The 62,389-nt window shown below is 33.7% G+C and overlaps 1 protein-coding gene, 1 long non-coding RNA gene and 1 pseudogene across 20 annotated transcripts; 1 reads left to right on the forward strand and 2 right to left on the reverse strand.

Moving 5' to 3' along the window:
- Positions 1–12,530: 12,530 nt before the first annotated feature.
- Positions 12,531–16,745, reverse strand: LOC127869871 (chitin synthase chs-2-like; annotated as a pseudogene).
- A 5,064-nt stretch (positions 16,746–21,809) lies between these two features.
- LOC127867847 (epidermal growth factor-like protein 8) lies at positions 21,810–28,464 on the forward strand. The gene is made up of 5 exons (XM_052409344.1): positions 21,810–21,977; positions 23,712–23,771; positions 26,723–26,820; positions 27,102–27,197; positions 27,596–28,464. Exons 1-5 carry the CDS (start codon positions 21,916–21,918, stop codon positions 27,607–27,609), a joined length of 330 nt encoding a protein of 109 aa, XP_052265304.1. The 5' UTR covers positions 21,810–21,915; the 3' UTR covers positions 27,610–28,464.
- A 13,168-nt stretch (positions 28,465–41,632) lies between these two features.
- Positions 41,633–49,463, reverse strand: LOC127867852 (uncharacterized). Of its 19 annotated transcripts, none has more exons than XR_008043748.1 (10): positions 49,366–49,463; positions 48,260–48,332; positions 46,479–47,388; positions 46,127–46,314; positions 45,886–45,952; positions 45,644–45,709; positions 43,355–45,341; positions 43,029–43,130; positions 42,849–42,908; positions 41,633–42,684 (listed from the first exon to the last, which is right to left on the reverse strand). It is a non-coding gene; the product is annotated as an uncharacterized LOC127867852 (long non-coding RNA). The 19 variants fall into 19 exon arrangements; XR_008043745.1 differs by having other exon boundaries at positions 46,479–47,646; XR_008043742.1 differs by having other exon boundaries at positions 46,479–47,973.
- Between the last annotated feature and the right edge of the window lie 12,926 nt (positions 49,464–62,389).

The following is a 62,389-nucleotide window of genomic DNA, read 5'->3' on the forward strand; positions in this document are numbered from 1 at the left end:
ATTTTCCGTTTAAAGAAAGTTTTTTTTGAACGAAATCCATTCCAAGCCGACTTCACGTGCTAATCGGGGACAATTATAAATTATACAAAAAGAATAACAACAACATACAACTATGACGTTCTAATTAATACAATTAAAATATACTTGAAACTTTGGTCACGCGCGTCATTATTATATTTGATGAATACATTGAAATGACATTCACCTTTAGAATAACCACAGTCAAAACAGTTTTTGAAATATTGAATGGGACAGATAACCGATATTTTCAATACGACCTTTTTGCTTATCTTAACTACTTAAGTCAACCAGCAAATGAAAAATACACATAGAAACGTACAATTGTGATTCATTCGTAATAAAATACAATTAGATACGTACAATTGAGATTCATTCGTTATAAAATACACATAGATACGTACAATTGTGATTCATTCGTAATAAAATACACATAGATGCGTACAATTGTGATTCATTCGTAATAAAATACACATAGATACGTACAATTGTGATTCATTCGCAATAAAATACACATAGATACGTACAATTGAGATTCATTCGTAATAAAATACACATAGATACGTACAATTGTGATTCATTCGTAATAAAATACACATAGATACGTACAATTGACCAGTCGCCAACTCCGCCCACATTTTGTCGATCAGCCAATCAGATATCGATTTTTCACACACCCCTCAGCAACGCTTATCTGGCCGCCATTTTATCCGACAAACAAAGCGCGTTGTACATATGGAATGGACGTAATTTTTAAGAGTTTACACATATTTTATATCAAATGCATGATCATTACTGTTCGATCATTATTCAAAATTGTAGGTGCTATACAAACTTTATAAAAGGTTATTATTTAATCTTTATTTCTTGAACATATGAACGAGTAATGAGAAAACAAACACAATAAATAGTTTAACCACACCAGGTGTGTGTTCTATAAAACGTGTTATACCGTTTGATGCACAATATTATTAAGCAGTTTGGGCAACATAATATAATTGCCACACGTTCTTATTAATCTCAGCGTAATTGTCGATGATTAATAAATAACAGTATGTTGCGTGGATCTCAGAATGAAGGAACATTAAGGCATTGTAAGGTACTGTACACAAGAAAAGAAAACTATTTAATTACTTAAATGATTTCCAATTATATATTTATTTTCTGTGGATCATAAACAAGGGAAATCATTATAAATTGTTAACTTAAATATTGTTTTAACCAAAGTAAACAACAAAAAGGTGATTTCAACGCGGCTTAGCCAGCTTAAAGCGACTTCAAGTGTAAAATGTACGGCTTATAAAACAACAACAACATTTTTAATACAACATATATTGATACGGGGAGAAATGTAAAAATTGCAATTAACATATAAGGGCCATCTTGTTATAAATAAGCAAATGCATAATATGCTAAATGTATTCAGTTCGAATGTTCGTGAACAGCACCGTAATACCAACATTTCATTTTTTGATAGTGAAATGTAACAGGTTCGCATTAAACATAAATGAAATAAAATGCATATTAGACTAACTGTTAATGAAACCACGAAATTAGGCCTGTATTAAATTATGGTTAAAATCAAAATTTAATTTATATCAAAATAAAAAAATCGGTGTCTTTTTAAAGATAACACAATAAAACAAAGATCTAAACATGTTTAATAAACAAAAAACCCATCATGATATGGATATGTCATTTGCATTTAATAAAAATATTTTCAAAATTATATATGAATAGCCACCGGGTTCACTGTCAGACGGTTGAATACACGTTCAAAATCAATATGAAATAAAGGCTCATTTTTACAACGGATTTTTCATCAACTCCCTATATAATATGTACAAGAAACGTTTCTGATAGTCAGTCTGCCGTTAACTCATTTATTTTGATTACGCCATTTCTCTCTAAAGTTTTTATGATTGTATAAACGTTTTACAAAGCAGTTTAGTTTAGTGTGCGGCTTTAATAATTTATATTATAGAAAAGAGCATAATACAGCATTACAAATATAGAATTTCCCTCACGTAATCCGCTATAATTGCGATCTGCTTGTCGGAGTTTTCTAATCACTAGACCACGTGACTATGTGGGCGGAGCGATCGATAATTTGGCGACTGGTCAATTGTGATTCATTCGTAATAAAATACAGATAGATACATACAATTGTGATTCATTCGTAATAAAATACACATAGATACGTACAATTGTGATTCATTCGTAATAAAATACACTTTTTAATACTAAAACACGAAGTTTCAAATACAGTATTGCTAGATACGATAACAAAACGTACGACGACCACGCAATCTATAAATTAAATACATACATAATCCTGTTACATTTATTATTCTTAACAAAAATGTACATAGTTTAAGAATGCATCCAGCTTTTATACATTTTAAAAGCTTCCTGCATTCCGCATAGGCTAATCAGGGATGACACTTAACGCACATGCATTAAGCCCAGTTCTCTCAGAACACGACTCAAATGAACATGACGTGGTGTGCTTATTGTTGCTCGCACAGTGTTAACCCGAGTAAATACTGTGTTAATCACACATTTAGTTAGCCAATAATTGTTTTAAGTTTCATACGGTAGATATGTTTATTAACCAACACGTGTGTAGACAAAGTTAAACAAAAGCAGGCCGTAGTGTTCATTTCAAGCGCCATCGCATTTTATATGCGTTATGTATACATTACGGACGCGGAGATGCGTAACGTATTTACCTACAGAGCGCTTTACAGACAGAGAGACAGACAGACAGCTGCAAAGCAATATACCAAAGCATTTAACATACCCCGTATACATATTTGTTTAAAAGCGTAGAACTACAACAATTACTATTCATTTACATATTTACGTGGTAGGAGAGGAATATGATTATCGATGTTGTGGTCAAATGTCAAGACTGCACAGGCTGATCTGGGGTGACACTTTACGCACATGCATTAACCCCCCTTTTCACAGAGCACGACCCAAGTATACAAGATTCATCCAAGTATGTTTAGTACGTTTTAGTACGTTTTGAGGATTCTTACCGTCCAGTTTTGTGGAGGAACGCACTGGGCAGGCGGACTCACAAGCACACGCACGGACAGAATGATGAACAAGTCTCTAAGTGACTTTTGTAGTTACGAAGAAAGTCATTTATCTGAAGTGACTTTAAAAGTCATTTAAAACATATTTTAGTCATACATAATACTAACCCTATTAGATTTATACTTATTATTATTTTAAATTTCTACAAAATTGTCACTTATTTAAGGTTTCGTTAGCCCGGAGGAAAACAGACAGGACGGAATATTACCTATAGCCTCCTCCGATATCACCATTGGTGTAAGAATCATAATGATTTCAATATATAAATCAATTTTTACTTGCTAATTTATGTCGTTGGTGTAAGAAAGAAATAAACACTTCACGAACTGTTTATAAATTGAATGTTACACATAATAAAATGTTATATCGGAATTAATTAAGATTTAGTTTCTTCATTTTGATATTCGTGATTCGAATGCACGAACGGTTTTCACATTGTCTATCGGTATATTTGTTCTTTCGATGGTCCCACTTGTTGGACGGTGTTTCCCTCTAAACATTTCCAGAAAGGGGTTAAATAATACTTCGTATATAGATTGAATTCACCATAACTAACCAACTACCATACCTTTCTTTCCAACATGTTTTGGTTGATTGGATGTCTTATCCTTTTTTTGCGAAAAGCGTAACCATAACATGTTCATATCATGTGCGAAACCTAAAATAAAACGAATAGAAGAGAGTCAAACGAGACGTCTTAGAAAGGTGACTTGTAAAAGAAATGCAGAATACATAATCAATATGTCTATTTTATTAGCGACATAAGTAGTTCCCATCTGGTAGACTTCGCCTATATAGTGCATAACTTTCTTAATGAGAAGGTTAAAATAACCAACACAAAGACGTGCGTATATAAATGGGCAAACACACCCACATGTATCATTAATAGGTCTAGTCGGCTCCAATATGATATATGCTCACATCGGTCCATTGTTTTAAACCATAGTCAAGCAGCAAGAAAACATTTTTACACGGGCATTTAATTACATAAATAAAATACCATCACACATATTAAACAATTATCAAATCGAAAAGGAGCTCTTACAGTACACGCAGTAAGCTACACATAATTTAACAAATAATATAATCAAATCCGGACAAATTATCAAAATTCAACTTATGTAACTCGTTCCCAACGGTCATTAATATTCCAGTACAGAGATAAAAAGACAACATAATATGTCTTTAATGTACCGAACTTCAGAATTACACAATTCAAAAAAACACACACTAAATGGTTTACTAATTGGAACAATGGCAGATTGACGACATTACCTTTGTATAAACTTTTTGTTTAAGTCCATAATAACATGATATTAATTACGTGATTTGAAAACAAAACACACATAAATTGTATAATGCATATATAATGTAGGCTATGAGCTTGTACAAGCTTTACTACTGAATAAATGTTGTTGTTGTCGTTGTTGTTGTTGTTATATATATAAGTAATGGTAAAAGATAGAAATTGGACGATATTGTGCTTAACTGGTTAACAAGGTGAGTTATGAGGGGAATACATAATTGCATCTGATATTGCAACTGCACATCTTATATTTACTAATTACTTACAAGATATACGATTAGAACAATTTTCACAATTATTTGGAGAAATAAACATTTGTGAATACGAATGTTATATATGGGTGAGTCTGAAATAACAATGTTAAGAATCTTATCTACGTGGAATATGCACAGTTTCATCATATAATAATACAATTCTTTTTTGTGTATGTTATGACATATATATACAACAACAACAACAAACATTAATTCATCAATAAATCTAACACGAGTTCACAGCCCTCACATTTGAAAATGAGCATTAATTTAATATATGCAAGAATACAACAACAACATTTAATCACCAATAAAGCCTATACAAGTTTATAGCCCTCGCATATGAAAATGCGCATTTATTGTATATATGCGAGTATACAGTTAACATAAGTGAATTTACTTAACACCCAAAATAAATTAATTGTAAAATACAATAGTGATATACATAGTCATCAAATTTTAACATGAAACTTACTTTACAATTTAAATATTGATGTGAGAAACTATTTTCATTCATATACTTATAGTATACTACGGGACCCATATATGTCCGTAACCCGGTTGAAACAGCTCAGGGTGAGTACACTTGTGTAAATCTTACAACCTCAACAATAATATTTCGCATCAATATGAAACCGGATAGTTTACAAGCTTACCGCCGATTATGCAAAAGGAGAGTAAGAAGTTTTAACCAGTTTATAAATTGACACATTTAACATTAAAGAATCTAACAATAGCAGATATTCGAAAAGGAAATTTTAATTATGTCTATACATTTTTAAGATTGTTGTAATGTCTAAGGGTAAGAACACGACACACAGTATGATACTTGTTGGAATCCCACATTAGGTTTATGCCATTACATGAGATATGCTCCAAAGTTCACATACCTCTGACGTTCTATCAAAATTGAATGTTTAAAAAAATCGTCAATACATGTTGGAAGACTACTGTTTTTTTCGTTAAATTTTGAAAAAAAGTGTTGTACTTTTAATGATGATCTGAAAATGAAAAGTGACTTATTTCAAAGGTTTATATTCATAATCAGATCAAAAAGCATGTATTGTTAAATCAGTTCTATGTTTAACATGAATGTTATTTTTTGCGTATAATGATATGATCTATGACTACACTACAAAAGTGATCTTAAATTAAAATGAACGATTTTTTTAATTTTAAATATACGTTTTCCTAAATGTTTTTTGTATATATAGAATATCACTGAATGGCAATAACTTCCCAAAACAAACGTAATACAATGAGAAATATGCGAAAACTAATTTTTTGAAAATAGAGAAGTAAAATAAAACGATTGTCAAATGCAAATGTACCAAAGTTAATTTTAAAGTATACTCTACTAAAACGTACCCGAAATGTGTTTTCTTTTGTCTCATTGTAAAAATACCTTTTAAGAAAATTATATTTTCCATGTCGTTTATATACATATCATTAATTTGGCATCACATTATAACAAAATTTACGTTAAAACGCTAAAATAATTAGTTCAATACGCAAAAAAACATGTTTCTTGGTTGCCTATTTACTTGTTAATTTATAACTTTAATCATTCCATTTTTGTCTTAAACGTCATTTAAGTTTAACCCTTTTGTTTCGCTTTGGGTTCATTGTTTTTTTTTACTTACCTAAATTAGATACTTAAAAAAAAACACGAGTCCACAATAGCAATATCACATGTTCAGTCTATAAGTATATGGTGGTCGAAACCACACTTGCCAATACAATACAATACAATCAACATGCATACATGGGAATTTAAAATCAATGGATTGATTAACTTGTTAGTTTTCGCCTTAATTTATTATCAATATCAATAAAAGCTTTACTTGAACATGTACAAAATAAATATATTTTTTCATTATTAAAAAATCTGCTTTTATGAAATCCTGAAATTTAATTGTTTTGTTTCTTTAAACAGTTACATAAATATAAATCACTATGATTTTGTAATTATGTGAATGATAAAAGAAAAACAAATAACGACTTTTATGTAAAATTACGTATGTAGCTTTTTTAGAATACATAATCGTAATACAATGGAAAGTAACTGGTTGTTTTCACTCAGCGTTGAATGCAATTTTTCAAACATTCTTGATAATAAGAAAACTCTTTATCATTCAATACATTTGCACACATACATCACTATGACTGCAAATGATAATTTAAACTTTTTTTTTTAAATGTGTGTGCATTGTTTATGAGAGCACACATTCTACATATAGGCATTCTAAGTTTGATTACACTAATTCTAACTCCCATACGGTCTGATTATGGAAATGACAGATTTAAAAGTATGTTTGATGCATTTGCTATATATCAAATTGTACAAGCCTGATATCATTTTGTAGATCTGTCTTTTTAGATCAACAAAACCTCTGGCAACTTCTAACAAAATGAATTTTTTCCAAATGCAAGCACCCTCGAAAAACAGGGGTTCTGTAATGAGATTTCGACAAAAGCAATGTACTTCAATAGACACATTCCAAATGTTCACCTTTAAACTTAGTCCCCAATGAAATGGACAAACAAAGGATGCAGAAGCAACAACAAAAGCACGAGAACGATCGCTAAAAACTCTTACCACAGAAGAGCAAAAGAAATATGTTCGATTCAAAATGTCTTAGTATATTGTAACCGTATATTGCTCTGGTTAATTACCTTGTTTTGATATTATATCAAAAAATTATCCTCGGGGGTATCAGCTTCTGCTTGATCGTCAGGTATCAACACAGGTTCCTCACACCTATTAATGCGATTACAACATACATTGTGATACTCATGTTTACCAAAAATGCTCATTTCAGAAGTTGATTTTAAACTCTATATAAATTTTTGGCTTGGCTTTATTTCTTTCTGTTTTTCATTCATTCAGACACAATATGGATGAGCTTATAATATCACTTGCCTAAATTAAAAGACTTATTAATATTTACGATACTTTCTTTCTTGATACTGTTTCGGGGCATTGATTTTCCCTACAAACATACAAATTGTTGCCCCAAACTTCGATATTTTAATACAATTATTTAGACATCGGGACAATTAAAAAAACGTTCATACACACATTTATTTTGCAAATGCTTTGCTCAGTTCTTTTGCTGTAAATTTACAAAGTAATAACATTTACTCAATGAAAAAGTGTACACTTTATTAAACTATTTACTTTTTTCGTTTTGACTGTTTTAAACCTGCTTAGGACACAATTAACATATGCTCATACTCAAATCAAAGACTTATGAATGATAACAATAACTTTTATCCTTATATTGTTTCGGGACTTAGATAATCCCTCTATTTCAAACAAGCTATTGTCAGATAATTTGATACTTTTTATACAACATTCTGAAAGGGGCCTTTTCACAGATTTTGGCATATTTTGAAGTTTGTCATTAAATGCTTTAAATGAAAAACATTGGATCTTAAAAGCTCCACTAAGAATAAAATTTAAAAAAGCAAAAAAAAAGTAGCCGGTACCAGGGCTCGAACCAGTGACCCCCGGTGTCCTGGAGTTAGTCTGAAGTAAAAACGCTTTAGCCGTCTCGGCTATTCCGCCGGGTATACACAGTTTGAGTATTTTATACGTTATATAAGCAATCTTCGTAGTTTCGTAAATTTAAACAACAACAGAACTCTCCAAATTATTCAATCGTTTCGCGTTGCAACGCTTTATAATGTTTAGGTTTTCAAATCGTCAAAAGGTACATTATAATGGCTATATTGGACTATGGTAAATGTTAAGTAATACTGTTTTCCCACAAATATCATAACTTAAACGAAAATTTGCGAATCTAAAACAACTTTTTTCAATTTTGTCGATTAACCAAAACGTGAAAAGATCCCTTTAACATTGAAATCATTTGACAAACTTGAATAAACGAAATTTTGCGCACTTCTTTTGATGTTTATTGACCTCGAAATAACAATAAATCCAATATATATTCATGCAATTGATCAAACCATTTAAAAATAATAATGTTATCTTGAAATTAAATGGTACCTTCCATGTAGAAAAGCGTCCCAGTGCCATGCACATGCGGTTCTACCCGGAACGGTATTGGGGCGATTTCTAAGGAAATGTCTGTAATACTCTCGACAATACAATTTTTTTGGCATCGCGCCTCATTTGGTCATACCCCTTTATTGTCACTGTCGCACGCGTTGAGGGTGTAGTGGGCAACTTTGCAAATCTTCTAGCGCAAGGGGTCACTGACTTCATATTTATATTAGTGCTTTCAGTTCGTCCCAGCAGACGCATAGAGCTCAGAACTTCGTTGTTCACTGAAAAGGCCGGTCTGAAACAGGCCACACTATGGTTGCAATTTAAAGGAAAGTATTTACAATATAATAATTGGATTTATTAATATGAATAAGTGAGGTATGTTTAAAGTGCCAACAAGTAAAATGCCGTTAATATTTCAGCATGTTACATTGTTGTGAATTAAAGGTCGTGTGGTATGAAATACCTCCTCGTACTCATCCACATTGTACCTACCGATGTCCGGTTTTCTGCAGTTATTCTAACTGTTCTATGGCTTTAGTTTTTATCTTTTTTATCTTGTTCTTCTATCTCATCGGAATAATGCTTTCCTTGCCTGATCTGCAGTGACTGTAGGCCCATCACGACACTTTGTTTTTGTTGTTGGTTTACCCCTGCCTTGAAAATGTTATATTATACTCTTTGGAAATTATTATTTCTAGAACACACATCGAAAATCAGTAATGATTAAATCTTACACCGATGCCTTATTTAAAGATACGTTTATTCAAATGAAAAGGAAACTATATCTTCTATAGTAAAATTGAACATAACATAAACATTAACCACAATGTATGCAACATATTAACTGTCTTATCTCTATTTATCTAAAAATCTATAATCATATATATTTGATCTACATTCTGGTATACAATAAACACAAAGCTTACATTAATAATGAATTGATGGTTGACACAATGTCCATATCCATGATAAAAATTATCAAAATATCGAAATCATATTGCTTATCAATTGTAAAACTAAACACGAATAACATTAAATAAAGAAAGGCTTTAACAATATTGCGATTAGTATAGGAGTTATCTTCAGGTGGAAACCCCTATGATTAGGGAAATATTTTGCGTGATCTTCATATTGCAATTTATCTACACACTTAAGTTATTTGATAAAAGTGAATGTATCATAGGGGTAAAGTTCTTGTTTTTAACATTCAACCGAAGTTTCACCTATGGTGAAACATGTTGCACATAAACTTAACATTAAATCATACGTTTATCATATTTCACGATTACAGCTATTGCAATATTTCGTTTAGATTCTACTACACGTTTAGTCCCCTCCTTAGAAAATTTGTGTAATATGCTATTACTTTAAATGTGTATACCAAATTTCGTGATCATTTTCTGTGTATTGTTCCAGTTATTAACACGTATGCTGAGAAACATGACAGCCAGAGGGAAATAAAACAACAGCAAACACAATACACAAACAAACAAAGTAACATTGAACCTACCTTTGACAGCTGGTAAAACAAAAAATGTCGCTAACATTGCTAAGATTTTCTGTGTAAGCATACCAACTTCTATCAAGGTATCTTGTGCACTTGAGAAACTACGGGGTCCAGTTTGCTGACGGATGGACAGACATGACGGGCGGGGAATTAACTTATTGTGCCCTCCAGTGAACCCATAAGAGGGTTCACAATACTGGTTTATCTTGCTCATAAAGTTTGATTTGTCTACCAATCATTTCATAAAAATACTAATACGATTTCATAAAAGTGAGCTTTATAGTGCAAAATACCATTGGGTTCCTCAATTTTGTGACAGAAACGAGATGCAGGAAAGTTCCACAACGATGCATTATCATCCCAACAAACTGAAGCATCAGTATTAGTATGTAGAAAAATATAAACAACAGTCCAAGTGGATCTATTTCGAGGTTGTTTACTTCCGTGGAGCTTCGCTTCGTTTCGGATTCGTTTACAATTTGTCACTAGAAAGAAAGAAATGTTCATATACGTTGAATTTCACACATGGCGTAATTATGAAAATCTATTTAGAGACGTCAACAACGGGACTACTTGGAAATAAAACAAGGCTGCAAACTGAATAGAGGACTTTGGAAACTTTGAAATCAATATTTTAGGACCAAGCACTAAAAATAAGGCTTTTTCAACTTACTGTCACCTCAACAATTAACAGGAAAACGAATTGAATAAGAAATTTGTAAAGTCTAATTTTACATATTTTCCTCAATTTAATTGTAGAAAGTTATATTATTTTATTATATTTTATTTTCGCATTAGATTGCCATGGAAAATCATTTGACAACGTGATCAAAGTCTTTTCAAAATACTATTTTTTAATTTTTCCAAAATATTAAAATGAAAACTGTCGGCAAAGTGTTAAAATATCGGAAAGATTTATAGGCATTTGGTAAATGGTTAAACAGTAACAGGTTTGGTAAATCGCTTTTGAATGCAATCAACGGTTAGCTTAATATTTTCAATATTTTATATCGCCCTGCTGTGAAAAATAATCACTTTAAACATGACGGTCAGTCAAGTTATAATATTTTCTTGAACAATATTATAATGGATAACATTTTGTTAAACTGAAGGCATTTTTATTTTTTCTAGATCTCTAACAACAAAGCTTTAACATGTATTTATTCAGGTGTTCGGTTGCCTTACATGTACTTAAGTCTGTAATCGGGCGAAGACTGAGAACAATGTTTGGAACGGCAAACCCTCACAGAAATACAATTACATAAATGAATGAAGGATAAAAAGGACATACCTTAAATGAACTAAAATCTATTGTAGTAGGCTTTGTCAACTGAAACATGAAGTTGATTGCGATCCACATCAGGTTTACCATTGTCATGCCAACGCATATATTTGTCCTAAGTTTAAGTATCGCTTTCTGATCGTTCTGTTTCTTTTCAGACGTAAGATCCAAAGGGAAAAGGTACTGAAAATAAAAAAGAATATAACAATATTTTACTATTTACTGATTATAAAGTTAAAGTAGATTTCAAACAGCTGTTATTCTCTGTTCACCTAAAATAAATCGTATGAGTTAAATAAATGCAATTAATATAAGTTTTACATTCATAGTGATACCCGAAACCATTTTTAGATACGCATTACAGAAATAAATTATTATGATGGAATCTGTTTCTTAAAAAATATATCACATTGTACGCAAAACTGCAACTGTAATTAACTAGAAAATTGAAAACTGCAAAGAAATTCTGAAGGAAAAATTGAAATCAATTTATTAAGTAAAGTGTTCGAATAACTTAACGAAAGACATAAAAAATACTTTCGCTACAGCTATTGCTTGAATCTTGCATTATGATAGTCTCTATAAACTACATCTTATGCATAATGTTTTCCTTTAAAACATCGCACAACTGCACATTTACCGATTGACGCATTGACAAATGCACAGTTGGTTAGGTCGTAAGTGTACACCGACTTCTTACGAGAGCTTAATACTTAGTACCGTTCCACTTTCACATAAGCTAATAATTTCATGTAAGAAGAACCTTTTGATAAAATCAGTCCAGAAGTTCAATTAATTTTTCTCCATCGGCATCTTTTTTCCGTGCTTGAGTTCTTGAATTTATACCCATTTGGGATTTTTTCGTACTCGAGTTCTTGTATTTCTGTCCATTTGTGATTGACTAAATCGTCTATCGTCTGTTTCTTTGGCTGAATGATTTCACATTCCTTTTCGGAAAAGATATCTATGTGGGGCCCTTGAGGATCCTTTAAAATCGGCTTTGCACTCTTGACTTCAGCCTCTTCTTTGTGTTCCATGTGTCAATGTAAATTGTCTTTTTCTCCAGTTAGCACTCGACCTAACGACTTGATAGATTCACTAACCACTTTAAGAAGCCCGACGGTTTCAGTGTTTGTAACATGATTCTTCTTTTTGGTCTCTGTGATCTTGTTCTTAATTTCTTTGGTAGGGAAGACCGGCATAAATCTACTCAAAAATCCCTTTTCTTTTTTTTTGCGGTTCTTGTCATCTAGTACCGTTGTTTCAGCTTCGATTTCCGCTTCGCTTTTCGTTTTGGGTACCCCTCTGGTTCCCCAAGTTATCACATGTAGATTTGATATTGAATACATTGTGAGCAGCAAAACCCCACTCGGCATCAGAATAAAATATAAAAGTCCATATATGATATTGGTCCATTCCTTTGGGTGTAGAAGAGCGGCAAATAAAAACGCTATCACAAGCGTGATAATAAATATCACGCTAGGGTGAAACACAGATTCCTTTACTGCGTTCACAATTATTCCAACAAGAACAATTAGCATCACAAAGGCATACAAACCTGTTAATATTTTGGCAAATTGTATTTGATGTTTAAATTTCATGTAGGAACACGCTATAAATTAGAATAAAGCTGGTCCCATTGCAATAACATACGATACTAGCAAGGTGGGTTTGAAGACCACAAGGATTGCGCCTGCAATCATCATTAGTACGGTAGCAGGTCCAAGTATTATTGAGAACAACAGAAAAACCTGATATAAAATGTACACCATGCTGATATTTGAGTTTTTGAAGATGATATTCTGGTAATCGGCCAGAAGATCTATAATGTTAAATACGGTGGAAGGCATCAACCGTCGGCGCTGATTGAAAAACTCTTAAACCCATCAGGAACATTAGTGAAGGCGTCAGCACCTGCTACATAGTCCACTCTGTACCCTTGTTGGAGAAGCAGATTGCAGAGCCATCTGTCCTCACCTTGTTAAAACATTCATGTTGAGCAATTTTCTTAAAACGTATTCTGAATTGCACACAAATAAATATATATACTTTTGGAAACCTTACACGAAAATTAATATATATCAGTTATGCGAGTGGCATGTAGTATACTTTAAAGAACATATTCACATAGTTTTAGTATAAATGTGAGAACTTAATGAAATCCCAATTAATCAACCCGCTTCGCTTCTCACCTTGGTCGTACATCAAGTGGTGATTTGCCTCTGTAGGCAAACTCATGTATTTTTTTATCACATTGTCGTCCATAAGCGCTGATCCCCTGAATATCGAGAAACAACCAGGGCTACACAACACGCACACAAGAACGTGTTCTGTTGCTTTCTGAAGCCAATGGGCGATCGCATATTCAAACTTCTGATATCATACGACTGGACCTTAAGAAATACAACATAAAACGAATATAGCAGGTTACTTATAAACGATGAGTTTAAATCCTAAACGAATGCTACATATGATACAAAGTTTAATGTATAGAGGTAAACTATGCAAATATTAATTAAACGAATCTAAAAGTAATTTGAATACATGTACTTATATAGGACCCTTTTCTATACATGTAACTTGAAGCATATCAGGTAAACAACCGTTTTTAGTTCATAAAAAGATACGTTCCAATTCATGTTTTCTGTATGCAGGTTCAAAAGATTATTCCAAAACAAAACAGATCTTTCAAATGCCATCACAACATGATTGAGTCTTGATTAAGCTGATACAAACCAGACCCGATCGGGTGAATTCGTCCACACGCAGCCCCGACCTTCTCGCTCTTTTTCATCCGATCCATCAAAAGTTTCACCGCGCCTGGTGCGAAGTCAACGTCCCCGTCTTTAGCTTACATGTACGTGTTCCTCGCCTACAATGTTTTATACAACATTCAAATTACATTTCAATTGATGAACTGATTGTTGACCATACCTGATAGTCACAACGTCTTATTTAAATCCCCCGGAATTAAATATAGAAAAGGACAAGACGCAATGTGTTCACCACAGGCACATGTGTGACTGTAGCAGCTTGTACAATTCGAAACCTAACTTTTATGTCATTACTGATATACTTGGTTTAAATAAACTGATCGTCAGGTAAAATCCTCAATTAGCTGTTTAACCAACGAATATGCAAGTTTCAAAATGTGTTGTTTGTCTCTGTACATTTTAAAACTACATTATCCAAGCTGAATCACACGAAATCTGTTTATTGGTAAAAGACGTAATTTGCTTACAAAACTTATGTTGAAGTGGTACATTTTTATGCCCTACTCGTAGGATCGTTTGCTAATTTTTGAATGCATCTGTTTCGTATAATTATCATACTTATCATCTAAAGCGCATACAATAAAATGTAAATACATTGAAGACTACTATCAATTTCATTGGAATACCCTTTTTGTGTTTGTTCATCTAAGGCATGATAAATATGGCTTATTCCATTCTTTTCTTTTAGATCCAATGCTTTGGTAACTTGTTCCTCACTATACCGACCTATGCGATAAGCCAGCAGATAATACATGTACATTACCTGCCAATAAATATAAATAATAATAGCCCACATTTCTGAAGTCTAACAATTTAAAGTCACGGATTATGGTGAATTAAAACTTTACTTTCAATTTACAAGGCTGTTGCTAGCCTTTTCATTGAATGCAACGTTAAAGCGGACAATGTTAAACATACTAATGTGGTTAATCACATAAAACAAAGCAACATACATCTCATCATTACAGCATGTTGTCATCATGGGTGGTGAAAACAAAATAAACTATATATTTTAATGCAAATTATAAGAGAGGGCTATGTAACAACCGGTTGTGCAATAAAGCCGTTTTGCAATAAATTTATTGCAAACCGGGTTGCAGTGTCATATTGCAATTTGATTTTTTACAACAGCCCGTTTTGCAATTTTTCACATTGCAATAAGACACTCCGATCCGTTTAGCAATAAAATTATTGCAAATAAATGTGCGATGATTTTATCGCAAAACGGGGTTATTGCAAAACGGGTTGTTGTGAAAAACCAAATTGCAATAAGACACTCAATTCCGTTTTGCAATAACTTAATTGCAAAACGGGTTAATTGCACAGCGGGTTGTTACAGGGCTATGCATCTGAAAGTTTATTTTTGTAAGTTAAATTGTATCATAGTAATTGTATTTTCTAACGTCAAAACTACACGTATTTTCATAAATTGCGACAAAATTGTTCAATCAGTTGTAAGAATATTTTATTATTTGTTTACTGTGACAATGATTCGCTTGTCAAAAAAGTCTTGGTTATAAGATGAGATACCACATATGATATATGTGACGTGGTGGTTTTTGAAGTTTCATAATGTATTTTCGTAAATAAAAACGATATTGAAATTTGTTCAAAGTTTGTTTTGCCCACTGGGACATTATTAGATCAAAATTCAAAGAGGAACACAATGTGATTCCGAAACGATAATAGCAAAGCTCCCGGCATTGTAGTTTAAGAAAATCAAATTAATTGCTTTTTTAAACAAAATACAATTCTGCTTAGTTGTTTTGAAAAACTTTGACAAATAGTGACTCCAAGATTTCTGCGATTTTTCATGAACATCTTCCCCATGGTTTAAGAGGTGGTTTCGTTTGAAAACAATGGTAACGCACGACAAACGGCGCTCGACGGAAAAGAACGTTTTTGAATGTTTTGTCTTAATTTAACCATTTAAGTACGCCATACCTGAGACCATCGTTTCTTGTGTCTAATTTTCATCTTGTCTTTCAGATGTATGAATAAGAAGTTATCGCCTGGCATTCGGAACACTATTCGACCTCCGTACGGCGTTTGTTTTATGATCGGCTTCTTAAGTGTCATACGCTTGACATAAACATAGTTGCAATATATGACGATGTAGTAAATGAGTTGTATGTCAATTGAGTCTAAATTGTTTGGAACAACAGAGCTTAAATATGTCAACACTAAGTAGTTGCGTTAAGATAAATAATGACCTGTCTTTGATTGTCATAAACACAGATGTATTATGTAAACACATTAGACATGTGCTATTCAGTTAATAGCTAAACATGTTTAATACAATATCAATGAGAGTTGAACATGTATCACGAGTCGCAGCGAGCAATAATTTTGATTGAAATAACACATTTACCTGAGAGCCGGTTCTAATATTGATAGAAGTTCTCGAACGAATGAATTGGGAACAATGTCTCCTTTATCGTCAAGTTCCATGGCGTCGTCGAAGAGGATATGAGCTTTCATTTAAATAAAATTAACGCACATGATATTCATAAATAAACACGGATCATATATTAAATATAATTTTGTTCTTAAGAAAGTATTGTAGAATTGCAAACAATACGTAAGTCTTCTATCAAGCACATCTCTATCTCATTAAAAGAATAAACATATTATTACTGTATACAAAAATATAGCATTAAAAAACAAAACGCCAGAAGCATTATGCGCAGAAAAAGTCTTGGGATGGTTCAATATTCTTTATTTTAGACAAGTGACCTACTGAATGTACAATGTAGGACAAAATATACCACACAATTCGAAACATAAACATGAGTAAAACTGGGGTGACATAACCTTTATATTTCCCTTAATGTATATGTATGCCTTTTCATAATCTAAACCATAACAAAAAGGTTGATGTTTTATTATCTTTTGTTAAAAAAGCCCACATGTTTAATCACTAGTACAACAAATATTGCGCATAACACTTAGATTACCCGTAATACACGGACGTTTTAATATGTTGTGTACTTCCGCGAGTTAATTGCAGTATGTATCGCAGCATTATTTAATAAAATAAAACAAAAATTTTAAAGTTGTACCACCATTTCGATAATTGACAATGCTATAGATATTTAAGCTAGTTGTTAAAAAACAAGGTGTCCTCATTGTAAACCATTGTATACAAGTATAGTTTTTAAAATATTGTTACAAGTGAATATTTTGATTTACATGCAGATACTAATTGCACAAATTAAGATGAAATAAAATAAATAACACGTAAAGCCTGATAAAACAATATGATGATCAAAGGGTCGCCATTTGTAAGTTGTCTATCGAGTTAATTTAAGCTTTAGTAGTTTCGCATTTTAATAACCCTTCTGTTACCAACTAAGACTTTTGTTTTATGTAAACTGAAATTGTTAGAAACCCCCGTCTTTGTAAAAAGTCACTATGGATTTCCCAACTCAAAACTCTATACATCACTAGCGTGATGAAGTTGAAAGTAAGTTTCAAAGTAAAAGGCTAACTTTGTACTGGTGTATTGCTTTTGTTGTTTCCTATTACCTCTTTGTAAATAATGTTACTTTAATATTATATATAATTCGAAAGCATAACCTTTAATGTATGAAAAGATTGATCATGTACACAACTGTCTTTTGTATGTGTTATATATATAACATACAAAGATAACAACAAGAAGACAGGAGATACAAACGGACAAAAACAAACTATACAGCCCGATATATATGTAAATATTTATCATCATAACTTATTCTTATATGTAGGTTTCCAGTTATTGAAACACAGCGTTTTTCTATTGTAGAAACAGTTGTCTGACCTTTGGTAAAGAATTCGGTTGCACCTTAATCTCACGGTACCTTGAGTACGAATTTGTTTAAATGTGTTCACTTATATGTCTAAGTAATCGCTTAATAAAGTGTTGAGACGGACCGACATACCTGACATACAGACGGACGAACAGTGTGCAAAACTGTTATCCCCTCTGTTTAAACAGTCTTCTTAAAATAATAATATTATGTCTCCACAAACCTTCGATTTCATAAAAATCTTTGTCCTCTTTTTTACTGAATAATTCTGCAGTTCGGCGAATGTTTTGGTCCTTGTCCATTCTGAATAAGAAAACAACACACCATTATTTCCATAACAGTAAATATAAATCTACCATCCTAAATGAATATAATACCACTTTGCAGCGTTTGGAATATGGTATATAATACCTATTTGCAACCGTTCAGTAAAAAAGGTAATTATCCTTAATATAAATAAAAATTTAAAATACAAAAATAAAGACTATAACATACCTAAATACTGTTTTCGTCAACTGAATCATTTCGTATTTTCTCTCGTGCCACATTGTTGCGCATGCGTAAATCATTGGAATATCGCGGAATTTTTCGTTTCTATAACCAACGGCGAATATGTCCTCGTTCTCTTCTGCTTGTTTCCTGTCTATTACTTCCTCTTCTTCGCCGTCGATATTCACAGCAAAGTTGTTTTCTGACAAGCTGAAGTCAAGTGTACTTTTCAGTATAAAACTTCCGTTTGCACAGAAATGACATGCACTTGTTTTTATGTCGTTACAAAGACTTACACTCGTTCCTACGACTTAATCATTATTGGAAACGAGATAATTTACTCACGGGAACGAGTTAGAAAGCCGATGTAAATAGTCATGGAAACGAGATATTAAGTCGAAGGCACTTTGCAAAGTTGTGGGAACGATTAAGAAAGTCCTTAAAATGGCATAACTAGTCGTGGACCTACATAGCTACTATGTGGAACGACTAGGTCACTTATGGGAACTAGACAAATAGCTTGTGGTAACATAAAATAAATTCCCCAAATTCAAATTTCAAGAATTTCACTGTTGTTCCTTCGAGTAAACTTTGTCATCACCAAAACATTCTTACTCGTTTTAACGACATAAAAACTCTTTCCCACGGTTAAATAACTCGTTCCTACAAGTACGGTTTCTAGTTCTCGCGACGTAATAGTTACTAACTCGTGGTAAATACATAAAAATACTATCACTTGTCACTTTATTACCACCGTAAAAACACAATTACAATGTAAATTCATTCAGAAAGGAAGCTATAATCCTTGCCTGTAGTTTTCTGTGACATTGTCAGTGTCTACTTCTTTCTTGACCTTGCGGTTATGCCTACGTCGATTCAGGATTAAATGCTGTTCAAATAAAACGCTGCAGTATAACGGGTTCATAAACAACCTGAAACAATTATTTTAATTTACAGTGTTTTGAACAATATTAAATTATGAACAAGACACACAGCTTTTTTAAATAAGTAGAACATAGACAATAAGATAAAAAGGTTAATTAATTGATGACAAGCACTGCATACATACATCTGAGATGCAATGCATTATGAAGAACGTAATAATTATCAAAAAAATCGTGCGTAGCATTTATCGATGCAGTAATAAATCTACTAACTAAGTTATAATACAGATCTCTCTGTTCTGGCAAGTCTTTCTATGTTTGGAAAGAAAATGTGTCTACACAACCAGTACAACGAGACCAGGACCACGAATTCGGCAATGTACACGCCCGCCCATTCTTCTACATCATCATGTCTTTTACACACGTTCCGTAGTTCATTGGTGAATGGAATTAAAAGATTAATTGTAGGTCTACAATCCAACGAAACAATTACCACTGCCAAGGGTGATGATAGAATCATCGGCAAGCTGAAAGAAAAATTTTGCATCTTCAATTTCCAGGTTGCGGACACTATATAGTAACCCACGAAAGTGGTCAGTGTCAATGTTAGAATAGAAGCGTTGTCTTTAAGTGGCCTATCTGCAATTTCCTGAAGGCATCGGCAACTCTAACATTATCTAGCCCATGGTGATAGGCGTGAGGATTTTCATCGGTAAAGAATAATGGTTTCAACGCGTGTGATGCCGATTTTCCATAAACTTGTAAAGAAATTGATAACTGGTCTAGATTCTTGTAAGTAAAATTTCAGTTTCATGAAGGTTTTTCCACAAAATCGGTCGTCACTGAAATTTTCCCACCACGAAAATGACACACAAATCATGGCGATTGAGAATATAACTATTGTTTGTGACTGACTTTCAATCCTGATTTCACTGAAAAAGTGTAACATTATAACAAACGGAATAAACACCACTTGCACGATGGCCACTATACGACTTAGAGAAAACAATGCTATGCGTCTAAGGTAACCTTCTCTGTGTTTTATGTGTTCTCCTTCTCTGCATGTTATGGGTTCTCCTTTTCTGTGTGTTTTAGATCCGTCTTCTATGCGTGTTCTGGGTTCTCCTTCTCTGCGTGTTTTGGGTTCTCCTTTTCTGCGTGTTTTGGGTTCTCCTTTTCTGCGTGTTTTGAGTTCTCCTTCTCTGCGTTTTGGGGGTTCTTCTTTTCGGCGTGTTTTGAGTCCTTCTTCTCTGTGTGTTATGAGTTCTCCTTCTCTGCGTGTGCTCGTTTCTCCTTCGCTGCCTGGTCTGTGCTCTGATGCAGTTAACGGATACAATACAGACGGAAGCACAGCTACTCCATTCAGCAGCAATATCCCGCGAACGATGTCCATATCCGGTAGAATTATAAACACTAGGACACAAAGACCAATTGAATGAAATGTCTCCATCACAAGACACTGAAATAAAATGTATCATATGCTTGAAACTATTTGAGTTTTTTCTAGTTTTATTTGTATTTTAATAGTGCAAAGAAATGCAATGGGAATTCTGTGATACTTACCGGTACTTCATGTCTGTGATAATGATCTCTGAGATTAATTTAGAATTCAAGTTTTCTCATACAGGTTTAATTAGTTGTTGTTTCTAGGTAAACTACATTAAATTTAAAAAGGACCACAATGGAAATAAGGATTTACTTTCATTATTTGTGCTATCCTTGTATTTTAATGTGTGTGACATGGTTTAAATTTTAAGTACGCACATATATATATATATACATAACTATAACGACGACGTATAGTTTTAGACAGGAGTATAACATTATGTTAATTTAAACATGTGATAAATTACGTTTCCTTTTTTTTGCGGAAAAAAAAACAACTTCTGATAAAGAACGTCAACAGATAATTATGTCAGAATGATGCACCACGTGTTGTTTGTGAGTGTAAACAATAACTAAGCCGGTATTAGTAACATGGCTGATAACAGAGCTCATATCGCTTGTACCGGACATCAATGTCTGATACTTCAACCTTTATCTTATAACAAATTGCTCTTTGAAATACAGAAAAAATTATTTGTGATACACGTCATTGGCTTTGAATGGGCTCTTACATGAAACCTCATGAAAAGTAATTGGTTGTTTATCCATACTTTTGATTTATATTCGCTGTAAATATGTCTGCATATCAGGAAAGATTTAAAACTTTGCTTCCGCACAACGTCTTTAAAGTGGCCGTAAGGAAGTTGAATAATGTTGACACGCCTTTGTGTACATTTAAACTGTGACCTTATCGAACCTCTTGTTCGATTAAGTTTCCTCTAGTGAGGTAATATTTCTATGACATCGATGGGCAGACTCGTGACTTTCCAGAGCCCATGCATGCGAATGGATGCGCACTAACAAGGAAATCACATCTTCGTTTTTTGTATAAATGAAAGCGCACGTAACTTTGCGCAATCTTTGGCGGGCGACCTTCTTGTCATGAGGCTAACAAAGGTTTTTCTATTGTTCTGCTGTCTGGATTATGCGGTTGGGCTAACCGGGTAAGACGTTTTAAAAACTATATTCACAAACAACTAAATGAGGTCTTTAAACTGGATATTGTTGTATTTCTAAATTCAAAATCACATCGTTTGTGTGTGTGTGATTGTATCTTATTAAAATTATACAGGTTGAGTTTTAGTGATGTTATAAGCATTTCAAAGTACATGATTAAACATTGAATGGTCAGTACGACACGTTTTCATTATATGCGCACTAATATATATCTCTCGGATCTGAGTTTCTTTAACTTTTTGTTTACTCGTATTTATGAATTTAAGCTATTTTTGCTCTGAAAAAGATATAGCATTATTTACCGGTGAATGATTGGTGTTAAGTTTATTTGTGTGTTAATTATTCGTTAAAATCATAATATAATTTACATTATTACTGACTCACACTGTTCTATACTCAGATGCAATTATATGTTTATCGTGAATCTCAGAAAGGAAATTATGTATTGGGTTCATTTTTTCTGACCTCTGTGAATGTATGTTGCAACTACAATTGGCAATTTGAACACGCTTTTTATTTTATAAACTCAGCAGAAATAATTCCCAATATTAATTTGACTGTTCGAAATATATATGATAAAGAATATTTGTTATTTGGAACTTTGATGGTTGGGCCACATATTTACACGAGGTACATTTAAAAATGACCTTTATCCTTGAGATTATGTATTTCGTATATCAACATGCATTTATTCATAATACGCAGTTGAATAACAATGAACAATTCTTTGTACCAGTGAATCAGTTAAGTCCCGAATGAAGTTAATTTAGTTTGGCCTGGTTTTTCGTAACACAAAGCGCCCACAGGCATTGCGTTTGAATTAAGACCCCCGTTCGTGGGGTAAATACAAGTTATGTTTAGAGGCTCGTTTAATATACCTATACTAAATGAAACAGTTTAAGAGAAATAGTTTAACACATTGACAAAAATTTTATTACTAAACTGTACTCATTTGCAGAAAATAAGATGACTAGACTTTAAAAAAATATAATGAAATCTTTTTTTTTACTCCATCCTCATTGATTAAACTCCTCCGAATGAAAATTCCGTGTATCATCGAACAGGAAGTTAAAAAAATATATTCAAAAAACAATCTGCAGAGCTGTTGGTTAAATTTCTGAGTTAATATTTTTCTTGGACAGCATTAAGAAAGTTGATGTTTTATGCTTTGCTGTTCTTTGTGCCGGACTCCAAGAAACGTTATATTGCAGCCAAAATCTGTTGTTTATGAGTACAGAAATAAACTTATTACATTTATAAATATAAATAAATGTAAATATAAATTGTAAAAATAAAATAAAATAAATAAGTAAATACTTGAAATAAAAAATTAATTTGTATAAATACAAAATAAAAAAATAATTTGCCATAAAATAGTAAAATTAGCAAATTTTGATTGCATACATGTGCACACTTTGTTGGCATACATGTATATGAACAAACGCTATTGGAAAACAAACGATGTATTTTTTTAGCACATTTCTTTATTTATTGTTAAATAAGACGTTGGGTAAAACGTTTATGATTTTAGAATATTCCATTATTTGGTTATAATAAAAAATAATATAAGTATTTGCAGCTAAAATTTAGGTTGTCTTTATTCTGTTATCTCAGTTTAAAAAAACTCAACCCCTACCACAAAATCAAACATAAAGCTAAAAAGCGCCAGGAATGCTATATATCTTGAATAAACTGATCAAACTGTTATTTACTTATTGTAGACATGTATGCACCATCATCCAATACTACCAGCACTGGACAACTACAAGAACCGGCCTATGGTAAGTCAATAAACAATTTATTTGCCATATGTTATTAGTGAAGTTTTACCGTTATGCAGCATATATAGCTGTAATATTAATCCATTTTTGTATTTTACTTATACTATCGAAATTTATAATAACTCAACGCGATCGCCAAACAAATGTTCAAGAAAAGTACTCAATAATTGATTTAATCATTTGTCGATTTAAGCAAAGCGGAATCGTGAAATATAAAGTTCATATTACAAATCCCAATATTTTATGATCCAGATATAACGATTGGCAATAGAATAGTTTTCCTCAAAACATGGTTTGAAAATGGTGTACATTTTATATGTGATTTGATTAAAAACCAAGAAGGATTAGAAGTGTATGGCTATGAAGATCTGTGTAAAAAATAAAATTTCTATCCAAACCACTTGCATTATATGGGTATTTATAATGTAGTAACTAAGTACTAGAAGACATATGGTTTGTTTGAGAAACCCCCCGCTCTAAATACGATTGCAGGAATTAAACAATCTTGACTTTGTTCAGCCGTTCGTTCCCCTACAAGTGATATCCATTTTAAAATATCAAAAAGGTACTCAGCCCATGTATAATATTGCTAAAACAAACGACACTTTACCTATAGGTATGTACGAGCACCTTGGTAACAATTGAATTAAAAGACTGGATCCATATTTTCGGAATGCCATTTTCTATAACCAAAGATTCATCACTACAATGGTTTTAGTTAAAAGTATACACATACTTATTGATACAAACTATTTTTGAATAAAATCAATTATCTAGCATCTGTAGAATGCTCTTTCTGTCATAATTTGCCAGGAACAATCGTGCACATTTTGGGGGAATGTTGACATGTTCATTTTTTTATTGCAAAGCTGTTCGAGGGATTTGAGGTATTCACCGACTTTATAAATGAGCCATCGTTTATGTTAGGACATAAAAACCCAAGTGTTCTTCTCACTTTTACATTCCTTCTAATTATTTATATATATATATATATAAATGTAAAATGAATAAAAAAAATACCCACCGTTATCGCAGCAAAATCATATTTGGCAATCCAATATAACATTTTAAAGGAAATGAATGTCTTCTGCAATCTAGATTCTAACGTTATAACCTCAAATAAAGATTGTTGTACTTTGCTGTATCGTTAGAAAATTGTGGCTTGCATAATTTATCTCTATGTTTTTAATCTCACTACATGTAGCAAGTAGTATGTTGCTATTATGCAATTATTCTATTACTCTTCTTATGTAACTGTGAGCACGTGGCTACTAGTACTAAGCAAAACTGCAAATTTTGATTTTGTGACTTGCATAATTAAGACGTAATGTAATTGGCGTCGCACTGAAGTGCGGCGACTAGTATGTAATACGTTTTTTTTCGCTTATGGGAGAAATTATTTTACGGATCAATGTATATATTTTTGTTGTCAGAATATCTTGCATAGTGGTTATTTTTTGTGTAAATTAGTGTAAATAAGTACTGCATTTGTGCCTATTACATTTACTGCAACATTTATTGCCAATAATGCAAAGCTAATTCTTTTAATAAATAACTGATTACAGGGACTGGGCAATAATAAAAGATCACAGGGACTGGGCAAATACGCGAACCGGTGAAACTTTCTGGTTTTGTATAAAAACAAAACTTCTTTGTTCCACTATCCTAGCAACCACCTAGTTACTAATAAAGGCGCTATAGAGCGCGAAGCGCGACACGTATCATTAATTGTAATAATGAGTCTTGATAAAGGAAGCAGCCGCTTATCAATGAGGAGCACCATCACAGCACCCCAGTCTCATTACTATCAAGTCCTCCTACAGGTTTTTTTTAAGAAACACATATAGAAGGCCGCAGGCCTGACCCGTATCTTGCCAGTGGTATGGACTCTTGGTATGGACTTTTAACCCCGCTCACTATCCAGCGTTTAAACTTCCGGGTTTACATTTAAACCGACTTTTAATAGCTTATTAATATCTTAGTTAGAAGGTGATTTTTCAAGCGGTTCCATAGTGTAGTGGTTACACGCTCGCTTCACATGTGAGAGGCCCAAGGTTCGAGCCCCAGTAAAATCAAATTATTTTATTTGTGTTCTATGATAACTTTTTGTTTTGATGTAGACATTTTAGTTTAAATAAATATGCTGTTTTATTGTAACCATTTTTTGTTTTTATTATGCCCATGAAATATATGTGTGAGAGCGTGGGGTGTTCGTTACACATTAAAACTTTTACATTGTTTTCATATCAATGAGTACTCAACCCCTATCGTAAATGAGCAACGTAAGAATAAGTTCAGAATCATCTCCCCTTGAAGTTGAAAAAAATATGAAATTACGCTTACAAGATGAAGCAGATTTTTTAAAACCTACACAGTTCTGTTCCATTAATGAAAACTACACACGGATGCCAGTAAAAAAAGGAAACCAATGTAGATCAAATGAACTATGAAATATTTGGGGGTAACAACACAAAATCATAGATAATGGTTATTTTGGGGTTATAACACACAATCATAGATAATGGTTTTACCAGTATCTTTTTCTATTCTGTTTAAAATAATCGGCCAATATATTAATATTTACAGTAGAAAAAAATCGTTCCATGTAACTTTATTGAGTGCCTTTTACACTGAAATTCCCGACGCCCTTTGATGCTTTGCATCAATACTTATCTTGTACTTTATATGGTATACATGTATTGCTATGATGCAGTAATTAGCACTGGTCAATCATGCAAAATTATATATAAATATATATAATATGTTAGTGTACGGTGTGGAAGGGGATACCCTCGACCCCCACATACCTATTGACGAGGTAAATAAAATGTATAGAATGGAAAAAGGAAAAAAGAAATGATTTAATAAACACTAATTATTAAATGCATTAAGTGCAAGAGGCAAAGTAAGGTTTTACTTTACAGACCATGGTTTGTTTGTTTTGCGTACAGGGGATGGGGAAGAACGTCGGTTTCCAGACTGAGAAGCACTAATGTGCAGGTCTGCTGTTTTGGATGGAAGGATAACGGACGTGGAGAGTGTGTCATACGTATGTGAAATGCTGATGTCAGTTTGTTTTATCAGCTAGTACTTGTTTCATCGTTTTTATCATAATATACTATACATCATGATATTCATCAAGATTTGCTATTTATAAGATGTCATCAGCATATTTGTTCCATTAAAGTTAGTTATACAGACCCGCATATGTAAACATTGGTTTTAAGCTATTTGTGATGAATGTGATACACTTGAGTGACAAATGACGTCCGATATCCAATACTTTATAAATGCAATTTTTAGACATTCTGTGATTTTTATTTCTTTCAGCTATATGCCGCACGCCATGCTATAATGGCGGCACGTGCATAGCGCCCGACACGTGCAAGTGTCTGCCGTCATTAGAGGGGGCGAATTGTGCACAACGTATTGTTACCAATTATTTTATATGAATATAAATATTGTATTGACAAGTATATTGTTTTGATAATCATTTGAATATAATTACAATTGCATTATACATCTTATTTTTGAATGTTCGATTTGTAATTTATATCATTATTATCATTGACAATAATGTAATTGTCAACTAATTAATACTGCTTAGTCATTAGTACTTTTGCAGACATATATGATCGGTTTTGATTGTAGTTAAGTGTTCTCATCTGAAGCCCTGTTTCCCCGGTGTGTGTAGTCCCCCTGACAACTGCGCATGTTATGATGGTTGGGAAAACCCGACTAATATTCGGGAAGATGGTTGTTTAAGATGTAAGTTCAGATAACTTGTTGAAAGAATATAAACATCGTTCTGTATGTTTAACTAGATGGTACGGGATGATGACTCGCTGTTGGCAGACGGATGCTGCTGACCGACCTGAGTTCATGGACATACTGGCGACACCTGTGGACAACTACTATTTTTACAAATGATAGACGAAATTGGCATACATGTCTTATATACTTGAACTTTAAACTTAACTAGTGACAGTTTATCATAATAGTATTCGTGAAAACGAACGTTGATTGATTTAAGAAAATTATTTAACTTAAAACTGTAATAAATCTAAAATATAGTTACTTTGAAAACTATGATTGTTAGAAATATCAGACTGGCTTATAGGCAGGGCAAAACCTGTGACAAATTCTAAACATTAGCACGTACCAAATGAAACAAGAACATTAAGTAAAAAATTTAATTAAAAAAACGGTTGAAACAGTATATTTATTGTGCAAAAAGTTCAATCATATATCTGCCCCAATACACACGCAGCTTTACGTGTATACTCCTTTCGTGAATTTTCGTGTATTTATTATTATAATGTTTCATTATGCTAACATTATTCATTCGTAAAAATGTATTTTAACAAAGCTTAAACAAAACGTAGTCAATAATTAATTTATGATGAGTCGCTCTGCCATTCCAAGTGATTGATTTTGCTGAAGGTGGTGGGCACTACAATAAGAATTAGATTTGCACATCGATGTATTATGATGATTGTTCCAATCTTATCTATTGCTCCTGAATATATTAATTTCCCATTTTTTATGTAGAACAAACAAAGAATTAATGTCATAGACCAATAATTAGATAAATCTCCGTTTTAAATTTTGTTTTAAAATTGTTGGGTATTTTTCTTAGAATATATCATGTTTTTTAATTTGTGTGTGAACCTGATTAAACCAAAATATCAAGCTTACGTTTCATCAACCTTTGTGTGTCCCATCTTTCCATACAGGCTTTTACAAGTAATAGTTAATCTCACTTTTGCATACTATATTTTAAAATAAATAAAATAATTTTAAGAACAGTGACATTCGTCTTTCGAATACAATGTTTAAGGTCTGATGGAAAAAGAGCATTTCATCCAAAGGGAAAACATTAAAAGAATTGAAACATTGATATTTTGCGATCAACTGTCTGTGCCTATTCAAAATAATTTGGCAATAGACTTGGACAATATTACCATAAAAAAATCGCTAAAGAAAAAGAGTTATGTGTTATTTGCCGGTATTCTTATAATACATGTTTATGCAACATAACAAAAAGACACATTAACTTCTCGCTTTGTGCAAAATACTGTATTATTACATCTGTGATATTATACGATGATAGTAAATATTTGGTACATAAGTTAAATGCATAAACATCAACATATATCCTTATAATATGCTTTGTTCATTAAATGGACTAAGTTCTGGTTACGATGCTTTTAACCAATGGTAGAGTCAATGCAAACAAAAATGAACCGTTTGCATTGAACCCCTACACACTATTGCATACTTTTGTTGCTGCTTTCGTCATTCCATAGCAGCATAATGTGTTTGCGTTTAAAACAAATAATGCAAAACTCTTGTTTCAAATTATCAATTCAAAATATTTCCTACAAAATGCACATATCACGACTATATCGTTGTTTCAATGCTATTTTATAGTAATTCGATGATCATGGTCCCATGAACAGGTAAACACATTGTTCATGGCCGTCCTATGATTTTATAGTGCAAGACAAGTTTTAAAATAAATTGACACACACTTATCATCATCATATAAGCCTGTCGTATAAAACACTTTGTTGTTAGCTTTAAGGTCATGATCAAGAAATCAGTGGACACATGAATACTTACATATTTATAATATGGATACTTATTCGTTTTCGGTTAATAAATAATCAGATTTTGATATAAAATGGAAAACAAATGATCATGAGTATCAGGATGACGTGCAACGTGCATGAATAATGTCGCTTGCTTAAAACTGAATGTCATTGTGGAGGGTTTATATGAATAAAAGGAAAGTAGATTTTTCCGCCCGGGGCCGTAACTACGTTTTGCATAAAACAAATTCGTAATAAAAACTGATACAACTGATAATCATTCAAATACGGGAGCGTCTTGAAGTTCAATAATACGATAAGACAATTAGCGTTAACTGCTGTTTGTAATAAAATATTTTCTGAAATCATTTTGTTTTCACATAATTACTGTCCTACACCAGTTATTTCAGGGCCAAAGTGACATCTAGCGATGCTACGGATGATGTCCTTTTGATAAAATTTCTCCCTTCCTTTTTGTGATTTTCCGCAGCATGGATTTTGTTATTTTCCTGATGAAAATGATGGAAATTTATGAAAAAGTCTTAGTATTAACATGTAAAATTAAGCTCCAGTGCATCAAAAACACGTTATTATTGAGAGACTCTCGTTTCCGTTTCCTATTATAAACCACTACTTGTTGTCTTTTCGTGAGATCTAGAGAACACTTCAATAGTTGGCATCATTTCGGTCGATGGCGGAGACCACTTGTGATACTCATTGGTGTGACCTTAGGTTTTCGTCTTCTGATGGATGTATTGTTTTGAAGTTATACATTCATCCACATATTTATTTGAAAATTTACACGTAAGAGATTTCTCCTAGTACTATAACATTATATTTTAAACTGATATTTTGACTTTTCTTTTAAAGAAATCGTTTTGCAAACTTATGACCTAAACGTTGTCATTGAGACGATACGGCGATTTAAAATAGTACAAGCAACAAGATTTGCACAGCTTAGTCATTCCATATTTTGTTTTATAATGTATCGGTGCGACTTTGGCCTTTGGCCTAACTATCGCTAAATATGTTGCAAGGAGCGTGTGCTTTAGTAATTTGATATGAGAAATTGTACAATGTCAAATTGCATAGAGTCTGTCAATAATTATTATTGTTTGGAAGCTGTATACCAATGAGTTTCTTCTGGTTTTTGACATTCGACTGTTTCCACCGTTCTCTAATATCGTTTGTTGTGGCGTGATAGTTAACACTGCGGAACACTCGGTCAGCGGCTGTTTATTTATCAATATGAAAGTAATGCATACACTTGAAATGTCTTTTTAAAATAACATATTAACATCATATGAAAACGGTTAAAATTGTCAACATATAGATAGAGCTTTACATGTATTACGGGCTTAAGAATAAAGAAAAGACATAAAACTTTTACTATATATTAGTATATTATGTCCACCTATGGTGCTATTGAGCACATTGGTTTAAAAAGAAATGATTAAACAGGAGTTGTCAATGCAAATTAAAAATCACCTTTAATGCACTATCACATGATGGAATTTTAAGAATATTTTTTATCCTTCGACTGAAGTCTTAATTTAGCTTGGGGATTACGGGTCCTGAATACATTGGTCATTAAAAACCTATACTTGTAATAAAATGCACATGCCATATAATTTGTTTGGGGTATTTTGAATGCACTTTTGAATGTCACACATTTGTTCACCTTATATGTGAAATAAAATTGAAGGAAGCAATTATCATACTTCCATCTGAAGATTTAAGTTACGTATTTGATGTGTACACACACCGAAGTTATTTGTACAAACAGCCGAATGTCTTGCCTGTCATCTAAATTAAAGCTGCTACGAAACAGATTCGGGAAAGGGCAAAAAAAATAATTAATTAAATAGTATTTTTATTATTAAATGTATTAAATACTACTATCTCATAAAGCATTGTTGACCAATCAGCGAAGTTCGAAACTCCCTGATTTAATTATTTCCTGCGCATTCCTTTTAGCCAAGTTTTGTTGGAAGGCTTACTCACCAATAAACGTAGTCTCGTTGTTTACAAACACTACAATCGAAGTAATAAGCAGTTTTGAAGTTTCCATGACTACCGGCGTGGTTAGAGAATCCGGTTCTCACACTGGGGATTTGTTTTCAATCGCCGCAAGAACTCATAATTTATCATTTCGTTGGTGTTCATCACAATAGTTTCCTATATAGTTAATGTTTTGTAGAAACAACTCAGTAAACGTGAATAGTTTTCTTATCATATCATTGCAGCTCTGAAATACGTAGGACCGTACGCAGGAATTTTTGACTGGGGGGGCCTAACCAGGGAGAGTGCGGGAGGGGTCTTCTCGCGCTGGATTTTTTTTTTTTTAATTTGCACTTTTCAAGTTGAGTTTTAATGCTTAAAAATTCTTATTTTATAATATAAATTTATGGAATATAACAATTAAATCAGCACCTTTCTGAAGTCTTAAGCATTAAATATTGGTGTGAACAGCATTTTAAGAAATGCATATTTGATGAAGAAGGAATGCAAACTTTAAAAATCAAAAACCTTTATAAAAAAATGTATCATAACTATGACTGACATATAACCATCATACTAATTTCTCTTTGAACTCAAGCCTCCTCTCAAGTTTCAAAGTACATTCCTAATAAAATGTTTATCATCTACTACACAGTTTTACTTTCACCGCCATAAACACAGATAAACCATCAAAATTGTCAACGACTGTTACATTAGATTGGACCTTGAATATTTTTCTATAATATCCGCTTTCCGTAGTTTTTTTTACGGAACTATATCAGATATTGAGCGGAATTTTGTTATGCGAAAGATACAGTGTGAAATTCGTTCCGGTCCATTGATATTTGGCAAATGTATGGGCTTTGGACTTAAATTTTCACTGAAATAATCGGTTTTTTTCGCATTTCTTTCAGATATTAAGCTGATTATTATGCCCAAGATAGGGTGTAATATGGCAGTTGGACTGTCCGGCATTTCATTATTCAGTTGTTTTTTCAAAACGCATTTAGATATGGAACTGATATTTGGTGTGTGAGTCTACCTTCAAGACTTTCGGATGAAGTATGACTTTCGTTCCGGTCCATTCATTTTTGGCGAAGTTATGGGCCTCGGACTTTGACAAAGAAACTTGCCGGTACAAAGTAATGAATAATGTTCTATATCACCCCTCTAATTGCTTCCAATATTATTTGTTTTTCACAACGTATTGACGTCGGCAATATTCAGGACTATGACCTCCTGTATTGTATGCTTCCATTCGCTGCTTCTCTTTCCTTGGCAAGTCAAAAAGGCGTTACGTTAACCACGATAGATGAAGCATTTAGGATCACAAGTGGGAATTGACTGGTAGGGGATTTGTGTACAAGGCCATAAGAAAAAGGTTTTCAGTCAAAACGGCCCCAAGTCAAAACGTCCCCTAGTCAAAACGACCCAAAAGTTGGTCAAAACGTCCCCATAAATGGTCAAAAAGGCCCCACTTTGGTCAAAACGACCCAAAGTCAGTATTTTAGTTGGTCAAAACGGCCCTACTCGAAAATCAGATTGGGGAGAGAAGAAAGAAAAAGAATATATTAAATGTACTTCTGTTATTTTCTCTATCTAAGAATGATATTGGTGGTATTTTTTGAAAAATAAATTCGCTATTTCGTTAGTTAAATCTGTAATTACAACTTTAAAAAATTTAGTTTATATTACACTCACACATAAAAACATTACATTCAAACATTGATTGCGTCGTGTTCTATAATAATTCTTAATCTTTTAACTATCTTACAAATTACTGATTGCATCGGTACTCACCGGTAATTGAAAGAGCGCACGTTAATCATGATAATTATGTATCTTTGAGAAATTAGAGTAATTGTAATTATATTATAATTATATCACAGTTTTATCACAATCAAAGGGTATTTGATTACTTTTGATAACATTTGAAGTCTTTGATGAAGTTAACTGTAAAGGAATGAAAGGAGCTTAAAGTGATATTATGGGCATCTAACAGTATATAGGTGTCTTTAGCAACCGTTGTATTTTTTTGGTGTTTCACTTAATATACACTTATATTTGTTTATGCAGCATCAACATACTAAAACAATATCCCGGAAAGAGAAAAATAATCCATTATAATATCAACCGTACTTTCGTTTTGACAACTGACGACAGAAATGATTCGATGTACGATGTGAGTCTAAATGTAGTTTTCATGCAGATTCGTTCATACGACACAAAGGCACAATTTTGTTTTACGGATCATTTCGGCTTATAGGACTGGGTGAGTCATGTAAAATATCGAAATAACAGATATTTTTTATAAACAACTGGTAGCAAGATGATTTGTAGATAATTGGTCAGTTACGGTGTTACTACATTTTTAACTAATTCTTTTGACCTGTTAATTCTTTTCTACGACATTCAGATTACAGATTTTAAATTGCAATCATGTCCAGAAATATATGTATTAAACTTATTCTTGATGCGGCAATATGTATCTAGTCTTGACGAATTATTAAATTTACTTAATTTGAAAAGTAGCACCGGATTCGGATTCAGCGAGACAACATCATATAGATCTAACTATCTTATTGTTTTATTTCGACGGAATTTAAGGTCTCCGTAGTGAGTTTTTGGACGTTTTCCAAAAAGGGTGCTTAATGAAAAACATATTGATTATATTTTTTCTATTTTGCTTTCCAAAATTTATCAACAGTTTTAAACAAAAATATAAACTTTGTAGAAGCATCTCTACTTGATCCTCAAGTACCGAGGTACCATGTTGAGGATGTGGCAGATACCTTCTCGCTGATTACTGGTGGCTCACAGAATTGTATAGACCTCCTCGTGGACATCCATGGATATTCATATGTTGTAAAGGTATGTGTGTGCGTAAAAAATTGATACAACTTATTTTCCGTTGATACACAAAATTTGGTAAATAACTAATTTATAAAAATTCTTCACTTAAAAAAAATCATTAGTTTATAATTTATATATTTATTATGAATTTATTTAGTTATTATCAATAATTAGCAATAATGTCTTATTTTAATTATCTGACTATAGGGTTGTCACTTTTAACGTCTTTTTCACACTTGTGTCGGTATATTTCACGGGTCATATATCTGTATGTAAGAGGTGTGAAAGGTGCTGTATACCACGTACTTTAACTAATTGTCATTCTTTAGTCAATTAAAGTTAATTGGTATGTAAATTATTAAAACGTGTAACTTAAATGTTTTGCACGTGTTAAAGGTGTTGTATACTGCGCACCTTAATTAATTGGATTGCACGATTAAAATCAAGTTCATATATCTGGTAGCTTACAATCCCACAGCTCTTTTTTTTCTTGATAATTATTACGTTTTACAACTATTGGAAACTAATTGATAAAAAGAGAATTTACTCATTCTGATAAACATAGAAATTACTCATATTCGTACTCGTATATCTCTTTCTTGTTAATTATTATGTTTGATTATGTAACATGTATATCGTCAAATAAATACAATATCGAACAAAGTTCTTTATTTCACATTTGGGCCGTTTTGACCATCTTTTAAACTGACTTTGGGGACGGTTTGACCAAAGTGGGACCGTTTTGACTAGTTTTGACTATGGAACGTTTTGACTTGGGGCCGTTTTGACTAGCTCCCTAAGAAAAGATTGCCTAGGGGATTATCTCCACTGGCGAGTAGAATAGCGCTAATCCCCTTGTTTACCAGACAATAAAACACATCTCCTATTTTGTATTGAGGGGACGTGTACTGTGGGCCCTTTCATGAGAGAATCAAAGCGCTGAAGGCACTGCAGTTGTTCGCTCTTTGAACGTATTTAATATTCCTTACAGTCACCGGACATGAAGTTCGACTTTTGAACACTAATTTAAATTACTTTTAATTGTCTACAGTGGTGAGATTTGGAAAAAGGAGGAGAATGCCGTTGATTAACAATCTCTCATAATTTTATGCAGGATTCTTACAAACTCCACTTATGATTATGAAAAAAGAAATTCAACGTATATCTAAGTTTGCGCTAAGGAAAAGTCTTCGAGTCTTACAAAAAATGAAACATACCATAATTCTAATAATAAATATATTGGTATTTACGAGCTTTGCATTAAATTCTCAATCAAACCAAATTAGAAAAAAATATATTTAGCCTGATATTAAATGCTTCATTTAATGTGTTTCCATTTCATTTTTATTAATTTTCATGTACTGACATAAACGCGTAACTCCTCTACTCCACCGTCACAAATATTTTTATGAACGAACCATCTACTCATGCTACTGTAATGACTATGTTAATTCAAAAATTAATGTATTTTTTCTATTGTTTCAATGGATCAATACTTTTTCATCGTGTGCATTTATTCCAATTTCTATTTTTCACCCTAAAATACTAACTGTTCTGAATTCCACGTCTATATTGAGTTACAGCACCTAGTCTGTTGCAACATGCACGCTTTTCATGCATGGAACTTGACAGACGACAGCAACTATTACGAAATCTTTTAAAAACACGGTTTTAGATGCGTACGAAGGGACTTAAATCAGCCAATATTAACACATGGCTATAAAAAAAGCGAAATATACATAGAGCAGAGGACGTCCGGATCGAAGGATGACGGTACTCGGTAGATTAACAGAGTCGCCCTTTGGAGTCTTGAAGAAAATCTTCTGCGAGCGACACTCCCCCCCCCTCCCCCCCGATCGCGACGTGCATTCTGCAGCTGCAGACCGAGCTCTGTTAAACTAATGAATACTATAGAATTTATAGAGTTACCTTGATTTTCTTTGTACAATCGCCATTTTCTTTTACATATTAAACTTTAATCGCGAGGTGACATATTCAATGCCATTTTGTCGATCGGAAACGCTAAAATATATAATCGTCACTTTGAAAGAGAGCAAGAAAAATACGTTTTAAATAATTAAATTTAACAAAAAAAATTAAATTATTGTTGTTGATTTTTGTCACTTGTTTGTCGCATACTCACCGCTGAAATGTGTGATATTAATTGCACTTGTTTCAAACCACACGTAAATGTATTTGCTTATTATGAGTTAATTTTTTGACCATCGAAATATATGGTATGAAATATTTGATAAGCATGCAGTTTTCTTTTGACATGCAGTTTTTTTTCGACACATTCAGATCACTTTTCTAGCCGCGTCATGCGAAAATAGGTCTAATGGCACGTTGGCTATTGAAGCTAAAGCACTGTCTGCGCAGTTGGTCAAAGTTTCGTGGTCTCATTATGTATCTCCTGACCTACTGCGTGATGTGCAGGCTGGACCATAGCTACGCTATCCGCATATGGCATAAGACCCATTTTTGCATGACGCGGATTAAAATTGAAGTCAAACAGTGTTATTTATAGCGAAGTGGCAAATTTCGGTAGCGTTTCAGTCTTTCAAGAACGACTTTCATACAGACTGAAGATTACGGTTTACGTTTGTGGTTAGATAATGCAAAGATTTCTGTCTTATCATGACACTATATTTTTTGGTAGTTTGTGTGTCTCATCTTTAAAGCAATACTGTGTTATCAACGTTTATCGATAGTCCATTGTGTCTTCCCCGGACGATTAAGTACTGAGTCAAAATTCAAAGTATTATTTAAACATATATGAAACACACAATAATATCAGAAATGATCAACCCAAGCAGTTTTGTTGTTTTCTGTTGAGTTTGAGCGAAAGTTGATAAAAATTTTCGATTGTGACGATTTTTCCCCAATGAACTGCGTTTTACCTTTCATTAAAAAACAATAATGAATTGGAATCCATATGAATATTAAAATAAAACGTTTTTATTTAAAAAAAAAAATTAACATTTCCGTTTATATGATAAAGAATCGGCCGATATTAATTTAGATTGGTAACTAATAACCTCACTTGCACACGTGAATGTGTGAATTTCAAAGTACTGCTGCAGATTTCCCAGCCATATCAGACCCCCCCCCCCCCCCCCCCCCGCAGTACTTCAAGAAATCAGTTAACAGTCAAGCGCTATCAACGAAGTTACGCAATAAACAAGCGTAACCTGTAGTGCGTTCAGTTACAGCGAACGTTCGCCAATGATCGTTCGTTTCCGATTCGGTCTTATTGAACGATAAGTTCAACGCGAACGTTTCAAGATGGCGGCTCCCAGAAAATAAATTGCGATTTTGATGGAGGAAATTCGGAAATGATTACCGGAATAAACCCCCTTCGGAAGAAACCCCCTTCGCTAAAAACGGCAGGGCGGAAGAAACCCCCTTTCATAGTTTGCATACGCGGAAGAAACCCCCTCGCTAGTTTTGCATACGCGGAACAAACCCCCTTCGAGTCTTCCGTACACCGGAGGGAATCGCGAATAACAATATTGTATCATTGTATTAGAGGAAAGGTCGTCGGAAGACTAAATACTGACAATTTCATAATACAAAACTACAAATACCCGTATTCTTTTTTAGATTAAGACTTACATAAAAGATATTTCAAAAATAATAAAACCTATAATAGTGGTGTGGATGCGATAGTGTTATTTTTCATTAGCGATCGAAATTTAGTGTAAGAGGTGCATTGAATCAGTTATAAAATAAAGCCCTAAAATAGCGCAATACATTACAATCTTCAAATGAAATTGTAACTTTCTTTTACATTGAATGAATTTTCTTTTCGTTTTCATTTAATGAAAATATTAATAAAATTTAGCATTCAAATGGAAACAAACACATGCATATTTGCGAATTGAACTGTCTTTGAATGTACATGTATATTGAAAACTCTTTTGTAGTGATAATGAGCGATAAAATTCTGGCATTTTATTATACCATAAATCTATACATTTATTTTACCCAAGTATTTTATATCCATATTATGATCAAACGCGATTGCTTGTTTTTACGATGATGTTTCGAACATTGCAGTAACGCACGATATTTTAACGTAATATTTGCAGGTACCCGTTAAATACGTTAATTGTGTAGCAGTAAATTTCCACAATATTTTTAATGTATTGTTATTATTAAACACTTTTTGTTATGTTTAAACAGAGACGTCTGGTTTAAACTGGCTAATATATATATATATATATATATATATATATATATATATATATATATATATATATATATATATAATATATATACTTAATAGTTCCTTTTCATCCATTTCGGACAAATGTACGTCTATTTTTTAAAATATGTTCAAATATTTTATTAAAGCAACTGTTAAGATTTTGGCTTAACATGCCAAGAGATGACATGGACGTATCATAAATCGTGTTTAATGACCAGACACCTGCGGTTTATGACCCCATACAGAGACATACAAGTATTGGTCCCTGGGTTTATGACACCCTGTTTTCTTAGTAATTGTCTGGACAGTATCCGATCATATCGAGATAATCGGTTTGTGATGAACAAACACTGGGTGGTTAAAACTGCTGAAATAAAGAGTGTCAACATTGGTGTGAACAATTAAATAAAACATTTACATGTATCAAGAGGATTTAGTTAATCTGTAACAAGGTAAGTTTTTACAGACATATAAGTTCAAATCAGTTTCTTTATGTTGATTACATAGAATCAATCAATTTGTTGTTTGTTTTCGTCCTTATTTTCATTCGTTCATTGGATTTTATTTAATCTGAAAGAATTTCAATTTCTGAGTATTTTGTTGTTCTTAAAAAGGGTCGCGAATATGATTGAAACCTTATCACGATGCGGTTCATCAAACGCAAACAATAGCAGAATGGCCGCAGTGTTGACGGCCAAAATTGGAGCATGCGCAAACTTGACGTCATTATCGAAATCCCCAAAACCTCCTATACACTTTGTTTATAATTCAATTCATTCTATGTACTACAAAAAAATAAAAAAATATCGAAGTTACACTGAACAAAGACCTATAGAATACCTGTATTCTATAGGTCTTTGCACTGAACAACAACGACAACTTATATGTCCGCCATCTTGGTTTCGCTAGCGAACTACCTCCCGAGAGGGTTCGCTTCGGTTCGCGAACGTTCGCTGCGAACCGAGCGTTCAATAGCGAACGTTCGCGACCGTTCGCGAACTATAGCGAACGTTCGCTGTAACTGAACGCACTACTGTACTATTGCGTTGTTATCAATGTCCCCACTACACTTGTTTATCTTTCCCCGAATCTATTAAAAGATTCTTGTTATATTATTATTTATTTATTTTTTTAAATATTCGGTTTTAGCGATTATGAAGCATTCTTGTTGTTGTCTATCGTATCCCTGTAGTTATTGTTGAACTCATGTTCAACGTTTTATAAATTGAGAACTGTGAATATAAAGAAGCGTAACCGAATCTATTAATAGCCTCAGTTTATGAATGACCTGTACTACGTCATTAAGACGCAGCAGAAAGTGGAATATTTTAATAATTCATAAACAATCTAAATCATTCATAAACAATCTCCTCCGCGACACGTATAATACAATCATTGTCTTTGATTCTTTTCTATAAAAGCTCCGTTCGAAACTATTACATTTAACACGATATTCATATAATGTATAGCAACTCGAAATCGAGCCTATGGGTATTTGGTCCCGCGATAAAATTAATTGCGTAGGAGTGTGAGTCATTTCAGCGTTGGATTGCTATTGCATGCCTATTATCAGCGAATGCTTAAACGTTAAATTTTAACTGTGCTAGTTATAACGTAGATTTGTCAAATAGTTTTACTACATACCGATTAGCGAAAAATTGCTGGTACATTTTAATCACGTACTCAATGTCAATGTGTTGGTTCATTTTTATCATGAGTGTAGCAACTCAAAATCGAGCCTAGTGGCATTTGGTCCCGAGATTATATTGACTGTGTAAGAGTATGAATATTGCTATTGAGCAGCGAGTAGTATTCGTGTTATAACCAAAGCCGGGACTTGCACCCAGATTTCTTCTCCCTCGAAGAAGGAAAAGCGTTCTGCTTTGAACTACTGTGGTTGTATAAACACGTTTCATACAAGCTACATGATCAAGAGGTGTCACTCAGCGTTTGTACGGGCTTGTGACCGTTCTTTTCACAGCGAAATGAAAAGAGCCGCTTTACCACCTTGCGATATGCAATACGGACTAGCATACTAGCAAACAATATAGCCTTTACTTTTGCCATGCATTAACGAAGAAACATTGGCCTTTCGGCGATGGCTAAACCTCAGAAATCCCATTTAAATAAATATTTTTTTCACATCTTGCAGAAATGTTCTGTTGCATAATTTCTCAAAATATCCTAAATCAGATAATATACAATAACATGTGGACATCTGTTCCAGTATCTTGCAAGACGAATAACTATTTGTGGAGCTGTAACATAGCACAACCTTAGATATGTTACTGCCTTTCAACTGTGTTATTTTATCAAATATATTTCATTGATCAGACACGACAGATTTTCATTTCAACTTCACGTGAACAAAACACGTTCGTATCAAACTGCAAAATCGCATTGTAGTGTTTGCAGACCAGCTGCTGCTGAGAATTTTCTTCTACTATACGAATGTGCCTACATATCTGTTACATCAATGCATCATATACTAGTATTTTATCTTACAACCAAACCATAGCATTGAAGTAATACTGCTTTTCAAACAGCGCTTGTTAATATCAACCTAGGTAGCAAACTATGCGATCGAGTGTAGATTTGGCCAAGAGGCAAAAGTAGTTAATATCGCAAACTGTTATGTATATAGATTTTTTTCATCCATATTTTGTATTATGTGTGAAACAAAACTGCAAACTACTGTGTACACTCGAAAGCTTACCAACAAGATGATTGACCAGCGCTTGTCAATATCAACTCAAGTAGCTAACTATGCGATCGATTGTAGATTATATAGTGTGTTTTGTTCGTATATTCTACAAGCGCAATATAAAGCCTAAATACTGTTGAACGTTTATGTTAATGTGCCTCACTGAAAGACAAGTTATACCAATAACGAACCGTTGTACAAAATGTGTATGCAGTCAAAAGCGAGTAACTGCTTTACGTTAACGAGTCACTCAATGTAAGTCTCAACACGAGTAGTTCGTAAGGCGCAATTAATGTTCAACGCAACATTGAGTAGCATAGTTTGTTGCCATATGGAAAATATCTTATATCGGTTAGTCATTCATATAGTTTTTTTATCATTTTACCTCAAATTCAAGTTTGAAAGTTTTTTGCTTTGTACGTTTGCAAGCTAGTGGTGTCACTCGGCGTTTTCACGGACTTGTGACCGTTCCTCTTGTCTGAGTACAAGAGAAGTCGCCTTCCCACCCAGCCTAGCAGACTTTGTGCATTGAAGCACTTAATAGAAATGTTATTGCTCGGTCATCGGTCAGGTTCGGTCAACGCGTGCCTGCGTTTCTGAGAGAGCCAGATTAAGATATTTCGTGTCACCGTACGAAAATACCATGGTGTCGCATAGCAAAGCACAGGCATGTCACCATGCGTGCCTACCACCCTTCCAACAGCGCAACAATGTGGTGTTGAAAGGATTCCCAGATAGTGTCGAAAGTATTGACGGTCATAACGGGGACGAGTTGCTTTATAGCGCCTCATTTCGTATTGACTTGCAACCCCGCCCTAGACCGCTACACAGCTAACTGGGCAGGACTCCATCTGACTATCAATCTCAGCGATCATAGTTTTGAAAAACGTCTGCTTTTTAATTGTTGGTATTTGGTACTTGGAGTCTCTTGTGCCAAAGTAGAGACTTACTTTTTGTTTAAAGATGAAGCAATCATTAACTGGTTGGTAGTCTTAACAGTGCGTCAAGATAAGCACCGTGAAAACATTTTAGCACCGAAATACCGAGGTGTTCACCCCCAAGTGCTATCAGTGCGCTTCACACTTGTGGAGTCTTAAACCCCTCGGCCGCCCAAACACAGTTAATGACTGTTAATGTTTATTTTTTGTTTGATTTTGGTATTGCATAGTTAATACATTGTTAATACACAAACACATACATCAATACATCAATATTGCTGGCCAGCACAATAAAACAAGGAAAAAAAAGGTAGGAGAACAATCTCCTTTAGTTTTCATGTAAAAACATAAACATAAACATACACACTGTCAACACTTGCCACTTGCAACACCGAGTTCGTTTCAGTGCAGAATGTACACATTTTTCGATCGACACATATTCGCAATGTTACATTGATTCACAAAGTTACATGGATTCACAAAGTTGCACTGATGTCCATACGCGGGCCAATGTTCGAGTTATCGGTGCGATGGACCCACGGTTTTGTCGCAGCTGTACGCCACACGTATGTATTGACTACTCGGTGTCCACATCAAGGTTTGTATATTGGCACTGAAAATAGAAAAGCAAATTGTGTTAAACAGTAAACGATGAAAGTAAACAGCCTGAAATGATAAAAACATGCATGTGTAATATACCATGTATCAAATAAAATAGTAAACACAAACTGCTAAAGAAAAACACACAACTCTACCAACTGTTTAACTGATACTTACTTTTTTGTTTTGTGTTGCATGTTCAGGCGCCTTTCTGTCACTGCTCGTCTAGCAGTACAGCTGAAATGAAATAGAAAGCATGATCAGAAACTTTCATTGTAATTGTACAACTTACAATTTATGTGCACAATTTTGCATTTAAGTATAACATACAGTAAAACAATTTCAACTAATACTCACTTTTTTGTTGTGTTGTTTCCACAAAGGCGCCTTGTTGTCACTGCTCGCCTGGTAGTAAAGCTGACTCGTCAAGTAGTAGAGAACACTCGTCTAGCAGTAAAGCTGAAATGAAATCGAAAGCATGATTAGAAACTTTTGAATGTGTTTGTACAGATTACAATTTATAAACACAATATTGAACTGTAACAGTAAACATGAAACAGATAACAATTTTACTTACCTATGTTGTCTTCGCTGAAATACAAAAGTCATGTTCATAGCAATCATAGCATATTAACACACAATGAATACAACTCAAAACTTTTAGTAAGAAACTCAGTACTTACTTTGTATTTTGTATCCAATCCCTCTGCGGGCAATCTTCTTCAGTCCACAATCGAGCTGAAATCAAGACTCAATGCATACATGTAAATTTTGCCAAATAACAAACAGAACTGTGAACCAAAACTTTAACTAAACAAAACTAACTTTTCAACTGTAATGGTACTCACCTCTGGCAACTGAAATCATACAGACATTTTGCATAGCACAATACATTTTTAGTTTGAAGATAAGAATGATTTAATGAACATTTTACTTACACAAAGCATAAATATAAAAGACATGCTATGATGAAAAAAACAATATGTATACAAAATTATACATAAAAAAACACACTATACTTACCATTGCTGACCTGAAATTGAAAAAAGCACATTTTGTATAGCAGAATACAAGTCATCAAAACAGTTCAATATGAAAATTAAAGAAAGTTTGTGTACTTACCACAGCCATACTGAAATGAAAAAGAAACACATTTTACAATGCAAAATACAGGTCATCAAAACAGTTCAATATGAAAGGCAATTGTACTTACCACAGCCATACTGAAATGAAAAAGAAACACATTTTACAATGCAGAATACAGGTCATCAAAACAATTCACTATGAAATTATAGAAAGTTAGTGTACTTACCAACAGGCTACTGAAATGAAAAAAACATTAAGCATTGCATAGTAGTATACAAGTCATCAAAACAGTTCAATATGAAAATTAAAGAAGGCAATTGTACTTACCACAGGATACTGAAATGAAAAACAGACATTTTACAATGCAGAATACAGGTCATAAAAACAGTTCAATATTAAATTATAGAAAGTTTGTGTACTTACCACAGCCATACTGGAATGAAAACAACATTTAGCAATGCATAATAATCAAGACTTACCTAGCTGATCTTGAATCATTCTCTGTTTCTCAATTTCTCACTTGTCAAAAAGTCTGCTCTGTAACGACCCACCACTCAAATCTGAAAAATAGTTAAGCAGAACAAAGCACAACACAAACCAAAAGAGTAGTTCACTTACCTCATATTTTGTGCAGAGTTTTAACAGCCAATTTTCTTCTTGAAACCTGTATTCGTCTCTTTTTTGACCCACTGTGGAACAGTCACAGCAATGTAAGTCTGAAACATAGAAGGGCATAACAACACAACATACAAACCAGTATATTTGTTTCGACTTACCTTGTGGCTACAGTCAAGACACAGCTGCTGAATTTCTTTTCTGTCACAAGCTGTCAAAACATCTCTGCAATGTTAACCTGAAACATAGTAAGAAAGAGAAACATTTTGTATACAACATAGTAAACACTTACCTTGTTTAAAGAGCTGAGTTGCAGCAGTGATTCTTTATTGAAATCTTTTTCTTTTCCCTCACTGCATGAGAGACCTGAAAAATAGCATGCAAAGCAAGACACTGTTTGTATGTCTACTCTGAAACAGAGCAAAATAAAGCATACATGGTACTTATAAAACAAACACATTGTTCCACTTACCCTTCTTCAACAGTTTAGTCACAGCAGTTGATATCCTTATTCACAGTTGAGGCTACTATGAGACCTTTTCTGCATGTGAATCTGAAACAGAGCAAAGCAAAGTATGCATGGTAAATATCAAACAAAACACTTACCTTTCTGCAATGCTCAGCTCTGTTCGACTGTCAAATATTCAGGTCATGTCATATCTGAAACGAACTAAATCAAAACATGCACAGTACACAATTATTGATAAAACCTTGAAACAATTGTATGCTTCATAGCTTTGTGTTGTGTTTTTTTTACTATACATATCACAGACAACTGGCGACCACAAAAGAGTACATACATTTTTTGTATTACTCAAACATTGCTGTATTAAGCTCACACTCATGAATACCAACCGACAGAGTTGTTATAGAGTGATAATCCCTAAAACTGTAAAAAGAATCGAAATCAGTTTTCATTCATCATGATTTATTGAAACAAATGTATACTACAATACTCACCACAGCCAACTGAAATGAAATAGAAATGTTAACAGCATGCAAACAAATGTTAACCAATATCAAATCGTCTATAATAAATAACAACAAAAGCATTTCGATACACATAGTAAGTGTTCACCATCATAGTACATCATCAGTTAGTTCGACATCCCACGGTTGCTCAAGTGTTACTGGCTAGCATTTACCCTTTTCAGTAAACCGTCACACATCAGCATTTTTAGACACAAGTACTGTGCAATTCAACCCTTGTTATCATCTTTCACAGACTTCTATGAGTAAACAACTGAAAAATATAAAACGTTTGTACTCACTGTTTGGCAGCTCCAAGAAACACGTCTGTACTGCTTGCCATCTGGACATCAACTGAAACAAAACATCTGAAAACACACATACATTTTAAACGTTTTTGAACAAAAATCAACACAGAGCAGAGCTAAGCTGCAGCAGTTAATCTTTCTTAAAATTGAATTCTCCATCTCTGCATAGCACACATGAAAAATAGCATAACATCACATTACAGCAGTCAATGAAAACAAAAATTTGATCGACTTACCTTGCTTCTGTAGAGTTGAGTAACAGACGTGGAAATCTTCTTCCATGTGTAAACCAGTGACTCGAATCTGAAATAAAGTAAAGAACACATTGTACAACTCAAATCAATGAATTAAAACTTACCTTACTTTTGATGAATTGTGTCTCAGCAGTTGAAATCCTGTTTAATTTCTGCATGTGAAATCTGAAACAGAGCAAAGCACGCATGTTACAAATTAAAAAAACACAAGTGTTACACTTACCCTGTTTGCAAGTCCCAATCACTTTCTCAACAATGTTCCTCTTCTTGATTCGTCTTCGTCGCTGTCAGCAAGTACACCTGAAACATAAAAGCATGCACAAAACATCCCATATAACAACTATTTTGTACTTACCATATGAGTGCTTTTCTGTTCAGGTCAGCTTGAAAACCCATCACTGCCATCAGCATCTGAAAAATGGTACATCACAAACAAACAAACAAACATAACATATCATAAAAACAGTTTAACACAACAGATATGAGAGCTCTCGCAACCACGTCTGTTCTGTTCGACTGTCCAAAAGCAAGTGACAGTACTTCAATTCACTAACATTGAGAAATTCTAAACTTACCTTCAAGGCTTGTTGAGTAGCTCTAAAAACAAGACTGCTTGGCTCCACTGTTCACTCCAACTGTCATATCATCACTGGATAAGCACTCCTGAAATGTATTAAAACAAAACATGCATAGAACAAACATTCAGTCAAAAGTACTTACCTTTCACTTTGTCACTGCCCTGTGCTCAACTCCAGTCAGCATGACATCTCTGCTTGAAAGTCTGAAACATATAAAAACATGCAATGCAAAACAAACATAGTTACTTACCTTCTAGCATATTGTTGGAGCTCCAGAAAACACGACTGTTCACTTCAGCTGCCAGACTTGAACTGCCAGCACACATCTGAAAATCTGAACAAAGCATTCATGTTCCATACTGTACTAGCCGTATGATTTTGAGTTACTGACATACTTATCATCCAAAAAAAGAGTACATGAAAATCTAGCAAAAAATAGGTTTTCATCTGTTCACGAGTTATACTCTGAAAGAAACCATGATGATGACAAAACTCACTTTATCTCTTCTTTTGTCAAAACACAAGTGTTCATTGTGAAATTTAACAAACTTACCTTTTCGTTTCCCAGCTCTGTTCAAATGTCAGGTCTACATTTCATGTCAAATCTGAAAAAGATCTACATCGAAAAATGCATAGCACACAATCTGTGTTAAAACAGTAACTGTTTGTTGTATTCAAAGCTCCGTGTATTTTTCACTTTACACATCACAGACAACTGGCGACCACAAACGTAGAAACATTTCTGTACTACTCAAAACATTGCTGTATGAACGCCAACCGACATATTTTTGTTATAGACTTATAGTCCCTAAAACTGTTCAAAAAGAATCAAAAGCAGTTTTCAGTCATAATCTTTTATTGAATTCTATACATAGGCAATACAATCTACAGTACTCACCACAGCCCACTGAAATTAAACATCATGAAATATACATGTAAAGCAATACATTTATCATATTATAGTGCATATCAACAAATGCAATTCAATAAATTTTATGCATTCAGTAAGTGTTCACCATCATGTTACATCATCAGTTCGATTAGCATCACCACAATACATCAACTCATAATACTGGTTAGCATTGAGCTCATGCTATAGCTATCATACATCAGCATTCATAGACACTAAAAATCAAGTAATATCTACAGTACTCACCACAGCACACTGGAACAAAATAGAAATGTTAACAGCATGCAAATACAAGTAAAGCAATATCATATTTAGTACATATAAGAAAAGTATGTCAATACACCATCATATTACACCATCAGTTCGTTTCACATTCCCACGGTAGCTCAACTCTTAGTACTGGCTAGCATTTAGCCTTTTCAATAAACATTCAGCATTTCTAGACACAAGCACTGATTAATTCTACCCATCATATCATCATTCACATCATTCCATACTAAGTGTACAATAACAGTTTTCATTAAGCATCGTTAACTAAAAACCACACATACAAGTTAAATCTGCAATACTCACCACAGCCCACTGGAATAAAATAGAAATGTTAACAGCATGCAAATACAAGTAAAGCAATATCATATTTAGTACATATAAGCACATGCATTTAATATTTTTGCAACATTTTTCCATCATATGTTCGCTTCCTCAAAATAGCTCAATGAATATTCTGTTCCACCATCATCCACTATTATCGCTCATCACAACATATCGACACTGTATCAGCACTGAGTAATTTCTACCCAACACATTACAACCATCATACATCATCACGCAACTTGTAAACAGTAAAACGAAAAAAATTTGTACTCACGTTTTTTGTAGACAGCAGCTCGATGAACACGTCCGCACAGCTCGACATCTGAACCTCAACTGACAGTCAATCGCTTGACACCACAACATAAATTTAATTATTCACAACAGTCAGAGCTTAAAAAAACACGTCCGATCAGTCCGATGTCAAAACTTAAAGTGAAGTCAAGTCGTTCAAAAAAATTAATGTAAGTCAAACATTTCATATATAACGCTCACAAAATTTCGTTGTCAGTCAATACTAAACGTTCAAAAGTTAACATCGCATAAGAGTATGATTTCATTTCACAACTCAAGTCAAAGTCAAGTTGTTATCTCATAACAATAACCTAACACTTCAGTCATCCAGTCATTCAACAACCTGAGTACCAAGTCGCTATTCTATAACGCGAAAACTTTTCATCAATAGTCAGAGCTCACGAAAGTACGTCCGTCTTCGTCAACGTTCAAAAGTCAACTGAAACTTTTTAATCGTAAAAATATTTCAAAGTCAAATTTTGTTCAGAGCTCACAAAAACAAGTCTGTCTTTGTCAAAGACCATCAGTCAACTAAGATTCTGTCGTAGTAAAAAAAATTTAAAAGTCAAAACTTTTTTCAGAGCGCTTTAAAAACACGTCCGTATTGGTCAATGTCCAAGCCGCAAATGAGCGTTCTTTACCCGCGCAGTTCAAATTATAATTAGGTCACGACGTCGAGAGCTTCGAAAAACACGTCCGAACCCTTCAACGACCAAACGAAGAATGACAGAAAAGCACATGGAAAATGTTTATTCTTCATGATTTGAGTTACGATCGAATGTGTATTTGATGACAAATCTAAAAATCATACTTACCATGCAAAAATCCTACAAATATTGACTTTGTGATGATATTTTTTCATGACCATACAAGCCGAAATATTCACACTCACAGCTTGAATGGGCATAAAAATTGATAAGCATGAGTCCGTACAATCCATCCAGTATTTCCTTCGAGTTAAAGCAAATCCATGGTCTTTAGGTCTCAAATCTTGTTATGAGGCGTACTCAACGCAGATTTTTATAGTCAATGTTAAAACGACAAAAGGCGAGTATATAAAAAAATCTAGTCAAACATAGATTTACTAACCTATCATTCTGAAATAATCCTAGATCATATCAAATATGTGAGTAATCCATCAAAATATTTATTACTGAACATTTAACATCAGCACAAAATATTCCCGTATACCCATTTAGTTTTCTACATAGCCTGAACAATTCAATATTTATTTTCAATTCCGAGAACTCAAATGTTTTCATGACGTTCGACTGACGAAAGCAGCTCGATATGATTTCGCACTAACTTTATTAAAGAGCAACTATCGCGCTGTGATTTTTTCAACTGTGTTTTGTGATTTGTACTAGTACAACGAAGATATAGAAAATAAATATCAAACCACATATATCAAAATGTTCAGCACACTGGCGCCTATACAATGATATACAAATAGTATGGTTATGTGTACAATTGTTCTTGAAAATTTGAAATATCGAGAAAATTTGCGTTAAAATCAAAATTTCATAACTCGCGCGTTCGATTTTGTATACACAAATAGTACCAGTATGAGCGCATCGAAATTTCGGTTCATCTGGTGAAAATTTTATGGAATTTGGACAACTGGTTCTATAGATATTGCACTTAAACCACTGTCAAAGAAACACAATTTTCTATCGTCGATATGTAAACACCCCTTTAAGTTGAAAGATGAGTTTCATTGAAATGACGTCGTCGATTTGCACTGACAACGAAGGGTCAAAATTACGATTCATGAAATGTGTGTTTGTTGTGATATGGTTTTCTGCCCGTATAACTGCAGCGTTTTACAAAAACATCAAGTATGTTACACCAAAATGCACAGAAATAAATTCCCCATCGCATGATGCAAATATTACTGTATCATATTGCGAAATGAAAATCTTTTCTTCATATCAACCCAAGTTTTACCAATAAACAGAAATTTTGACATATATCCACTTATCTACTTGCAAAATATTTAAACTCTTATTGTTCCTGTTTATTTGCTGGTTATGATTGTGAAAATTTCATCGAAATGCGTTCACGCGTTATTGTGACAGTTAAAATAAACCGCTTCGATACAAACACAGTTTTATCAACTATTCGCTATCTAACGACGTTCGGTTTAACTCGATACTTTAAAGTTCAAAATTTCTATAAGCACGAATGCGTTTTCTCTCAGCAGTATTCTTGTAATTAGACCTATTGTGGAGTATCATACATCAAAATGTGCAGAACAGAATTCCTTATCGAATGGTATCAATTGCTATGTACTTGTCATAAATGGGAATTTTTTTTCTTGTCAGCGAAGTGATTTTCATGCGAAAAACTAAGAATTTCTTCTATATGCGAATATGTTAACAAAAAATGATCCCCACAAAACTTGTTGCTATTAACACGTTTTATATTAATGCGAAAATTTTTGGTAGATCGGTCAACTATTTGAAGAGAAAACACGACCTCAACTTTTTCGTATAGTGCATTTCGCTGAAGATCTACACTTTAACAGATTCAATGAGATGACGTTGTATGTTATGAAGAATTTATCAAAGGCGGGTTTCAAGCAAAATGGTTTTCGGTCAATATTGAAGCCAATTTTCAACACACTATCAAGTATGTGGTATCAAAATGTGCAGAATTAAATTCTGTACAAGCAGATGTTCAAATCACCCCAATATCAATGAGTACAAAAAAGTTTTCTATTCAGCGACTCGTTTTCAAATCAAACATCTGCGATTTTAACACACACGCATAAATGCTAGAGAAAATTTATCAGCGTATAATTTATAGCCAATATTGCACTGAACAAAATGATAAAAATCCCATGTTGTTATCTCAAGTGGTGTGGAAGATCCCCCGCTTTAAACTTTGTACGAAATCACTGTTCTATTCGCAGAGTTTTCGACGTTGAGTCAAAATGTAAAGTTAAAGACAGAAATGCGTTTAGTACGAAATCGTTATCGCACTGTATTTTTTGTTTGTTTAGACATACGATTAAGTGGAATACATCAAAATGCGTGGAATCGAATGTCCTACAAGCTAATACCAAAATGAAGATAAATTCTCTTAACACGAAAAAGTTTTCTTGTTAGCGAATTTTTTAATGTTGAATATCTTATGCAATGAGTCGTGTGAGAACAATATAGGCGAGACAAAAATTGTAGCTATCATAGGATTACATATTATGGTGAAAATTTCATCAGGATATCATGAGACGTTTTCGAGCAAATTGAGTTAAACCGATGTAACTTAACATCTTGTTTCGTTTGTTTACATGGATAAAAGACGACGTTGTAAAAATCTAAAGTTAAAGACAGAAATGCGTTTATGACAAAATCGTTATCGGACTGTTTTATTGTTGTGTCTAAACATACGGTAAAGTGTAATATATAAAAATGCGTGGAATCGAATTTCCTACAAGCTAGTACCAAAATAACGATAAATGCTCATTACACAAAAAAGTTTTCTTGTTAGCGAATTTTGCAAAGTTGAATATCTGATACAATAAGTCGTGTGAGAACAATATAGGCGAAACAAAAATTGTAGCTATCATATGATGCAATACTGTGGTGAAAAAATCATCTAAATATCAAGAGACGTTTTCGAGCAAATTGAGTTAAACCGATGCAACTTAAACTCTTTCCCCGCTTGTTTACATGCATAGAAATGCAATGACGTTGAAAAAAAATCTAAAGTTAAAGACAGAAATGCGTTTATGACAAAATCGTTATCGGACTGTTTTATTGTTGTGTTATGATATATAGCTAAGTGTTATACATCAAAATGCGTGGAATTGAATTTCCTACAAAATCATACCAAACTAAAGATGAATGCTCTTAACGCAAAAAAGTTTTCTTGTTAGCGAGTTTTGCAAAGTAGTATATCTGACACAATGAGTCGTGTGAGAACAATATAGGCGAAACAAAAAATGTAGCTATCATAGGATTACATATTATGGTGAAAATTTCATCTTAATATCATGAGACGTTTTCGAGCAAATTGAGTTAAACCGATGTAACTTAACATCTTGTTTCGTTTGTTTACATGGATAAAAGACGACGTTGTAAAAATCTAAAGTTAAAGACAGAAATGCGTTTAGTACGAAATCGTTATTGCACTGTATTGTTTGTGTGTTTAGACAGACGTTTAAGTGTAATACATCAAAATGCGTGGAATTGAATTTCCTACAAAATCATACCAAAATGAAGATAAATGCTCTTAACACGAAAAAGTTTTCTTCTTAGCGAATTTTGCAAAATTGAATATCTTATGCAATGAGTCGTGTGAGAACAATATAGGCGAGACAAAAATTGTAGCTATCATATGATAGAATATTGTGGTGAACATTTCATCTGGATATTATGAGTGGTTTCAAAGAAAATTGACTTAAACCTCATTGTAAGATATTGCACCCAAGCCAAGGTTGTTTACATGGATAGAAATGACGTTCGATCTACAGTACATGTTTCGTGCTTTAAAAGTCAATTCATGATTACAGGCAAAATGGTTTTCGGCTAGTCTTGATCAAGCGATACAATAGACATACAAGCATGTCATATCAAAATATTCGGAATGAAATTTTCTATAAGATGATATCAGTTTTGTTTCAAAAAGCGATAGGATGAAAAAGTTTTCTTGTTGCGAACGTTTTCAACGTGATTTTTATCTCATAAGCATGTATGTTGGAACAAAAATTACAATAGAAAAGTTGTAGCTAACAATAAGCTGGGCATTGTACTTTAAATTTGATAGTGATGACTTGAACAGTTCCGAAGAAATTTGACTTAAACCTCGGTGTACGATATTTACCCAAGGTTGTTTACATGAAGCGAAATGACGTACTACATGTAATGAATTTTTGCGCGATGCCGATTTAAACAAAACGATCAATGTTGCGTTTAACTTTCTACGTGCTAAATCGAAATGTTTCACATACATACAAAGTGTTATACACCAAATTCTTCAGAAAACAATTCCCAATTTAACTGTACATATTTCGTTAAGCAAAACGAAAAAGCAAAAAAGTTTTCTTCATACAAAAGATTTCGGACAGATATTTTACATAGAAGCATATATTTCAGGGCAAACTAATCAGTACGTAATTGTAGCATATAGCCATCTGTGTACTGTACTGAAAATTTCATATTGATATTTTGAGTGGTTTCAAAGAAAATGCACTTAAACCTCGTTGTACGATATTGCACCAAGGTTGTTTACATGAAGCGAAATTACGTAGATCTACTGCACGTCATGAATTTTGACTCGATGCCGATGTCAAGAAAAATATCAATGTTGCGTTTAACTTCCTACGTATTTAATCGAAATGATTCACATACATGCAAAGTGGTATACACCAAATTCTTCAGAAAACAATTCCTTATTCAACTGTACATATTTCGTTTAGCAAAACGAAAAGGCAAAAAAGTTTTCTTCATACAAACGGTATTTTCGACCATAAACTTGCACTTTTGTCCAAGAAGCATTAACAAAAGAATACAACGTATGGAACAATCATTGTGGAGCTTTCTTAGTTGAATATCATAGTCAAAATTTGATCCCAATATCTGCATAGGTTGTTGAGAAATGTACAGTTAAACTTTCTCGCAAATACTCATCTATCCGTGTACTTTAATTTGAAATGACGTTCGATATTATCTGCACTTTATGACCTCGCTGTACTGGGTGTAATTTCTCGTGCGATGCTGGTAGATATTTGATGAAGTATTGGATTGGAAATTTTAGCGTTGTGAAATTATTACAGCAAAAAGTTGTACTAGCGAGATATTGTGATTTGAAAAATACTCCACTGCACTGTTGCGTTGAAATTTGATCATAGTACATTTCGCAAAAATATTCATAAAAGTTCATATCAAATAACAGCTGTTAGGTATTAACTCATTTTTCACACACACAATTTTATTTTGTCGAGATGAAGAATTGCGAATGAGCAAAATGCTAAGTAAACGTATATGGCTGGAATTTTCACTAACGCATAAGCTTTGTCGAAACTTGTGATACGTATCGAGTACTTGAGTTAGATATTCTCTGCGTACTTTTGTTGTAACATTCGATGTTTTGTATTCGAGTAGTATTAGGGTAACATTTGGTATATGAATAACGAAATCGGGTCGCCTGTTCTGAATTGTTACTTCGTGCTTTATGTACAATTTACAGTCGTCGCGTAATGTGGGAAATGTCTTTCTGAAGTACTGACCTAATTCGCTAACGTACGTTTGATCAAAATCTTTCAGACATGCAACTTTGCTCAGCGCTTTTCTCAAATATGAGTGTCGACATCTACCACGCGTAAAAAATTTGCTATTCATCTTTATCAAGGACTTTGGTATGTAAGCGCTATGCTTTGTCTATATACTGAAAACGCACCAGCCCGTTGGGTATATAAAGCGACACGGACAGGTATGGTCATCATTCTTGATTTGAGACTCCAAGAGAGAACATTGACTCGAAATCATGCCGAAATACGCAAACCGACTGCCAAAGTTCGAGGACACAGACGCTGCTAGTGGTAGTAGCGAAACGACTGGCAAGGGCAAGCGACATGCTACAAAGCCATACACTCGACCAGAACAATCGGCGTCAATTGATCTAAAGTCGTTCGGCTATCAACTGAACAGACTTGGAAGTCAGGTTACCGCGTTCGTTAACAGCAGCGACTTCGCTATGTCCAAAGAAGGTCGCGATGTCTGCAAAAAAATGGCATCGTGTCTACAGAGGGCTTCCTCTTATCAGAGAGAAGCGAGTGAACATTTGGTTGATGACCAAGAGCGCTATTTCAATGCAGAGTGGTCCAAACGCGAGAAAGCGCTTAAAGAGCAACATGAATGCGAAAGCGAAAGAATAATATCGCAGCTTCAATTCGAGAAGGAACAGGCTTTGATTTCGCAAAGAGGAGAACTTCAACTCGAGAAGGAAGAAGCTATTCGAGCGTTGAAAACGTGTACCATATGTTACGATGGCGAAAAAAACTGTACCTTGACGAAATGTTCGCATACTTTTTGCGAAGACTGCTGTCTGATGTTATTCGGGCAAACGTGCCCTATGTGCCGGATTGAGGTTACAGGATGGATGAAAATCCATTGGACTGATTAGATATGTATTGACTTTGTGCATATGCTTGTTTGTTGGTGATCATCGTAAAATAAAACGTTGAAATGCATTTCATGTGTTGGTCGTTGTTTAAGCAGTATAGATATAGTTTGATTCTACAGTAAAATAACGTTGCGCTCACAAACAACTTCATATCGAATAACGATGGATTAAAGTACTTGATCAGACAGTTTTCGACATAATGCTCGCTTGTAACAAATGCAATGACAACAGAAGTTTGATTTCAGAAATAAGTGGTTTTTACATCATTAGCTGACTTTCGAGTCTTATCACATAACTGAACATATCGTGATTTAACAATTTCAAGTTTATTCAAACCTTAATCATATGATTTATTTTCATAGAACCTAAATTGTGAAACAACTGAAAAGTATATTGTATGACAACATTGAGTCTTAATTGCAAGCAACACCAGCCAATGCCAAATCATGATGTAACAACCACAAAAAATCACAATTGTGATTATCTTGAAACTAAATATGAATTTATGACATCTTTCAATATCAACATTTTTCGCAATATGCAGCAAACTAAAGAAACAATAACAAACCTCAAACGTCTTCTATAAAAGCCAGTCTTTTTATTAAAACTCAATCATTCACTCTTGAGTAAGCAAAGCGAAATGGTGTCAAAACAACTTGCTGATGTTGGTTTTTGTTTGGATGATGAAAGTCATGCGTTATATCTCAACCCAAGTGAGCTTGACCAAACTTGTCAAAATGTGCACTCTCTTCTACAAATGACAGACGAAGAAGCTGGCAATCAGTTTAAATCGCGAGAAGACGAAGAAGCTGCGGATTTTTTGGCGCAGCTTGTACATAACAATTCCAACGACTCGTCAGGTTTGACTAGTAAAAAGGATTCGAATAAACGCAAAGCTATTGCCAATAATAACGGCCAAACTGTCAAAAAACCTAAAGGTTCGCGAACGTCAAAACAAGACCCAATGTCAACTGGAAACAAGCAGACTGACTTCGTAGAGCAGTATTTCATAAAACAAGAGAGACTAAAATCGTTGCACGGTAAAGCTCAGATACGAATCAACAATCTTAAAAAAGTATTGCTGACGCTAAAATCTGAAGAAAGTGCCATTGAAAATTCAAGCCAAAAATCTTCCCTTGGACATGCGACAGCGCATATTACGAATGTTATCGAAAGCATCTCAAGTGAACTACAGAGCAGTGGCGAAATCGACTCGTGTCGAATATGCAAAAATGAAGACAGTCCACCAACAGTTATAAGCAAGACGTGCGGACACGGGTTTTGCTGTATGAAGTGCATAGTTAAGTATTTGGAATACGTCTACAACAAAAATTCTGGGCAATTGATTTGTCTGAAATGCAGACATCCATACGATAAGAATGCAACATGTCAACTTGGTGCTTGCTATGGCATTATTGGTTGATACTTAGAATGAATAAAATGTATAGAACCTTACAACGTGTTTTGTTTCACATGCTTGATGTTATATGCTTACACGACTTCAGGCTCATATTGGCCTTAAAAAATAGCGGAATGAAAACTCAGATGAACACACGTTATTGTACAAGATTTTGACCCATAACAATTTTTTACATGACGTTCGTTTGACGAAATTTGCTCGATATGATTCCGCACTATAAAAGCGACTACAGCTCTGTTCTTATTTCAACTGCAGTAAGATCAAAATATCATAACTTGCGCATTCGATTTTGTATGAACAAATAGTATCAGTATGAGCGCATCGAAATTTCGGTTAATCTTGTGAAAATTTTATTGAGTTCGGACAACGGGTTATAGAAATATTGCATTTAAACCACTTACAAATAAACACAATTTTCTATTATCGATATGTTAACGCCGCTTTAGTTGGTAGGATGAACTTAAATAAATATTGAAATGACGTTATGAATTTGCACCAAGAACGAACTGTCAAATGCTTTGCCATATGAAAATACCGAAAACTGCCATTTCACACACGTCAGACACACATATCAACTTTCACAAAAAAACTGCAATGTGGAAACATACATTTTTAAAACATGTTGTACTAGTTAATGCTCTCTATAACCGTTAATCCTGTTTCTTTGATAGTGATAGATCAGAAATTAAGATATTGACTAATGCAGCCATTTCACATGTTCATGCCAAAGCCAGGGCTTGAACCTGGATCTTTTTCATCCAGCACATGACTGGAGAAAGCGTTATACATTCTACTACTCTGGCGTTTGAACTGATCAATGCTGGATAGTCACTATGCATAGCAGTCAAAACCTAGCAATCATGATTGTGATCTGATATTCTCTTCAACAACAATACCCCGTTTGACCATGTATATGACATTTGTTCACATACGTTCAAGCAAACATGATATGCCAGTTTTGATTTGAAAACCTCAAGTATCTGTATTATACGTATAGCTAACATATTCTGCAATAAGAAAACAGTTTTACTATCCCAGCCAACACAGTGTTAATACATTTTGGTTGCTTCAATTTGCATTGCATACAAATTAGCTTGGGTAGAGAATGATTATTGTGATCAAATATGTATGTGCAGACCAAAATGCAAAATTTCAAGTGATCATCAGACTGTAAAGTATGATTTGTGTATCAACTTTCACAAATATCTGCAATGTGGAAACATACATTTTGAAAACATGTTGTACTAGTTAATGCTTTCTATAACCATTAATCCTGTGATCAGAACCAAAAATTGACTTGTGGTTGTGCTTGCTGGCTCACACACACTGAAATATGGGTTTGGAATGGCAATCTCTTTTTGCATAAGACCAGTTATGAGAGCCATGCATAAAAATTCTCATGTTCTTATCTATAGATACAAATAAAACAAATCTGAACAAAAAATTGGCTTGTGGTTGTGCTTGCTAGCAGTAATAGGCTCTCGGAATGGCAATCTCTTTTTGAACCAGACCAGTTATGTAAGCCGAGTATGAAAATTCTCATCTTCTTATTCATATAGACAAATAAAACAAATCTGAACAAAAAATTGGCTTGTGGTTGTGCTTGCAAGGTCACACACACACTGTAATATGCGCTCGGAATGGCAATCTCTTTTTGTACCAGACCAGTTATGTAAGCCGAGTATCAAAATTATTGTATTCTTAATCATATAGACGACTAAAACAAATCTGCACAAAAAATTGACTTGTGGTTGTGCTTGCTAGCTCAAGCAGACACTGTAAATTGCATTCAGTGATTTCTCAAATCATATCAGAGCTAGGACTTGAACCTAGATCTCCTTCTGCAAGAGAAGGCGTTCTTCCTTGAACCACTCTGAGAATATGAACTGAACATCACTTCACACATAACACACACAATGAGTTTTGTGGCCAGACATAAATGTGCTGACAAAAAACCATGCTTTCAAAATAACCTGTATATACTTTTTTTCTCATCATTTGCATCAGAAATCTTATGAGAGCCATGTATAAAAATTCTCATATTCTTATCCATATGCATGAATAAACCAAATCTGAACCAAAACATGGCTTGTGGTTGTGCTTGCTAGCTCATACCCATAATTACCTTCACACATATTTGCACTGAAACAAGAATGCAGATGCTTATGAATCTGAACCAAGAATTGGCTTGTGGTTGTGCTTGCTAGCTCACACACACTGTAAAATGTATTTGAATGAAATCTGGTAAACAGACATTGTCATGCCTGCAAAATAGCAAAAGTTTCCACTTTTTGTGTAAATACCTTTTTTGCATCATTCTCAACCATAGCCGGTTATGTGGGATTTATATCAAAATTCTAAAATATACCTTACATGGGAACTGATCAGAAAAAAGACCTGAAACAGAATAACATATGCAGTTAGTTTTTTTGTAGAGAGAAAAATGTTTGAAAAAAAAGTGAACACATGTTCTTTTGTAATTCATACAGTGTATCACAATTTCAAATTCTGATTCAAGATGAAATATTCTACACTGTTAAGTCAACATGATAACATATGTGAGTGCAATACAATTTCTGTACTGACCAACATGCAAATTTTCCATTTTTTGTGTTAATACCTTTTTTTGAACTTTGTACACCATAACCTGTTATGAAGGGTTTGCTTCTTGATATTTAAATATCTATACTATAGGTACTCTAACCAAGACAAACTTCCTATGGGGTTTGCTGTTGATACACATATTTGTGTCAACTTGAATGAAAGATTGTTGTGGCCAAAAATTCACATGTTGGTAAAAAGCAAAATTTGTATTTTGGTGTGCTTATAGATTTTTTTTTAGTTTGGGACATGAAATGTTGCTTGCGAATGAGATTTGAAATGGATAATTTTGCATTATATGGTCAAAAATATCAAAAGTAAGCCTAAATAGAAATATGCTGACAAATTAGTGCATATGTTTTCTGTCACATAAAGTATCATATTAAAATGTAAATTCTGGTCAGAAATTGTTCAACTTATGATTTGAGATGAAATATTCCATCACGGTGTTAGCAGCACATGGTAACAAGTAAATACTGAGTGTTAATTCATTGTAGAAATCAACTTAGTATGGCAGAGTTTGATGTGTACAAATAACCTACAGTCAAAAAGGTCTGATGCAGATAAAAAACAAAACAACACATATCAAGTGTTAAACTGACTGACTTTGTATAAATCATGAAGTTTTCACAAAAATCTGAATTGAAGTACACATTTTGTTTACAGTGTTTCACTTTTGAAACAAAAAACTACACAAGATGATCTATCATGTATTTTAACTTTCTTTGTTTACATATGGGATGTGTTGACATTTAAAAAAATCCACGTTTTTGTCCATCACAAAACAAAAAAAAACATGTTCGTGGTACTTATATGTCATATTATCCATGTTTGATTGACAGAATTCGTCGTTTCTTGAACTCTCAATCCAAGAAAGAAAGCCTGAAAATGCCTCACATACATGTATCGATACTGTACATAGAACAACAACCCATTTTTCGGAAGGTTCGGATGAAACTCATATCTTTGAACGTTGTATTTTTCCAAAAAGCAAAGTAAACTACAAACTTTTTGTCAAGCAGGAAGTAAAACTATCTTTTCTAGAACTAATGACACCGCATATTGCGCAAAATTCGGCTTGTTGATAAAAATACTCGTCGATGAAAAACATAAAACACTTTGTTTACATACAATTGGGGCTTTTGTCGACTTTGTGAAATTTTCATGTGTTGGGGAAGGGACATGCATCTCGAGTTTTTATGCTGTTGAGTTGATAACGGCAATACTATAAAAGGGCGAATTGATCGTGTTAGAATCATTTCGATTTTTGAAACTGAACGAACAACACGCATACTGAGTAAACAGAAAAGCTTGCGAGCAATGGATGTCAAGTGTGGAGAAAAGTGGCAGTTTCCAGGCATGGTTAGAGAGGCAGAATAAGCATCGTGAGAATGAGTCGTCAGCTGGAAACAACAAAGCAGCTTGTAACAGATGGATTAAGGGCCATGGGCGAAATGCTGGCCAACTGTATATGACACTACGTTAGTGATTGTGTGTCATAGGTGCAAAAACTTTTTTTTCGATGGTGAACTTTTGCCGTAAGATGCGAGGCCCCTCAGCGGTGTGTCATGTACGCGGATCGACGATCGCTGCGAATGGTGTGGCGAAATTCAGGTTACGGCCAAAACAGAGGAGTGAGGCTTTGCATCTGTGATGGACTGAATCGAGTGGACTATGTGGGCTGCTCTAGTGGACTATGTAAACTGTTGTACGTTGTTGTTGCGAAAGATTAAATGTTTGAAATATTGATTTGTTGCAGAATAAAATCGTTTGAAACACATATACATAGTTGTTTGTATTTGCTTTGATTAGAGTTGGATAATATAGTTTGAGAAAACATACGACACTGGGTTATATCAATAACTAACGCAATAGCGAAATCAAACATTCGTGCACACAATAGTACTTGTTTTTCAACTCTGCGTTTGGTAGTTGCATGAATAAGTATATGTTACTACAAGAATAAGAACAAACGAATTGAACGGTTCATGATATTTATTTACAACACGATCATACAAAACCTACTCATGTGTCTATCAATAGTCTTGTTCCTGGACCCACCATTCGCAAAAACTGGCAATTCGGTGAATGTTTATGGTGTTCCAAGAAAGCATCGTCTGTGGATTTCCAATGATACAACACAATGCCACAACAAAACATTTGCAACGATCGTGTTGTCCCAAGTAGTACAACCCGCACGAAGCAAGCTGGTATTTGTTTGGCTGTATTGGGGGACCAATGCTCAAAAGTTTTCAGTCTATCGATATAGTTGTTCATAAACATACTTGTTTTCATTCGTGCAAAAGCGTCGGTATCATCCATGATATGATATGATATTATATTACACATGCATTGGTTATTTCAACATCTTTATACATTTTTTGTCTCAAAAAATACTCTTGGTCAAACGTTACGAGTTTTGTTCTCTTGGCTTTTGAGCTCAACAAATCCCATTAATGGTTTGAAGTCGTTTGTGGGATCTTGGTGTGTCAGCACAATCATATTTCGGATTGATCAGAATAACCTCAATATCGACATAGTACAACAATTCCGTATCTGTCGCTTTCCAACATTGATCTCGCGTCGAAAATGTAAACTTCACATCTGGATAGAGATCCATGAATGTACATTTCGACAGCTTTGTTCCACTTTTCGAGGTTTAAACGTAACATGTGTCGAAAAAAACCTAAATCTTTGAGTTCGACGGCTAGCATTGTTTTGTGTGAAGTGTACTAAGTCAAATTACTGCTATATAACATTTTTCTACAAAACAAACAAACACCTGTAAACGTTTCAACAACAATTTTTATTCAATACTTTGAACATGTACAATTGACGGCACGCAGTGACAGGTCCCCAGCATCGGTGCATTCGGTTATACGGTCGCTGTGTTATTTTGCCCACGCTGAGAAAAAATGGAGGACGTTTTCGCCACCGCATTTCGGCATCCCATTCCTCAGTTTT

Source organism: Dreissena polymorpha, chromosome 2, assembly GCF_020536995.1.
Source record: "Dreissena polymorpha isolate Duluth1 chromosome 2, UMN_Dpol_1.0, whole genome shotgun sequence".
Lineage (NCBI taxonomy): Eukaryota > Metazoa > Mollusca > Bivalvia > Myida > Dreissenidae > Dreissena > Dreissena polymorpha.

Bases quoted from the DNA above. Each gene is read 5' to 3' on its own strand.
- LOC127867847 (XM_052409344.1), top strand. From the start codon at position 21,916: ATGAGGCTAACAAAGGTTTTTCTATTGTTCTGCTGTCTGGATTATGCG. The intron at 21,978-23,711 runs GTAAGACGTTTT...TACTTATTGTAG, and splicing joins TATGCGGTTGGGCTAACCGG to ACATGTATGCACCATCATCC. The intron at 26,821-27,101 runs GTATGTGAAATG...TATTTCTTTCAG, and splicing joins ACGTGGAGAGTGTGTCATAC to CTATATGCCGCACGCCATGC.